Raw genomic sequence first — 71,849 nt, forward strand, 5'->3', positions numbered from 1 at the left:
AGGTGGCTTCCAAACCCTCACAAACTTTTCCGGGGCGTAATCACACGGATTGATTCCTCTCCGAAGAACTCCTACCGCCTAGGAGTCTCCAACCTCCAAGAGTAACAAGATCAAGGGGAATGCTCAAAACTTGCTCAAATCTCAAATAGCTTGGGTTGAGAGAAGGAGACGGAGACGATCTATCTTTTGATTGGAACAACTCTCAAAGGGGCTCACAAATGCTCTTGGGATCTAAGATTTGGTGTGAGCAAATGTGTGTGAGGTAGAAATGAGTTCTTATGAGGATAAGGCTGTGTTGGGCACACTCTCACGAAGTGGGAGGGGGGGGGTATTTATAGTCGGGAAAAAACAGCCATTGGGGATGTTGGGGAACGTTGCATGGGAAACAAAAAATTTCCTACGCGCACGAAGACCTATCATGGTGATGTCCATCTACGAGAGGGGATGTCCGATCTACGTACCCTTGTAGATCGCACAGCAGAACCGTTAAGAAATGCGGTTGATGTAGTGGAACGTACTCACGTCCCTCGATCCGCCGCGCGAACCGTCCCACAAACCGTCCCGCGATCCGTCCCACGATCCGCTCCGATCTAGTGCCGAACGGACGGCACCTCCGCGTTCAGCACACGTACAGCTCGACGATGATCTCGGCCTTCTTGATCCATCAATAGAGATGGAGTGGTAGATGAGTTCTCCGGCAGCGTGACGGTGCTCCGGAGGTTGGTGGTGATCTAATCTCAGCAGGGCTCTGCCCGAGCTCCGCAGAAACGCGATCTAGAGGAAAAACCGTGGAGGTATGTGGTCGGGCTGCCGTGGCAAAAGTTGTCTCAAATCAGCCCTAATTGCTCCATATATATATAGGAGGAGGGGAGGGGAGGCTTGCCTTGAGGCTCAAGGAGCCCCAAGGGCTGCACCACCAAGGGAGGAGGAGTCCTCCTCCAATCCTAGTCCAACTAGGATTGGAAGGTGGAGTCCTTCTCTCCTTTCCCACCTTTCCCTTTTTTTTCTTTCTCTTCTTTTGGTTTTTCTTTCTCTTGCGCAAGACAGCCTTGGGCTGACCCCACCTACTTGGTGCGCCACCCCCAAGGTCCTTGGGCCCTCCCGGGTGGGTGGTCCCCCCTCTCGGTGAAGATCCGGAACCCATTCGTCATTCCCGGTACATTACCGGTAATGCCCGAAAACCTTCCGGTAACCAAATGAAGTCATCCTATATATCAATCTTCGTTTCCGGACCATTCTGGAAACCCTCGTGACGTCCGTGATCTCATCCGGGACTCTGAAGAACATTCGGTAACCAACCATATAACTCAAATACGCATAAAACAACGTCGAACCTTAAGTGTGCAGACCCTGCGGGTTCGAGAACTATGTAGACATGACCCGAGTGACTCCTCGGTAAATATCCAATAGCAGGACCTGGATGCCCATATTGGATCCTACATATTCTACGAAGATCTTATCGTTTGAACCTCGGTGCCAAGGATTCATATAATCCCGTATGTCATTCCCTTTGTCCTTCGGTATGTTACTTGCCCGAGATTCGATCGTCAGTATTCGCATACCTATTTCAATCTCGTTTACCGGCAAGTCTCTTTACTCGTCCCGTAATACAAGATCCCGCAACTTACACTAAGTCACATTGCTTGCAAGGCTTGTGTGTGATGTTGCATTACCGAGTGGGCCCCGAGATACCTCTCCGTCACACGGAGTGACAAATCCTAGTCTCGATCCATACTAACTCAACGAACACCTTCGGAGATACCTGTAGAGCATCTTTATAGTCACCCAGTTACGTTGCGACGTTTGATACACACACATTCCTCCGGTGTCAGTGAGTTATATGATCTCATGGTCATAGGAACAAATACTTGACACGCAGAAAACAGTAGCAACAAAATGACACGATCAACATGCTACGTCTATTAGTTTGGGTCTAGTCCATCACATGATTCTCCTAATGATGTGATCCCGTTTATCAAGTAACAACACTTACCTATGGCCAGGAAACCTTGACCATCTTTGATCAACGAGCTAGTCAACTAGAGGCTTACGAGGGACATTGTTTTGTCTACGTATCCACACAAGTATTGTGTTTCCAATCAATACAATTATAGCATGGATAATAAACGATTATCATCAACAAAGAAATATAATAATAACTAATTATTATTGCCTCTAGGGCATATTTCCAACAGTCTCCCACTTGAAGTCACACAGGGGTCGGACATCCGGCAGTTCACGGATGTCCGGGCGTCAACAAGGGGTCGGACGTCCGAGGGCTATAAATATATTTGGAACCAGTGTGGAGTTGAACAGGGACCGGACGTCCGGAGAAGGCCGGAAGTCCGAGTTATTCGACTCAAACTTCTCTCGTGCAAGATTCCGGATTTCCGAAAGGGGACGGACGTCCGGCCCTCGGACGTCCGGAGGAAGCCGGAAGTCCGAGTTATATGGCTCAAGTTTCTCTCGTGCAAAGCTCCGGATTTCCGAAGTTGGTCGGACGTCCGACCCTCGGACGTCCGGAGGAAGCCGGAAGTCCGAGTTATATGGCTCAAGTTTCTCTGGTGCAAAGCTCCGGATTTCCAAACCTGGTCGTACGTCCGGCCCTCGGACGTCCGGAGGGAGCCGGAAGTCCGAGTTATATGGCTCAAGCTTCTCTAGTGCAAAGCTCCGGATTTTCGAAGCTGGTCGGACGTCCGGAGGAGGCCGGATGTTCGGGCCTCGGACGTCCGGAGGAGGCCGGATGTCCGAGGCACTGGTCCTTCTGATAACAGCAGAGCAGTGGAGATGTGGTAAGAGCAGAACAGTGGATATCTAGTTTGAGCAAGTTCATCACAAAACCTGTGATCCCCTCTTAATAGTGCAGCATCCCTAAAGACTCAAGAATTATAAAAGGGGTACCGATGATCCATACTTGAGTGTATACTTTTATTCGCTGATCATCACTCCGCATCACTAAGGTCAAAGGAACTGATACCTTTGAGTTAGCCCTTTCACTTGAGCTTGATGTTGTTGTTCCTTCTTGGCTCAAGTTGAAAGCAAGACATGATGAATCTTCAAGCAGCTCTCCCATACACAATGTGGAAAGCCTAGCTTATGTATTCATCTTCATTTGTCCACCATGTGAACATCCACAAGAATCAAGCATGTAGTGCTCAGGAATGTTTATCTTGATCTTCTCCTTGTTAGCACATGAGCTTGTCCTTATCAACACATGATCATTAACAGTAGTTTTAATGATATATTCGTGCTGACCCACTTGAACTTGCACACCACAATCTTGATGAAGATCACCACTTGACATCATCCTTCATGAGTTGTATGAGATCTTCCTTTTGACGCAAGCCCATGGAAGCACACCTAACCCCCACATAGGAGTCTCACAAAGACCATGGGTTAGTACACAAACACGTAATGGACAATGCTTACCATACCATGGGATCACTTGATCCCTCTCGGTACATCTTATACGCTTTGTGTGTTGATCATCTTGATTTACTCTTTGTCTGAGATCTTGATCAACCTAGTGTCTCTATGACCATTCTTTGGATAATACCTTGAATACCATCGTGGTCATCATATAAACTCCTTGAACCCAACAGATGGACTTCAAGAAGTGCCTATGGACAAAACCTATAAATATAACTTAAGGCAACCATTAGTCCATAGGAATTGTCATCAATTACCAAAACCACATATGGAGATATATGCTCTAACAATCTCCCCCATTTTGGTAATTGAAGACAACCACTTCAAGAGAGTTTATATAAGGAAATAAGCATAACCAAGCGCACACATACAAGGTAATAATGCATGTGTGCAAGATGTAAATGCTTACGCAATAAAAGCAAAACCCTCTAAACATATCCAAAGTAAACTCTCTAAACTTCTCCCCCATTGGCATCGATTGCCAAAATGGACGAAAAGTTTAGAAAGCCAATATAGTAGGTGGTCCTCCAAAAAGTGTGTACTTCTCAGCAAATGAGTGCGGAAAAATACACAAATGCAATAATAAGTAGTTGGAGGAAAACACACTATATTGAGTACCCAAAGATTGCACATAAAAGGATCGTATGCCACAAAGACATACAAAGATAGAGGCAAGCAATCAAAAGATTCTAGATGGAACAAACAATCATATGGTCCTTCGAACCACATGAATAGAAGATATTATGATAAAGGCAACAGAGTGTTTTATCAAAAACTAGAGAAGCTCCCCATGATTTGTGCACTAATACGAGATTTTTGTATTTGATAGAGGTGCACAAAATAGGATCGTTGCTCCCCCAAAATTAATAAAAACACACAACGAGTGCAAGAAGATAGATGAGACAATAAGCATATCAATTGCACAAAACAAATGGTTGAGCAACATGTAAAGGAAGCAACTTAAGAATAAGCTCAACCAAAGTAATGTGTGTGAGTCATGGCAAAGCACTTGAGAAGACTAAGATAAGGATGAGCATTACTCATCACATAGTCTTGATGAAATGAGATACAAAGTGCAAGACATATCATTCCCACACACACATACTAGAAAATGGGTTCACAAGCTTACCAATAAACAGAATAAGAACCAACGCTTGTGACAACCCATTGTGAAGATAGGAAGTAAGAACCTTATTAAGAGGAGGGATACTAATTGAAATGGCAAAACCCTCATCAAGACAAGCATGAGGAAAAATAATCTTCACGGCCAAAGAGTGCATCAAGATGTAGGAAAATAAGATACACACTCAAAACAAATCCTTTCACGAAGCCACCAAAAACTGAAAAAGGAAATGTAACGATGGACGTGAAAGAAAAGAGGATATCAATTAGAGATGTAACTTATCTCATGTGTAAAATATTCTAAGTAGAAGACAATCATGATGATATATATCCACAAAGAAGGATATACACACGAAATGGTTACAAGAAGGAACAAACTAGATATCCAAAAGGAAGTCATAAATATATCAATGAGATCTTTTGCTTGGAAGCATAGCACATGGCCTAATATTTTCTTATTGTACAATATGAACTTCCAACATACGAACATCAAAGACATCCCAACTAGTAGTAAGACATCATTGTTCGGATGCTTTGAGAAACAAAACAAGTACTACAAGAACGAATCAAGAGATTCATGCCATGATGCAACCTGGAAAAGAAAAGACAGGTTGGGGCCTTTGCAAGAAAAGAATGCATGAAGTGGATACTTGTTACCGAGACAACATTGGATTGATGTAGTAGATAGTTGTTCTTTGATCATCCTAACTTGGATCCAATAATCACATGGTCTCAACACTTTCCTTATAGGTGAGCCGAGCATCCAATGCATCTCCAGTTGTTCCTGGAACAGCAAAACAAACAAAATGGTGCCTGAACTCATTGAGACCAAAGAGTTAGAAAACCAGCAATACATAGGACAAACTCCACATACATATGTGCATATAGATATGAATTTGAATTTCATGCACACTTTACCCAATTTATGACAAGGTGGAGTTTTCCTTATATATTGGGTCAAAGAAGGACAGCAAGCAAAAGAAGTTGTATATAGTAGATATGCATGCTCAAGACTCTCAAGAATCAACTCAACACAAAGTTGATAAGTCACCAAAAGACAAGGTATCAAGTGATAATAAGATCCTAAACAAAAAATAAATATCACTTGAAGGATATCAACTAAAAGATACCTCAAGGAATGAGATATCCATTGACACATGCCAAATAAAAGGAAACAAGAAACCAATTGAAGGAAAACAAACACGAGGTATCTAATTTCCAAAAGAGAGCTAGGTTCCAACAAACCAAGCCCTCGACAGATTTTCATGATGGCACAAAGCATCATAAAGAGCAAGACTTGCCTCCCATCAACACACACTTGATGGGGATCAAAAGATTTTATGATGGGTGAATAAAGAGAGTGTTCTAAAGAAAATAGGATAGCTCCCCCAAGGGACGTGCATTATATAGAATTTGCATTTAAATACAAAATGCACACGATGGGATCATCACGTTCTCTATATCTATAAAAACACTAGACATGTTAAAATAGATCCATAAGAGGCAAGGAAAACAAACGAAACATAAAATCCAATGTAAAGACGATTAGCAATTCCTATCACATGATGGGAATACCAATTGTGAAGGACAAGAAGTATTTTGGAAGTGATACTCATTGGTAGATCGCAAATATATCCAAGATCATCTTTACCCATAAAATGCAAGCAAATGACACTTGTAGAGCTAACATGCCACCTAGGAACAAGATAATTTACAATATCAACACTAAGTGGCAACGCCTCAAATGTACACATTTTCTAGGTTTGTAATATGCACATAGCATATTACTCCCCCATAATGTGATAAACCAACAATATTAAAAAGTGGCAAATTGAAACCAACAAGAGATACTTAATGGACCATATAGAATTTGAGTTTCTCATGAGTAAGACATACCACATAGAAACTAGATAATCTTGAAATATCAAAACTAAGTGGTATTCCCCATGTATACACATTTATAGGATTGTGAGGTGTGCAAAGCACATCACTCCCCACAATGGGATAATCCATTAATCTCTCACAAGAGCCAACAAAAATACAAACAAGATGCAAAAAAGGCTCAATACAAGACTCACATGTACATGATATGCAAACCAACATACACATACTCGATTACTCAAGATAAGCAAGTTGGAAGCACAACATATACAAACGCATGCAAGGTACAAAACCACAACATGCAAAGGGGCAAGCACCTAACAATGTAAACAGTTTAAGTATAAGTTACCGTAAGGAGGCACATTGGTTTAAACAGTTTAAGATAGAAACTCAATAATCCAAATGACTTGGCTTGAGATAACATGAATGATGAAGACCCCTTAATTCTTCATTATGTATCCAAGTCTCTAATGTCCTCCATAGTCACCTATTGATCAAGTTTGAGCTTGTCGGTCCCCAACTACGTTGGGTCCTAAGAGGTTAATCACAATAGGCTTGGCAACCCAAATGGTTCTTTTCTTGACACCATTTTGAGTACCAACAAACTTGGCAAACACATTGCCAACCTTATCCTTCCCAAGGGAATGGATATCATCAATAGTGATTGGGTTGGATAAGTTACCTCTTGTGCAAGACGAAGCGACGTGACCCTTCTCACGACATAAGTAGCAACATCTACCCTTGGCTTTCTTCCCAGTTGATTTCTCACCTCGGGGATTGTTGGCTTGGGTATTATTGGGAAGAGGCCTTCCTTCAACTTGTAGCTGAATATGTGATTGAGTTTGTGGCCGCTTCCCTTGTTGCTTGTGACTTTGAGACTTCGTCTTCAGAGGGCAATATCTAACATGGTGCCCTTTAACTTTGCACTTGAAGCAAATGATTTTGGCCGAATTATTGACTTGTTCTAGGCCCCTCTTGTTCTTGTTTGAGTTTACTCCAACATCATTTTTGTCTTTCGGAGATGTTTGCTCACACAGGACATTGTTGAGTGTGGACATCCCTTCATGACACTGTTCCAAGTCTTTCTTCAAAGAAGTGACTTGGGCCTTGAGCTCTTCGATTTCCTCTGCACGGTTAGTATCAATGCAAGTACTAGAGGAAGTGTAAGCTTCAATGTTAGAGCAACAAGGCAAGGAAAGTAATTCATCACACGAGGTAGCAACATTATGAGTAGACGAATTACGAGGACTAGCACATGGAAATATAGTACTTTGACTAGAAGTAGTGCCATTGTCCACATGAGGCTCACTTGATGTTACCTTGGTGATGATAGCCTCATGAGCTAAATTTTGCACATTATGGGCTGTTAGAAGATCGGCATGAGAGCTTGTGAGCATTACATGGTTTTCTTCCAACTTCCCATAATTGCTAGTTAGTAAATCAAGTTGAGCACGTAACTCAACATTCTCCTTCAATGTTGATACTTCAAAAGAGATAGGGTTAGATGTACAAGTATCATCAACAATATGAGAGGAGTAAGTAGCGATTAGAGACTTCTCATGAGTAGATTGAAGCTCCTCATATATCTTAGAGGTTTTGACGAGCTCTCCCTTAACATTCTTGCATTCAAGGAGAAGGACCTCAAAATCCCTTTTAAGTTTATCATGAGCAACTTCAATCTCTCCTTTTGAAGATCTTAAGTCTCTACATGCTTGATGACTCTTCTCAAGTTCATGTTCAAGTTGTTCACTTTTAGCTTGTTCATGATTAAGTGAATCATTACAATTTTCAAAGTAAGCAAGAACATCTTGGAACCTTTGAAGAGCGTTATTTTTAGCTTTAAGAAGAATTTTACTGATCACATAGATATTTTCAGTCAAGTCATCATCCTCATCGCAAATATCATCGTTATTGCACAGGGAAGATGATACCTCAATATTACCTCTTGCCATGAGGCACATGTGAACTGGAGGAGTTGATGATGATTCTTTTGGTGAATCAGATTCTTCATTAGTCAAAAGTACTTCATATTTCTTTATTTCCCCTAAATGATTAGTCATAGAACAACTAGGGAGAAACAAGATATTTTGATCAAGAGGACACGGGAGAGCAGGCATATCACCACAGACATTTGTCGAGGGATCTTTAGGTGAAATGCATGACCTATCAGCACAATAATTTACACTATGTGTGGTGCTAGATATGCTCATGTCCATAGAGGCTATGACATTTTCATCAACATATATTTCTTCACTCACCATGTCATTACCTTGTGAGATTGCAGATGCTGAGGTGTGCAAGCAATCGGATATGGAAGTAGTGGTGGACTCTTTATGATCGAAAAGACTGAAGAGCTCATGCACCAACTCCTTCATCATAATATCGTCTTCATCAAGATTGGACCCACCATATATATCTTCAAGTTTAGTCCAAACTTCATGAGCTGACTTGCAAGTCGAGATAGACTTAAACACTTCAGAACTTATGGTTCAATGAATGGCAAGAAAAGCCTCACAATCAAGATACATTTCATTAGTAGATGAAGATGCATCATCCTTTCTGTCGGCAATCCCTACAAGAACAATTCGTAAAGAATTTGGGCACATGACCCGAATGTGATGAAGCATACGAATTCTCCATAGGGTATAATTTGTGCCATCAAAGTCAAAGGTGCCATTATGCACTAATCCAATAGTCGACATCGATACTCTCTAGGTCGTGAAACCTAATTAAAGAGAGACCTAGCTCTGATACCAATTGAAAAGACCTCGATCACGCCTAGAGGGGGGGTGAATAGGCTATTTAAAAACTTCTTTGGATTTGGCTTAAACCTAATGCGGAAATAAACTAAGAGGATACTTGTCAAGCACAAATCCTAAATGCACTAGGCACTACAACGTGTATCAACATCACGATCTACCAAGATGGACACAATATAGTTACTAACAAGCATAAGTAAGTTACACAAACTTACTTGAGCTATATCACACGACAAGTAGGTGAACGACACAAGACACTAGATCACACTAGCACACGATATATCAAAAGCTGCAAGTGTGAACGTGTGGATATAGAAGGTATGCTAGAATGATTAATCTTGTACAAGAAATAGCCAACACAATATAATGAGCACAAACAATATGCAATGTATGTATGCTCAAGTAACACAAGTAAAACACAAGTAAGGAGTTAGGGTTAAGGATAACCAAGGTCACTGAGACGAAGATGTATCCCGATGTTCACTTCCTTGGAGGGAAGCTAGTCACCGTTAGAGAGGTGGATGTTACCACGAAGGCACACCAACGCCATGAAGGCTCACCCTATTCTCCCTTTGAGATAACACCACGAAGGCGTTTCTCAACCACTAGTGGTAAGCCTTTGAGGTGGCTTCCAAATCCTCACAAACTTTTCCGGGGGGTAATCACACGGATTGATTCCTCTCCGAAGAACTCCTACCGCCTAGGAGTCTCCAACCTCCAAGAGTAACAAGATCACGGGGAATGCTCAAAACTTGCTCAAATCTCAAATAGCTTGGGTTGAGAGAAGGAGAGGGAGACGATCTATCTTTTGATTGGAACAACTCTCAAAGGGGTTCACAAATGCTCTTGGGATCTAAGATTTGGTGTGAGCAAATGTGTGTGAGGTAGAAATGAGTTCTTATGAAGATAAGGCTGTGTTGGGCACACTCTCACGAAGTGGGAGGGGGGTATTTATAGTGGGGAAAGAAAAACAGCCGTTGGGGACACTTTAAGTCACACAGGGGTCGGACATCCGGCAGTTCACGGATGTCCGAACGTCCACAAGGGATCGGACGTCTGACAGGGGTCGGACGTTCGAGGGTTGTAAATATATCTGGAACCACTGTGGAGTTGAACAGGGACCGGACGTCCGGAGAAGGCCGGAAGTCCGAGTTATTCGACTCAAACTTCTCTCGTGCAAGATTCCGGATTTCCGAAAGGGGACGGACATCCGGCCCTCGGACGTCCGGAGGGAGCCGGAAGTCCGAGTTATATGGCTCAAGTTTCTCTGGTGCAAAGCTCCGGATTTCCGAAGCTGGTCGGACGTCCGGCCCTCAAACGTTCGGAGGGAGTCGGAAGTCCGAGTTATATGGCTCAAGTTTCTCTGGTGCAAAGTTCCGGATTTCCGAAGCTGGTCGGACGTCCGTCCCTCGGACGTCCGGAGGGAGCCGGAAGTCCGAGTTATATGGCTCAAGTTTCTCTGGTGCAAAGCTCCGGATTTCCGAAGCTGGTCGGACGTCTTGGCCTCGGACGTCCGGAGGAGGCCGGATATTCGGGCCTCGGACGTCCGGAGGAGGCCGGATGTCCGAGGCACTGGTCCTGTTTTCTGATAACAGCAGAGCAGTGGAGATGTGGTAAGAGCAGAACAGTGGATATCTAGTTTGAGCAAGTTCATCACAAAACCTGTGATCCCCTCTTAATAGTGCAGCATCCCTAAAGACTCAAGAATTACAAAAGGGGTACCGATGATCCATACTTGAGTGTATACTTTTATTCGCTGATCATCACTCCGCACCACTAACGTCAAAGGAACTGATACCTTTGAGTTAGCCCTTTCACTTGAGCTTGATGTTGTTGTTCCTTCTTGGTTCAAGTTGAAAGCAACACATGATGAATCTTCAAGCAGCTCTCCCATACATAATGTGGAAAGCCTAACTTATGTATTCATCTTCATTTGTCCACCATGTGAACATCCACAAGAATCAAGCATGTAGTGCTCAGTAATGTTTATCTTGATCTTCTCCTTGTTAGCACATGAGCTTGTCCTTATCAACACATGATCATTAACAATAGTTTTAATGATATATTCGTGCTGACCCACTTGAACTTGCACACCACAATCTTGATGACGATCACCACTTGACGTCATCCTTCATGAGTTGTATGAGATCTTCCTTTTGACGCAAGCCCATGGAAGCACACCTAACCCCCACATAGGAGTCTCACAAAGACCATGGGTTAGTACACAAACACGTAATGGACAATGCTTACCATACCATGGGATCACTTGATCCCTCTCGGTACATCTTATACGCTTTGTGTGTTGATCATCTTGATTTACTCTTTGTCTGAGATCTTGATCAACCTAGTGTCTCTATGACCATTATTTGGATAATACCTTGAATACCATCGTGGTCATCATATAAACTCCTTGAACCCAACAGATGGACTTCAAGAAGTGCATATGGACAAAACCTATAAATATAACTTAAGGCAACCATTAGTCCATAGGAATTGTCATCAATTACCAAAACCACATATGAAGATATATGCTCTAACAATCTCCCCTATTTTGGTAATTGAAGACAACCACTTCAAGAGAGTTTATATAAGGAAATAAGCATAACCAAGCGCACACATACAAGGTAATAATGCATGTGTGCAAGATGTAAATGCTTACGAAATAAAAGCAAGACTCTCTAAACATATCCTCTAAACTTCTCCCCCATTGACATCGATTGCCAAAATGGACGAAAAGTTTAGAAAGCCAATATAGTAGGTGGTCCTTCAAAAAGTATGTACTTTTCAGCAAATGAGTGCAAAAAAATACATAAATACAATAATAAGTAGTTGGAGAAAACATACTATATTGAGGACCCAAAGATTGCAAATAAAAGGATCGTATGCCACAAAGACATACAAAGATATTGCTAACGGGCCGGCCCGCACAGGCACGACCCACTTGGCCAGGTTTGGCCGCCGCCGCAGTCGCGGAGATGGAGGAGGCATTGCGGCGCGCCGCAGAGCAGAGGAGCTGCCCGCAGCGTGCGACGAGGGTTAGGTATGTCAATGCTTGCGTTTTTTTTTCCTTTCTTAGCTGCGCCAACTTGCGCGCCGTGGCTTATGATTCTGTGTTAGACAAACTCCGGAAATGCTCCGAGGATTTGAACGAAACACGTATTTTAATCTGAATCCAGAGCCTTGCGAGAGAGACTGGGAAATAAAATGTTGAATTCTTAAGCGGCAGTGTGTAAGCAGACAACCTGTGTCTTGGGCAGGATTGGTTTGTACGAGTACCAATTAATGGACCACCCAGGTCTCAGATGGAATAGGATGGTTCATGCTTTAAAGCCACTAGTAATACACAAGCAATTTTTACAAACTCAAAACGAAAATTACTAAAAGTTACAGTTTACAGATCGTATCGATTACAATGCAGTTAAAGCAAACTACCCAACTTTATCTAAGCAAGATGTACTAGTAACATGATAGGCGTTTCCTTTCACCGTCCAGAAAAGAGGGTTGCTTGTGACATCCCATTCCCACTGGTATATCCAGACTGGAAGGAACTTTCCGCATCGCTTACTCCTGAAATCATTAACTGGAACTGCTTTGGCATATCAGTATTCATGGAGTACCTACGTCGAGGAGTCCCAGAAGTAGACTGCTTATCGCTTGAAACCGATGGCAACCACACTTTGAGCCTTGAAACAACCTCTGTCATGGTGGGCCTGTCGATGGCTGCGTTTTCGACGCAGTTCAGGGCAAGGTCTACCACACTCTGCAGGGAGCTGGCATCATACTGATCCAGCAGCCTCCTGTCTACAACATCATGAATGTTGCCTTTAGCTATCTTCTGCCGCACCCAATTTGGTAGGTGGACGGTTTGAGGGTCATTAAATACTGGGGATTGGCCGGTGATGATCTCCAAGAGCACGATGCCGAAGCTGTAAACGTCTGTCTTGACAGTGAGTTGGAAAGTTGCATGGTACTCAGGGTCGAGGTAGCCAAGAGTTCCAGCAGCAACAGTAGATATGTGCGTGTGAGCATCGTTAAAAGCCCGTGAAAGCCCAAAATCAGATATTACCCCCACCAGATTCTTGTCCAGAAGGATGTTTGGGGTCTTCACATCTCTGTGCACTATTGATGGGGTGCATGACTCATGTAGATACTCCAGTCCTGTAGTTTATTAGAACTCATACTTTATGAATACACACATACGTACACATACGACCTAAAGGTAAACACGTAATTGAATACAGACCTTGTGCAGCATCAAGGGCAATATAAAGTCGTTGTTCCCAAGTCAAACTATAATCATCTCCTGCAATCAAGGTGTACCAAATTAATGTAATGGCCATCTGATACGTGCATGGTAGCATAAATACCAGTTTTTGCAATCTCTGCACATATTTGATTAGATCGACTATGTGCACATATTTAAGCTAACAAATGATGGTTACACACAAAAATGATTGACCATAGCATTAATTGCCGCGTTAAGATCTAAGACCTGCATAAACAGGCACTTTGATCTTCCAGAGGTCACTGTTTCATGCTGTTATCAGAGCATTTTTATATGCAGTTCCAGTTAACAAGTGAACCAAGATATTGGAGTTATTCTTTTAGCATATGCTCCCTCTGTAACTTGATATAAGACATATTTTTACACTCTCGTAGTGTCGAAAAACGTCTTATACTAAGTCACGGAGGGAGTATCTCTTAGTTTTTTGTTTTGTTTCTTGCTGGCTTTTGAAAGATGTGCATGTTTCTAATATGTGACTATGATGCCATGGTTATGACTCATGACTGAAGAATTTTATTTTGGTAGCCCCAATTTGTTAACCAAATATCTATGACCATGCTATAGTTCAGACATTAAGAATATGCAACTCTAAGAATGCAGCTATGGTTGCTGCACTTGTTAGTCCAATATACATACAGTGTAAAATAGGTCTACCAACCCAACTGCATTGACTAGCAGCAGCAATAACAGCTTAGGTAATCGAACTACACCTTAAACCAGAAAATTCAATTTTGAAAATCCTGACTGCAGTACCGTGTCAAAACCAGAATAGTTTGGTTTTACAGTTTATTTTTTATACTTATGACTAGGTCCTGTCAAATTTCATTTTTATACTGTGAAGCACGTATATTTGTAAAATTGGAAAAAGTAGGTGATTTTCAAGTTCTTAACAAAGCTGTTGGCAACTGGGTCCTGTGTAGTTGTTGGATTCTCAAGAAGTAAAAACCTGAATTGGTCAACTTGCTTTTTAGATTGAACAGGTCTAGGTTTGATTGAATGATTCAATTTTTATGAAGATAAAGTACAAATGCCTCTGTAGAAATCGAATGCAAGTTAGTGATAATAACAAATTGCAAGTTGTATTGGTTGAACTTGAACCAAAGTCAATTATGCTTGATAGATACGCTAAAAAAAGTTAAGAGCGAAACCTCCTTTTAGAAGCTGTTGAAGATTTCCTCTGGGCATGAAGTCATAAACGAGTGCAAGGCACTTCTTGTTCTGGCAATATCCTTGCAAAGTCACGAGATTCTTGTGATGAACTTTAGACAAAGTTTGCACCTGCGGTAATAGATGTCGTTACCAAACATCGTAGAGCTGAAACCACTTGCGTCATTTTATTCATTATGGACTGTGGAAATGGTTTAGATGTAGTGCAGACTTATAGTTTACTTTTGAATGACTTGTAACCAACATTCGAATAATTGTGGTTGTACGCATCTATGATGCAGAGGATGAGGGTAATAAAAAACTTCCACTTTTTCTATAGAAGAAAGTAATGTTGTGGCCTAGTTGGTGTGTTGTACCTCAGGGAGGAAGTCTGTTGACTCTGCTATTGATGTCTCCATAAGCACCTTAACAGCTACCTCATCACCATTTTCGAGCATGCCATGATAAACAATACCAAAACCTCCTTTTCCGATGATTGATTGAAAGTTATTAGTTATGAGTTTCAGCTCTGCGTATGTGAACCGTCTGATATCAATATGTAGGGGAGTTTCCTCTTCATACATAGCATAATCTTCATCATCTCCTGACTTCCCTGCAGAGTCAAGAAGTTGTGTTTTGCATGTAGGTACAAAGGTGCTGTCTTATGTCTACCACCTATTGCATCGATGAAAGGGAAATTTAGAGCATAGAATTTTTCTTTACCTTTCCAGTATAACTTCCATAGTATGCCCATCACTACTAGGAAGGATACCAGTACCACAGGAACTATCACTGCGATGAGCACGGTAGATGTGGTCTTCTTCTTAGTATTTGAACAGGACGTATCTTTGACTTTTGAGCATATGGGATTGCCTTCTAGTCTAGTGGCACAGGTACACAAAAAAGAACTCATAAAATGTTAGCTATAAAATTATGATTAGAAGTTGCCTCAGTTTTCCAACACGACTAAGGCCCTGTTTCTCTAAAAAGTCCTAGGACTTTTTTTAGTCCCAATTAAAAAGTCTCTAGTCCCTACCCGTTTCTTTCCAAGGACTAAACATGGACTAGAGGTCATTAAATGACATGCAAAAAGACCATGTTACCCCTACTAATATACTAGAAGTTATTAAATGACATGCTAAAAGTAGGGGCACTGTTGGAAAAAGTGCCAAAAAAGTTTCAAAAAGTCCCTCCCATAGGGACTTCTTCTTTTAGTCCCAAATACCCCCTTTTAGTCCCTAAAAGTTCCTCCTGTTTCTTTCACATGGGACTAAAAGGGACTTTTTTTAGTCCCTACACCAAAAAGTCCCTGGAAAGAAACACCCCCTAACCTGCTAAACATGTATGGACTCTGAAAGAACACACTTCATGGTTTCTCATCTATTGCACTCTAAAAGAAGAACCTTCATGGTTTGTAAATCACCTGCAGTTACTAAGGTCCTTTTCTACCTCTCATATTGGTTGCATTTATAGTTACTAGATGCTAGTACATGTAACTAAGGGCATGCTTGGAAGTGAGCCTAGCTCACTTGGCTAGTGGAGTGGATGTACAACCCAGCCACCCAGGTTCAAGTCCCCACGGGCCTTCAAAAAAAAAATCCAATGCTCCACGGAAGAGTGACTTCACACACTTCTTGTGGCACCCAAATGGCGGTAGGCCACAAGTATGACACTAGCCAAACTGTGGCCAGAGAAAGTCAAACTTGCTTAACTATACTCCAGTAAACTGTGCCATATTTGTTATATGTGCAAAGACTGTTGCTAAACCTTGAATTTCTTCGATGAGACTCATCCCTGTTTCTTTTGAGTGTAGTTGTTTAGTTTGATCTATTTTTTTCTGTAGTAATAAATTGTGCAACATTCAGTTAAAACAAAAGGAATTGCGCAACAGAGCACGCAAACCTTAAATCAAGCAGACCAGCCTGAGATCTTTGAAGAATAGAATCCGGGATTGGTCCATCGAGCTGATTATATGACAAATCGCTGTAAAATAATTGTTAAAACCATTCTCTAAAATTTGTATTATCAACCGAAGATTATAATAAGCACAGAGACTTACAGAACTTTAAGTGACTTTATTTGGTAGTCTGGAATAGCTCCTGTCAAATTGTTGTGTGATAAATCCCTACATATGTTTTGTGCTTAGGGTCGCAAGGATGTCAAAATAATCACATTGAACCCATTAATATTTGTGGTAGGCACCACTTACAAGTTTTCCAGTGATGCCATGTTCATGAATGATATGACTAGTCCACCTTTCAGTCCGCTGGTAGACAGATTTCTGCAAAACAACTCATTTTAATACAGGTCTATTAATTTGGTGATAGCATTGAGATAACTTATTTTTGTAAGATTATTTAGGCATCTTTCTGTGGTTCAGGTTTACACTTAGTTACTTATGTTTTCAGGTTTGCACTAATGTAATGTGCTGCAAAGGTTAAAAGTATTAAATTGTGATGCTTAGATTCCAAGGTGTATATGGCACAGTCCTGGTTATGTTCTTACACTGCGACAATCCTCGGACTCTGGTTGCTCTTAGAGTAGTCACAGGTTAAACCTTCCCAGGAATACTCTCTTGGGGAGCATGGATCTCCGTTCCAGGTTATTCGTGCCAAATTGTAGTGTTTCTTGACTTCTTTCACGTAATTGACTACAAACCATGAAGACAATGGAAACAAATATGAGCAGAATAAAGAAAGCTGTATATGTTGCCTATGTGCGCTTATATATGTACGTATATAAAAGAATGTACACAATTACTTAACTAGTTGCAAAGTTATTTCATATGCATTTTTATCTATTTAACAGAAGTGAATAAACTGCCACATATGCATGCATGTGTAATGCACGTGTAGGTAATACATTGAACTCACCATCATCAGAGTCAGTGGTGAGGTTATCCATCCGAACGAGCGAGTGCACCTCAAACGCGTTGATGAGCGGAGGGAGCCTCGACCTGCGTGTCTTGTTCAGGCGGAACTTCGCGATAGGGTTATGCAGGAACCGCCCGCTCTGGTGCATGCTGTCCACTTGGAATGGTGACGGCGAGAAGTCCGAGAATAGCAATTCGTTGTTGCTGTAGATGTCGAACCTCCTGCTCGGGTTGCTGCTGTTGATCTCGGCAAAGTGGAAGATGGGAAGAAGTTGCAGGTTCTTGGCTAGGTTGGGACCCACTCCCACATTGATCTCGAGGAAGGAGTAGTTCGTGTCCATGGTTGAGGCCTGCTTTAGGATGTCCTCTGGTACCTGGAAGGCCTTGTCGCCGGGTAGACTCCTCACTCGACTGCTAGTGTTTAGGGGGATCCAGGGGTAGGTGTTGTAGGAGAAAGACCAGGCCTCCCAGAACCGGTCGTACTGGTCCAATGGATATCTTCATTGCACACAAAGACATTAGTTTTTGTTAGAAGTGAAGCGATTGCAGGTTTCAGGAAACAAATTAACACTTTGTGAGCTAGCCGACCGAATTTAAAACCATGGTCAGGCATAATTAAGATCAAATCCAAAATCATCAAGGACTCCAGCTGTATCTTACCTTGTGAGAAATTCAGCAGTGTTGCCAAATCTGATCCGTTTAAAGTAGCTGATTGACACCGAAGAATTCACAAATGGGTACATCAGATCGTCAAGTGGCCTCAGCTCCAATGAAGACACGAACGGAGTCCCTGTACCGAAGTTTATCAGACAGACCGACAGGTTGCTGGCCGGAGCAACGGTGACCACCTCCTTCCATACTGCCTGATCCCAGTTTGTCAAGTTCACAGTCTCCCAGAAATTGACGCCTATATGTAGCCCGAATAAAAACGTTGACCCATCCATAGTCCTGTTCAACCCATCGTAGTTGCCGTAAGTAAATGTGGCCCTCAGCAGATACTTCTTGCCGTTGATGGATGGCAGCGTATAGCAATTTCGTGAGCCGTTAGGGAAGCTCCTCAGGGTTTTCTGTTGCTCATTCCCTGCACCAGCCATGGACTCTGCTGAAATGTCGTGGCTCAAACCGCCCTCGACAAATTCACCGTCAGAGAGGTACTGTAGCTGTAAGGTGCTGTCGTTGTAGGCACTGCTATTTGTCCATCCACAGTCAATGTTTACAAACCCTGTGCAACGGAGAGTATGCATCAGTTTCATGTGTTTCAAGGTTAAGATGATCATGGCATGTGCCACTATGTATTCAGTAGCTAATAATATGTTGATTTCTAAGATTTCAGTAAAATGAAACTTGTTTAGTTGCACTCTAAAGCAAACTGAACTGTGCGCACAGATGGAGCAGAACTCAAAGAGGTGCTGGGCCTAGAAGGGAAAGGCTGTGAGTGTTGTGTTACCAGCGGTGGGAATCTGGCCATGGACTTGGATCATGGTGACCAGGATGAACAGCAGCGCCAGGAGCCATGTCAACTCTATACTCGCCAAGGAACTGAACCTGAGCACCATGGTTCTAGTCGGTTCTCTCTCGCAATTTTTGGAAGCAAGAACCTGCCAATGGCTTGTGAATTTATACAGCAGAGAAAACAACAAGCCAGGTCAAGTCTTCCGATCCTTTTTCTATGATTCATTTGGTGTTTTCAGTGTTTGGACTGACCTGGCCTTAGGCGCGGGATTAACAATATGTTTTGCTCATCGGCAGGTAAGGTAAACCTTGTTGGTGAAAGAAATGGAGGCAACCTGCATTCATCTTATATCTTATAAGAAAAGAAACTCCAACTTGGCATGGAGCATAGGGTGCACGCCAAATGTCGTGGTGCTCTGCAATGGGCAATCTTCTGTATGCGGCCAATGCAGCGCTCGTCAGCGCGATAATCACGTCCCAGTTGGGGAGCAATTGTTTGTTTGGGCGGGCGAATCGGGCATGCAGGTCGCCCGTATCCGAAGCCACGGACGTTGATCGTTCTCTGAACCAGTCCGGTGTGCCAGAGAAAACAAGTGCTGCGACCTGCAATCGCCGGATAACAAAAACAAGGAGCAAGTTGCAGCGAGACCGACCGATTCGCTGGGGTGATATAAGAACGACCGGGTGTGAGCAGTCAGGACGCATGTCCGCCGGCCGGTCGGTCTCAAATGTCAATAGGATTCTTGTTAAAAATAATTACCATGAATGTCAGGTTCCATCAGCACGTACAGGAGGATGGCAGTTGGTCGCGCGCCGAATTATCACTGTATGTTCGGGATTTGAACTTGGTTTCAATCTTCTAGTCCCGCTTACGTCGATAAGCGCGTCAATCAGCTCTGCGCGTCGGTTATCGACGAAGGCGATAAGCACAACCCGTCCCGGCGGGCGGCCTGCGACAGCACCCTCTCGCCCTGGTGGCTGGTGCCATGGTCACCGCGAAATGGCGGCGCACCGGTGTGCAGGGCCACGAGCGCCGCGCGCGCGCTCTCTGCTGGCTGCTGGCGGCGCACGCGGAGGCAAGCCGAGAAAAACGAGTGTTTCTCGGTGGCAGTGGCACCGGACTAGGGCGGCAGGGCCGACACGCGCGACTCCACTTTCGCAGTTGGGGATCGGGGGACCAGATTGCATAACGTTTTCCTTTCCAGGGACCAGATTGCATTACACAGAGCAGGCAAGGCCCTCTCCCCTCTGGCCTCTGCCGTCGCCGTCGGGGTTGGCGGACATGGGTCCACGCACGCCGCGGGATTGCCCCGTCCTCCTTCCCTCCCACTGGGCAGGCCACCGCCACAGCAGCTCGGGGCTCGGCCTGGAGGCGCTGCAGTGAGCGGCCGGGTCGAGGAGCAGGCTGCGGGCGACCGGCGACGAGGGTTAGGTATGTCATGTCATGTCATGCCATGCGGTTGCATTTCTCCCCCTGTATTCGCATCAGCCTCTTCGTACCTCAGGTGCCAACTAGCTCATACTAGAGCCAGTAGTAGCTCCAACTCGGGAAATGCTCAGAGGATTTGGTAGTAGGAGCGCGAATTTTAATCCGATTCAACAGCATTGCAATACGGATTGGGCACGGTTAAAATGCGGACTTCTTAAGCATCAGTGTTTAGCCAGACCACTTGTTTTAGATCTGGTCTGGAACCTGATGTGCGAGTGCCAATTAGCTTTTAGCAGTGTTTAGCCAGACCACTTGCAGGTGCTCCCTGTTTGAAATTTACTTGAACTAGATACCAAAGTTCGCACAAATTATTATTTTTTGCCCCTCATCCAAACAACAATCAAGATCAGAAAATGGAAATAAAATGACTGGATTTCTGTTTGTTAACAACCAATAATGGCAAGTTGGGCAAATTACCAAACTCTGTCTAACAGACGCAACAATAACTTGGTAGGCATTTTCCTTTCACCGTCCAGATAAGGGGGTCAACTCTGTCATCCTGCTCGAGCTGGAGCTCTCGTCGTTGCCTTCCCCAGAAATCAACAAGTGGAACTGCCTTCGCATTTCATCATTCATGGACTTCATAGAGGACGCGGAAGCACACTGTTTTTCGCCCAGGGTCGTTGGCAACAACACTTTTAGCCTTGAAACAACCTCGGTCATGCTCGGCCTGTCGATGGCTGCACTTTCTACGCATTTCATGGCAAGGTCCACCACACCCTTCAGGGAACTGGGGTCGTACTGATCCAACAGCCTCTTGTCCACGATATCTTGAATACTGCCTTTTGCAATCTTTTGGCGTACCCAGTTTGGTAGGTGGTAGGTGTGAGGGTCCATCAATATCGGGGGCTTGCCAGTGATGATCTCCAAGAGCACGATGCCGAAGCTGTAAACGTCTGTCTTGATGGTGAGCTGGAAAGTTGCGTGGTACTCGGGATCAAGGTAGCCAAGAGTGCCAGCAGCAACAGTAGATATGTGTGTGTGTGCATCGCTAAAAGCGCGCGAAAGCCCAAAATCAGCTATTATCCCCACCAGGTTCCTGTCCAGAAGGATGTTGGCTGTCTTGACATCTCTGTGAACTATTGATGGGGTGCATGACTCATGTAGATATTCCAGTCCTGTAGTTTACTTTGTCAACATATGCATACATAAACACATACATCACCTAAAGGAAAGCATGTAAATGAAATTTGAACCTTGTGCTGAATCAAGTGCAATATGAAGTCGCTGTTCCCAATTCAAACTGTACTCATCTCCTGCATCAAGATGTACCAAAGTTAATGTAAGTGCCACAAGATACATGCTTGGTAGCATATGTACTAGCTTTGTAATTTTTGCACATTTAACTTCAGAAATGATGTTAAAACACACAATAATTAAGCATGACACCAATTGGTCTATTATAGTCTAAACCCGGTATAAATAGGCACTTTGATCTTCGAGAGGTCACTGCTTTTCCTTCGATTTAACAAAGATTTTTTATTAACTAAAGAACCAAACTATTAAAGTATTCTTTGAATATGTACTTCTGTCATAGCTTTGTTTCTTACTGGTTTTGAATATGTAACCATCGAGTCATAATCATGACTGAGTAGAGATATGTAACTGTGGTGCTCCAATTTGTTAGCCAAGTATCTATGGTCATGCCATGATTATGAATTTGACAATTGATAATTGTAAGAAGAATTCTCCAAACAAGAGAAGCTCTAAGAAGAACTAGGTCCACCAACTCAAGTGTACTGATTAGCAGCAGTAATAGCAGCCTATGCAATCAACCACACCTTTAACAAAAAAAAAATCATATTTTAACAAAACAAATACTCCTGTGTACAGTAGGGTCTAGGGTGTCAAAGTCAGATTTATTTAATCTGAGTTTTTTTTAACTTACTCTAGGCCGTGCAAAACTTTATATTATGCGGTAACGCACAATATAAAATTTGGTGGTAGGTGGCTTCCAAGTTGTTAATGAAAGCTATTGGCGTGCGGGTCTCTGTGTAGTAGTTGATTTTGAATGGAATAGAACATTATCTAAGTCAACTATGCTTGATAGAAATTTTTGAAATAGTGGAGAGAAAACCTTCTCTTAAAAGCTGTTGAAGATTTCCTTTGGGCATGAAGTCATAAACGAGAGCTAGGCACTTCTTGTTCTGGCAATATCCTTGTAGAGTCACGAGATTCTTGTGATGAACTTTGGACAAGGTTTGCACCTGCAGCAACAGATACAATTACCAATCATCCTATAGCTGAAGCCAATTGCATCATTTAATTGGATATGGACTCTCCAAGGGTTGATATCTTGCACGCTTTTAATTTACGTTCTGTAGAAGAAATCATTGATTGGACCTAGTTGGTTTCGTGGTATACCTCAGGAAGGAAGTCTGTTGACTCTGCTATTGATGTCTCCATAAGCACCTTAACAGCTACTTCATCACCATTTTCCATTGTGCCATGATAAACAGTACCAAAACCTCCTTTTCCAACGATTGAATGGAAGTCGTTCGTTATGTATTTCAGGTCTGCGTACGTGAACCGTCTAATGTCAATATGTAGGGGTGTTTCCTCTTCATACATAGCATAATTCTCATTGTCTCCTGACTTTCCTGTGGATTCAAAAAATAGTGTGTTAGGGCATCTCCAATGTTGACCCGCAAACCCGACACCGCATCCGTCCGCGGACAACCGGGGGGGGGGGGTGTGGCAATCCACGGATGCGGGATAGGGCCATTCAATGCTATCCGCTTACATTTCAAACAAGTTTAAACAAACGGGACGAATTGCATGCAACCCGGATGATTTTTATTCTAACCGGCCGAAAACAATTTACATTTCGGACATATTTTAACTAAACCATACTAGACAAGGCTCAACCTAGTCTAATGTTGGCCACAACGGATCTCCACTCCCACGACATGTCTTTCCGATGTCCGGCAATCCGCTTGTCAGACTACCTGTAGCCCTGGAGGGATATGCTTCTGGTAGAGGCTAGGGTTCTACCAGGTCTCGGACGTAGGTTGTAGGGGTGGAAGTGCGGGCTGCGAGGTTGGGGACGCCGGCGCCGACGGTTGGGCGCCGTCGCGGCGTGAGAGAGAGAGAGGCGGCTAGGGTTTGGGGCTCTCGTCTCCTGAGGGAGACGACAACAGAATATACTGTTTATTGTTTGATTAATATCGAAGGGGTACATGTGTTTATAAAGGAGGACAACCTCCACTAAACCCTAGATAACTTGGACTCTAATATAACTTGGACTTCTAAGATAGGTAAGATAACTTGGGCTAAGCCCGTAATTAACCCTGCCCATTTGGGCCTCCTCCGTTGGTACGTTGTACCGGTCATAACATCTCTCCCCGCCTTCTCAAACAGCTCGTCCTCGAGCTGAACATCTGGAAACTGCTGGCGGAAATCGTCGAGCTTCTCCCAAGTCGCTTCCTCCTCTGGCAGGCCGGTCCATTGTACCAAGACATGCCAGACGCCGCGACGCTGCTGCGCCTGTAGCACCTTCGCCACCTGTGCGGAAGCTGGAAGGAGGCGGCCATCCGAAGTAGGAGGAACGGCCGGTGTCGCTGTAGGAGGGTCCCCGCGGTAGGCCTTCAGTAAGACGACATGGAAGACGTCGTGCAGGCGAGAACCAGCTGGCAGCTCCAAGCGGTATGCGAGTGTGCCGACACGCTCCAGCACACGAAAGGGACCGGCGTAGCGAGGTCCCAATTTGCGCTTGGAGCGCGGGTCCAGAGACTGCATGGTCCTGTGGAGGAGGCGCAGCCACACCCAATCGCCCACCGCGAACTCCGCCTCGCGATGATGAGCATCGTAGTACTTCCGAGCCAGCTGTTGTGCTTGGAGAAGACGCTGGCGTGCCACAGCCAGAGTGTCGTCGCGGGTGCGGAGTAAGTCGCCCGCCGTCTCGGACCGAGCCGTCCCAGGCTCGTAAGGGAGCATCGCCGGAGGTGGGCGCCCGTAGACCACCTCGAAAGGCGTGGTGCGCAGGGCGGAGTGATAGGAGGTGTTGTAGCAGTACTCCGCCCACGCCAACCAGTCCACCCAAGCTCGTGGACGATCACCAGTAACACAGCGCAGGTACATGGCGATCACCTTGTTGACCACCTCGGATTGGCCGTCTGTCTGAGGGTGGAACGCCGTGCTCATGCGGAGCTTCACGCCCGCCAGTCGAAAGAGATCCCGCCAGACATGTCCCGTGAACACGGGATCACGATCGCTGACGATGGACGACGGAAAACCATGGAGGCGGACGATGCCGTCGAAGAAGGCCCGTGCCACGGAGGCGGCTGTATATGGATGACCCAGGGCGATGAAGTGCGCGTACTTGGAGAAGCGGTCAACCACCGTGAGGATGACGGACTTGCCGCCCACCTTGGGAAGGCCCTCGATGAAGTCCATGGAAATATCCGCCCACACCTGGGAGGGTACGTCCAGCGGCTGCAGTAGATCCACGGGTCGTAGTGTCTTCGTCTTGTTCCGCTGGCACGTCACGCATGACCACACCCAGTCGCGGACCATCGCGCCATCACCGGGGATGTAAAAATCAGCACGGAGACGATGGAGAGTCTTCTGCACGCCCTCGTGCCCTGCAGAGTGCGCCAAGGTCAGGACCTGGTGGCGCAGGTCGCCATGGTCGGGCACGAAGATGCGGCGGCCATGTAGGAGTAGCCCCTCGTCCAAGCGCCAGGGCGCGTCCAGCTCGCCGACGTCAAGGCGCTGGCACAGGCCCTGGGCGTCCACGGCCGTCGAAGTTGCCCGACGAATGTCGTTGATGAAGGCGAAAGATGGCCCGGAGCGAATGCACATGATAGTGCCAGCCATGGCGACGTCGTCCGCGACATCCTCAGTGTCGCGGCGGGACAAGGCGTCGGCGACCGTGTTGAGACGGCCGGGGCGGTACTCAACAGTGAAGTCGAAGCCAAAGAGCTTGCTGATCCACTGGTGTTGCGGAACTGTGGAGAGGCGCTGGTCCAGCAAGAACTTGAGGCTGTAGTGGTCCGTGCGCACACGGAATGACTGGCCCCAAAGATAAGGCCGCCAGTGGCGCACCGCCTGAACCAGCCCAATAAGCTCGCGCTCGTAGGCCGCGAGCTTGTGATGGCGAGCGGCGAAGGGGCGGCTGAAGAAGGCGAGCGGTCCCTCGCCCTGGTGAAGGACGGCGCCGAAGCCGATGCCAGAGGCGTCGCAGTCCACGATGAACGGCATATCAAAGTCTGGCATCTGGAGGACGGGTCCCGTCGTGAGCGCCTGCTGGAGAGCCTCGAATGCCGTAGTCGCCTCCTCGTCCCAGGAGAAGGCGTCGCGTCGAAGGAGACGCGTCAGTGGCGCGGCGATGAGGCCGAAGTCCCGGATGTACTTTCGGTAGTAGCCGGGGAGGCCCAAGAAGCCGCGGAGTGACCGCGGGATCGGCCACGCGGCGACGGCGGCGACCTTGTCCGCGTCCATCGCTACCCCGTCCGCCGAGATGACGTGCCCCAGGTACGCGACGGAGGTCGTGCCGAACGAGCACTTCGAGCGCTTGAGGTGAAGACGATGCGCTCGAAGCTCGTTGAAGATGATGGCCACATGTTGTAGATGCTCCGCCCAAGATGCACTGTAGATGAGAATGTCATCAAAGAAAACAAGCACAAAGCGGCGCAAGTATGGGCTGAGCACGTCGTTCATCAGGGCCTGGAAGGTCGCCGGCGCGTTGGAGAGGCCGAACGGCATCACCAGGAACTCGAAGTGGCCATGGTGAGTGCGGAACGCCGTCTTCTCGATGTCGTCAGGGTGCATGCGCACCTGATGGTAGCCCGAGCGAAGGTCGAGCTTGGTGAAGAAGCGCGCTCCGTGTAGCTCGTCCAAGAGCTCATCCACGACGGGGATGGGGAACTTGTCCTTGGACGTCAGGGCGTTGAGGGCGCGGTAGTCGATGCAGAAGCGCCATGTGCCGTCGGACTTGCGCACAAGGAGCACCGGGGCGGAGAACGGCGATGTCGAAATCCGGATGATGCCCTGCGCGAGCATGACCGCCACCTGACGCTCGAGCTCGTCTTTCTGCAGCTGAGGGTACCGGTACGGACGCACGGCTACAGGTGCCGTGTCCGGCAGCAGGTGGATGCGGTGGTCACAGGGCCGCACGGGAGGGAGGCCCTGTGGCTCGTCGAAGATGTCGCTGTGCTGCTGCAGGAGGTCGGCCAGGAGGGGATGCGCCTCGTCCAGTGCGGACGCCATCAACTGGAGCTGTGGAGTCACGGCGCCGGAGCCGCCGATGCCTGTCCACTGAACGCGACGGGCGCCCTCGCGCCAGAAGATGAGGGACAGCACATCGAGGTCCCAAAGGATGGGGCCGAGAGTGGACAGGAAGTCGATGCCGAGGATGAAGTCGTAGCAGCCCAGGTCGATGCCGACGCAGTCGATGGAGAACGGCTCGTCGCCGATGAGAACGGGAACCTGCCGCGCCACCCCCTGGCAAGCAAGGCGGTCCCCGTTGGCGACGGTGACGCTGAACTTCTCCGAGCCCGCCGGTTGGAGTGCGAGGCGGCGCATGGCGTCCCGGACAGGAAGTTGTGCGTCGAACCCGTGTCCACGAGCGCGGTTAGACGCTCCCCGTTGATCGTCACCGGAAGCAGCATCGTCTTTGCCGTCTTGATGCCAGCCATGGCATGAAGGGAGACGACGAAGGCGGTCGCGTCGACCGGCCCGTAGGTCGTGATGCCGACCTCGGAGAGTGTGGTGGTGTCGAGCTCCGCGGTGAGGGCCTCCACCTCCGCGTCGTCGACGGTCTCCAAGTAGAACAGGCGGGCGCACGTATGACCCGGCGCATACGGCTCGTCACAGTTGAAGCACAGGCCCTTGCGGCGCCGCTCGAGCTGCTCGGCCGACGTCAAGCGCCGGAAGGTGCGTGTCGGCGCGGGGGCAGCCGCCGTAGCGGCCGGCAGGGCGGGGCGTGTCGGGGTGGCGGCCGCCGGGGCGGGGCGGGTCGGGGAACGCGTGCCGCGGCCCGGGAACGCCTGCTGCAGGGCGTTGGCGCGCTGCTCGTACGCGCGTGCGTAATACATGGCCGTCTGCAGGTCCTGGGGGTCGCGCATCTCGACGTCGATGCGGATGTGGTCGGGAAGGCCGCCGACGAAGAGCTCGGCGCGTTGGCGAGCCGTGACGTCAGGCGCATGGCAGGCCAACGTTTTGAAGCGGTCGGCGAAGTCCTGCACCGAGGTGGTGAAGGGAAGGCGACCGAGCTCGGCCAAGCGGCTCCCACGTATGGGGGGGCCGAACCGGAGGAGACACAGGTCGCGAAAGCGCTCCCATGAAGGCATCCCGCCCTCGTCCTGCTCGAGGGCGTAGTACCAAGTCTGGGCGGCGCCACGGAGGTGGTACGAGGCGATCCACGTGCGGTCGGACGCCATGGTCCGCTGCCCCCTGAAAAACTGGTCGCATTGATTGAGCCAGTTCAGGGGGTCGACGGTGCCGTCGTAGGTGGCAAACTCCAGCTTGGTGAAGCGGGGTGGCTGCTGCACGTGTGGCGAGGCCGCGTAGGTGCCCTCGTGACGGCCCAGCGCGGCGGAAGGAGAGTGTTGCGGCACCACGGAGCTCCCGGCGTACGGATTAGTGTACCCGCCGAACCCCCCGAAGGTGGGGGCGGGTGGCTGCAACACCGTCGGCTGTAGTGGCGCCGTCGTGTAGGTCGGCGTGTCCATCCACGTCGGTAGCGGGGACGGCGACGGCGGCCACCGGACCTGGGTGATCGGCAGGCCCTGGGGCACGACAGTCGCCGGGGGCGGTGGCGCGAAGGGCGCCGCCGGCGGAGGCGGTGGTGGCGGGGTTCCGTACGGAGCCTGGAGGAGAGTCCGGAGGTTCGAGACCGCCAGGTTGAGGTCGCGGATCGCCAAGGACATCTCCGCCGGGGAGAGGACGGGGGCGGGTTCGGCCGCCAGGGCCGCGGGACCGGAGGCGGCCGGACCTGAGGTGGCCGGCGGCGGTGAGTGGTGCGGCGGCGACGGCTGCTGTGAAGTGGCGGGGAAGGCGGTGGTGGCGGCGGCGGTGGTGGTGGGAAGGTCCGACAAACTCATCGAACCCAAGCTACCTGATACCAAATTGGTAGAGGCTAGGGTTCTACCAGGTCTCGGACGTAGGTTGTAGGGGTGGAAGTGCGGGCTGCGAGGTTGGGGACGCCGGCGCCGGCGGTTGGGCGCCGTCGCGGCGTGAGAGAGAGAGAGGCGGCTAGGGTTTGGGGCTCTCGTCTCCTGAGGGAGACGACAACAGAATATACTGTTTATTGTCTGATTAATATCGAAGGGGTACATGTGTTTATAAAGGAGGACAACCTCCACTAAACCCTAGATAACTTGGACTCTAATATAACTTGGACTTCTAAGATAGGTAAGATAACTTGGGCTAAGCCCGTAATTAACCCTGCCCATTGGGCCTCCTCCGTTGGTACGTTGTACCGGTCATAACAGCTTCAACGAGAGGGGATATGATCCCTTCGTTTACGTGAAGCGCTGACCAAAGTTGGTTTTCAGGCGGGGGAAGACGGTCGCCATGGTCTACGCCCTTGCTCGCCGGGCAAGACACCGGCTGTGTACCCCCGGGCCGCAGTGGCAATGGCCTTCTTGGGACCCGAGCGGCGGCGTACTCCCATGATCTACTTTTCCTTGTTATCCGCGATGGCCGCGGACATGCCGGCCCCCGCAGACATGGCTTCTTCCCGCACCTACCTGACGCGTTGCCACCATGGCTTGTGGTGGATTTGCCGGGAGATGGCTTTGGCCAGCCTGGACGGGCAAGGAGGGGGTGGCGATGGCGATGGCGGTGGCGCCGGATTCGGAGGGTTTGCCAGCAAGCCAACCTCTATCGGGCTGGCTCGCCAGGCAACCCATGCCGCTGCAATGCCAGAGAACTCTTTCTTCTGCTTGCCGGAGGCCATGGCCGCTGAAATGCGTGAGAACCCCTTCTTCTGCTTGTCGGAGGCCATGGCGGGTGTTGTACAAGGAGGAGATGGAGAGAGCGGAGAAGGGGTGTGGTTCTTGCCCGGCCTGGCCTGGCCATGTTTATATAGTGGGCGGATGGAGAGGCGTTTAATGCCGTCCGGCACAGGAACGAACGTGTGGCGCTTCGGGCGCCGGAGTAGGCTCCTTGGCACATGCATCGGTTAAATGGAGGTAGGCGGGCAGAAAGATGTCGTTTTAATGCGGAGAGAAGACGTGCGTAGCAGGCGACCAACGGGTGGCGCTCTCGGCCGGCGAGGTTCTTCAGTGCTGACTCCCGTGACGGTCACATCCGCTTTGGTCCAGCATGAATAGGGGCAGCTGGTTTCGGGCGGGAAAGCGCGTGGGCGCGGGAGAGGGTTTTTTTGTGGGCCATGTTAGTCAAACGTGGGCGTGGCAGCGGTCCGAACGCCTGCAATCCCCCTCCCCCAGTCTGTCCTCGGTTTGCGGGAAAAAGTGTGTCCAGATCGCCAAACGGACCAATGTAGACCATGTTGAATGGCAAAGCACGTCCGGACGGTTGTGGGTGGTTTGAGGGTCGGCATTGGAGATACCCTTACATGAAAGTTCTGGTGTGAAGCTGCTGTCTAATGTCAATGACCTATTTCATTGATGAAAGGGAATTTAAGAGCGATTTTTTTTACCTTTCCAGCATAATTTCCATAGTATGCACATCACTACTAGGAGGGATACCAGTACTACAGGAACTATCACTGCGATGACCACGGTAGATGTGGTTTTCTTCTTCTTATTTGAACAATACGTATCTTTGACTTTTGAGCATACGGGATTGCCTTCTAATCTGGTGGCACCATTACACAACATACAGAAAAAATAAACTGGTAAGATGTTAGCTACAGCAGGTCTATTGTCATATCCGTGAACAGTTACCAAATTCAACAAAGTTGTGATGGCCCATTTGGGTGCCACAAGAAGTGTGTGAAGCAACACTTGTGCAGAGCATTACATTGATTCAAGCATGCCCTCAGTTACATGGACTAGCATCTAATAGTAACTATAAAAGCTTTGATGTGTATGGGCATTCAATATGCGAATCAGATAAGGACATTAGTAACTGCACATAATTGACAAACCATGAAGTTTCTTCTTCTAGAGTGCATAGGTGAGAAACTATGAAGTTTGTTCTTTCAGAGTGTGTAAATGTTTAGCAGGTTAGTCTTGTTATAAAATGGAGGCATCTTCCAATCATAACGGGGCTGCTGTGGCATGGCGTTAGGGAGTGTGGCACGCCACAAAATATAACACCAGCCAAACTGGCCACAGAAAGTCAAACTTGTGTAACTCTTGTTTGGTGAAGTGCGGTGTATTTCCATTTTATGTGCAAAGACTGTTGCTAAACCTTGATTTTTCTATAAAGCTGAACCCTGTTTCTTTTCAGTATAGTTGTTTAATTTGATCTGTTTTTTCAGTAGTCGGAAATTGTGAAACATTCAGTTAAAAGAAAAGGAAATGTGCAACGGAGCTTGCAAACCTTAAGTCAAGCAGACCGGCCTGAGATCTTTGAAGAATAGAATTGGGGATTGGTCCATCGAGCTGGTTATATGACAAATCGCTGTAAAATAAAGTTAGAACCGTTCTCTAAATTTTATATCATGAACCAAATATTATAATAAGCAGAGAGACTTACAGAACTTTGAGTGACTTTATTTGGTAGTCTGGAATAGGTCCTGTCAAATTGTTGTGTGATAAATCCCTACATAAGTTCTGTGCTTAGGGTCATAAAAATGCCAAAAATAATCTGATTCAGACCGTTAATGTTTAGTGGTAGGCACCACTTACAAGTTCTCCAGTGATGCCATGTTCATGAATGATATGACCAATCCACCTTTCAGTCCACTGGTAGACAGATCTCTGCAAAACAACTCACTTATTACAAGTCTATTAACTTAGCCATAGTATTGAGCTAACATGTTTCTTTAAGATTATTTAAGTATCTTTTTATGGTTCATTTACAGTAAATTGCATGTGTTTTCAAGCTTTCAACTAAATTAACTGTGTTTTCAAGATACTATTCCCTCTGTTCACAAATATAAGATGTTCTAATTTTCTTCTGAATTGGATGTATATAGACATGTTTTAGTGTGTTTGTTCACTTATTCAGTCCGTATGTAGTCCATATTGAAATATCCAAAACATCTTATATTTGTGAACGGAGGGAGTAACTAGTAAGACACGTGACGAGTTTTTCTTACCATATAAAAAAAATGCAATGTACGTCAAAGGTTAAAAAAAAATCTTGATGTTTAGATTCTGAAATGTAGATGGTACAAATCCTGGTTATGTTCTTACATTGCGACAATCCTCGGATTCTGCTTTCTCTTAGAGTAGTCGCAAGTCAAACCTTCCCAGGAATACTCTCTTGGGGAGCATGGATCTCCATTCCAGTTTATTTGTGCCAAATTGTAGTGTTTCTTGACTTCTTTCATGTAATTGACTAGAACACCCAAAAAACAAATTGAAACAAACATGAACAGAATAAAGAATGCTCTATATGTTGGGTATGGGCGATCATGTGATTAAAAAGAATGTAAACATTAACTTAACTAGTTGTAAAGTTATTTGTTATGCAACTTTTATCTATTTAATAGAAGTGAATAAATTGGTTTGTTGGCGGTTGAATTTTAGAGCATGGCTTACTGTTCTACTGGATCAGCTGGTTAAAAGTTTTTTCTATTGCTCTAACGAGGACACTGACAAGGGGGGGGGGGGTCTACACAAGTACACAATGAGATTTTATAGTCACTAAGATTTGTTTAAATGCAGGGAGCCGGAAGTGCTGTTCATCAATGGAATAAACTGCATGATGATAATGCAAATGTGCTACATATTTCCCTTCGTCCGAAATTACTTGTCGCACAAATAGATAAAAATGGATGTATCTAAAGCTAAAATACATATAGATACATCCATCCCTATGACAAGTATTTTCGGACGAAGGGAGTACATGACATATGTGTCATAAGTGTAGATGTGCAATAAGTTTGCAATATCCAGATCGATGGTCGTCTTACCATCCTCGGGCTCGGTGGTGAAGTTTTCCATCCGAATGAGTGAGTACACCTCGAACGCGTTGATGAGCGGGGGGAGGCGTGAGCTGCGCGTCTTGTTCAGCGTGTACTCTGCGTTGCCATTATACAAGAACTGCCCGCTGTCGTATAGGCTGTTGGCCTGTAATCGTGACGGGGAGAAGCCTCGATGCAGCACATCGCCGGAGTTGTAGATGTCAAAGCTTCTGTTCGGGTTGTTATCATTAATTTCAGCAAAGTGGAAGATTGGGAGAAGGCGGACACTCTCGGGGTCCAGATTCTGCCCCTGTGCCACGTTGAGACTCATAATGGAGTAGTTTGTGTCTAGGGTCGTGGCCTTCTGGAAGATGGCCACCGGCACATTGAAGTAGTCGTCACCCGGGAGAATCTCCACTTGATTGCTAGTGCTCACGTTGATCCAGGGGTAGGTGTTGGAGGCGAAAGACCAGGCCTCCCAGAACTGGTCGTAAGGGTCCACTGGATATCTGCATCGCACACAAAAGACAAGGAGAAAACAGGTAAGTATTCCCTCCGTTCCTAAATATAAGATCTTTTAGAGATTTCACTATGAACTACATATAGATGTACATAGACATATTTTAGAGTGTAGATTCATTCATTTTACTTTGTATGTAATCCATAGTAAAATCTTTAAAAGGTCTTATATTTAGGAATGTAGGGAGTAGCTAGCTACTGTAGCTAACATGATACCACTACTTTTTGGTTCCATTGGAGCTGGTAATCTCATATTCTTGGCAAGTTTAGATTTACTCCCTGAGTACATTGGTTGTAAGTAACATATTATATTATGGGATGGAGGGAGTACAATTTATTTTCTGTTAGAAGTAAGTGCGGGATTTAGGATACATAATAGCATACACTCCAAATGTGTTGAGCAAGCCAACATGTTTTAAAACCACTGCCTCCGCAAAATAAAAATAAAAATAATTAAAGCAACTGATAGGCATAATTCAGTTCTAATCCAAAACTAGGAGTATTATGGATGCCAGTCTCACCTTGTGACAAAGTCAGTGGCTTCACCAAATCTGAGGCGTGTAAAGTAGCCTACTGATACCGAAGTATTCACAAAAGGGTACATCGCATCTAGCAGCGGCCTCAGCTCCAGAGCAGACACGAACGGAGTCCCTGAACCGAAGTTTATCAGGCAGACCGACACAGAGTCGCCCGGAGCAATGGTGAGCACCTCCTTCCATACTGTGGACAATGGATCCGAATTTGTCAAGTTCACCGTATCCCAGAAATTGACGCCGATATGGAGCCCAAACCGAAAAAGCGACCCGTCCATAGTTCTGTTCAACCCATCATAGTCGCCGTAAGTAAACAAGGCCCTCACCAGAAACTTTTTACCAGCGGCGGATGGCAGCGTGTAGCAATTCCTTGAGCCGTTGGGGAAGCTCCTCAAGGTTTTTTGGCTCTCATATGGGGCACCAGGCATGGACTCTGCTGCTATTTGGTGGGTCAAACCGCCCTCGACGAATCCAGCGTCGGACTGGTGCTGTATTTCTTTTATCTTGCTGTCGTTGTAGGGAGTAGTGTTTCTGTATCCACAGTCGAGGCTTATGAACCCTGCATAACGGAGAATATGAATCGGTTTCATGTGTTTCAGGTTCAAGATGATCATGACATGTAGCACTAGCTAGGTATTCGGTAGCTAATAATACGCCTATTGTTAAAGAATTTCAGTAAAGTGGGATTTATTTAGTTGCATGCTGAAGCAAATTACTCCCTCTGTTTTTAAATACAAGTCTTTTTTAAGATTTCACTAGTACGCTACATACGGAGCAAAATGAGTGGATCTATACTCTAAAGTATGTCTATATACATCCGTATGTAGTCTCTTAGTGAAACCTCTAAAAAGATTTATATGAATGTGCAGGTGGAGCAGGAATTAAAGAATCGCAGGATCGATAAATGAAGCTAGGAGGGTATGGTTTGCATTACCTGAAGTAGACTGGCCATGGAGTCGAGTAATCATGATGAGCAACAAAGCCAAGATCCATGTCAGTCTTTTGTTTGCCGAGCAACTGAAGCGGAATACCATGGTGCTCTTGGGTTCATGCATTGTCGGGAAGCAATCATGCAAATCAACAAGCTTCGTATCTGCGACAAGTGACTTGTGTGCGTAGTACTTTTTTCAAGAGCATGTGCGTAGTACTTATAAAACAGCAATTTAGTACTGTATTTCAATTGAATTGGCCTCAAGCGTAACAATGAGGATGAAGCAAAACGTTTTGTTCATCAACAAGTACCATTTTCGTCAAAGAAATGCAACTTGCATTCATCTAAAAATAGAAAATGCAACTTGTATTTAATTAAAAATAGAAAACGTAACTTGAAGTGGAGTTTCCTCATTCTCCTCTTTGGAGGGTAGTCGGGCCATGGCACGGACCGCCCGGTTATGCTCTCGGGCGAGCCGGCGAGGGTGCACTTTGCCCCCTTTATCGGTTTTCAAGAATATAGACACGGGGGGCTTCCTCGTTCAAGGTGGCGTGGGATTGTGCCTTTGCCGCATGGACGGCCCGTGATATATGTTGGTGTTAACCTTCGATCTGGAGCTTGACGTCGCAGGGATGAGCTGCCACCCTAGAGTTGGGGCGCCATACGATCATGTCGAAGAAAACCAGAGATAAGCCAAACAAAATGAAGTGAAGTGGAGTGGCTATGGTTTAATCATGATGACCAGCATGGCTCACAGTAAGAGATATGCCATCTCAATCCTATTCTCTTTCTATGCGTTTTAAAATCCGGGGATAAGAGCACCTGGCCTTGCAAATACGGCCCCTCAAACGTGTGCAGACGTGTTCGGACGCGCCTACGGACACTTACTGGATGCTTCTTATTTTTTGTCTTCTACATCCGCATCCCTCATATCTGAACCCTCATATCCGTATAAACACATGCAACGTTACGTAAAACAAGAGATCAATATCTTGCATCAAATCGGATTACTTCATCGAACAAAAGGATCATAGTTCATCGATAAATTCATACTAGAAACTACTTAAGCATAATTAAAATATGAACAAAACGGGGAAGGGCGAAGGAAATCATCGTTTCCTCGCCGTCCCTTCCCCTTCCAGTTGTCCATGCCGTTGTGCCCCTCCTCCGTGTAGGCGTTGGTGTGCCCTGGAGTGTCGTCGTCGTCGTCATCAGAGCCGGATGTGGTGAAGAGGTCGCTGTCGTCCTCGTAGGAGCTGCACCGCATGCCGGACAGCCTGCGGAGCAGGCGATCCCGCTCCTCCACGTGGCGGGCTACTTTCGCCTTCGCCGCCGCCTCTTTCACTGCCTCGCGCTCCGATAACTGGATGGCCAGTCGGAGCGCCTTGGCATTCTTGCCGTGGAGGCGGCGTGCATCCATCTCCATCGTCGCCAACGAGTGATGAAGAACGCCCGTGAGGAGCGCGTCCTCGGGGTCGACCGACGCGCTCGAGGTCAAACGCCGCGTGGCCAGCGCCTCCCCCCTCTCCCTAGCACATTGCTGCTTGCGACGGCCTGCGCGCGCCTCGGACTCCGGCGTCCTCGTGCGCCCCGTCCCCGACGCGGGCACGAGGACCCAGCGGTGGCCGGACAACGCTTCCGAAGCAGAAGGTGGTGGAGGTGGGCGGCGTAGCTGACTTGGAGCGGACTTCCCGAAGCGGGAGCGAACGAAGCTGCACACCTCGCGGGAAGGGCCTGTGACGTCGCCGACGCTCTGTCGGCATGTGACGGGCTCGGAGGATGCAGATCCACTACCGTCGGCGCTCCGTTGGCGTGCGACGGGCCCGAAGGATGCAGATCCACCGCCGTCGGGGCTGCCTTGGTCCTGCATTGGGCGGTGCAACACGATGCGGAGGTCCACCTCCTCCACATCGACGTTTAATCCGTCGGAGCTACTTCCGTCGCCGGCCATCGAATCGAAGCGTGGGGAGGGGAAGTGGAGTGGACGTAGCGTGAACTACCAGATGTCTAGGATTTTCCCGATTCGGGTATTTAGCGGGGTTGGTGGTGGGCCGGGCTGACACGACGGTGGGGTCGATGGTGGGACAGGCAGTCACACGGCCGTGCCCAGGCTACACATATCCGCCCGATATTTTAGGCTGGATATGAGAGGTGTCGGTCAGCCCGGACGTTTGAGGCCCATTTAGTAAATCCGTGTGGGTCGATTTTTCGTGACTAAGCAGTGACCGGACGGCCTGCCCGGACGTATGAAACAGATATAAGCATTTTTTAAAATAATACCTTTTTTTAATAAAATTGAAAAATATTGTGCACTTCCATTTTTTTTTCAAAACTAATACATCATCAGCCTAGCCAAAGCCGTCTGGATCCAGTCAGCCTGGCCGAAGCCGATTAGTCCATGTCGGCCTTGTCTAGGCCGATAGGTCTCTCGACCCTATTTAGTTGGTACAAATCAGCTTAGACATGATCAACTAGTACTAATCGGCATACTCGTGACCAATTAGTACTAAATGGTGTTGGCAAAGCCGATAGGTCCATGCATGATTTTTTATGTAATTAACATTTTCTGATGACAAAATAACCCTTTAATTTCCCGCGCGACAGATCCGGCTACTGGATCAGACGACAAGATTTTTTTCCGTCATAATTTACCGCTCCTGACTTTCGGTGAGCAGTTCGATACATACACCGGGGTTATCTCACAGCCGTACGCGCAAACAACCATAAATGCTAGATATCCCGACGGTATATGTGAGCCATGCACAAGAGATCGTGGTTACTGGACGAGGAAATCGAAGATCATTTTTGATGTCTTCGTCGAGGAGATGTCACAACAGCGGGTTATGAGGCAATTTGGTTTGTCAGCGGGTTCTCTATAGGGGGTGGGTCGACCATCTGACGAAGACCAAATTGCCTCATAACCCACTGCCAGAGAACCCCGAGCGTATGTATTGAACTCCTCACCGGAAGTCGGGAGCGATAAATTATGGCGGAAAAAAATATTGCTGCCTCATCGAGTAACTGGATCTGTCACGCGGAGAATTAGAGGGCTATTTTGTCATCAGAAAATGTTAGTTGTGTAAAAATAATGCATACACCTATCGACTTCGTCAACATTAATTAATACTAATTGATCGTCAATAGGTCAATTAATACTAATTGATCATGGTTAAACAAATTAGTATCAATTATACAGGGCCGAGAGGCCTATGAGCCTAGCCAAGGCCGACAGGGACTAATCGGCTTCGGCGAAGACGATTGGACCCAGTCGGCTTTGGCTAGGCCGATGGTTTATTAGTTTCGATTTTTTTTAAAATTATGCAATATTTTTGAAATTTATTTAAAAATGTACTATTTAAAAAAAATCCCAATTCTAGATGCTCTAAAGAGGCCCTCAAGATCTGCGGCGGCCACCCCCACAATAACAGGGCGCTACGGCGGGGCCGCTGGTGGGAATTCGCTCCTACAGCCACGCGCGTTCACATACTACTCTGAACCAGTTGTATGTGTGTTAAGGTACCACGAGGCAGTTAGTGGGAATGCTCTCCTACAACGACACGCGTTCACATTCTCTGAACCAGTCTTATGTGTGTTACGCTACGACGAGGCCGCTAGTGACATGTGTTTCACATTCTCTGAACCAGATAGCAAAGCGTAGTTCGATAGCCATTACTATAAGACGAAAAGAAGAGGGCAACTTCGTGACGAGTTCAACGATGTTTTACTCTGAGCGAGCTGACGAGTACCAAGGTGGCATAGAGCACGTACGCATGCGCCCCCTCAGGCTCTCAAATCTCAATCGGATGTATTACTCATTGAATTTTCACCAGTACGCCGTCGGGAACCTGTACAGACTGCAAGGGCTCAATTTTAATTGGACTATCCATTTCATCCGTCGTCCTCCGTTTAGGTTTGTATGAATAAAAATAATGACCCAGTACGCGAATCAATTGCCAAAACGCGATCGTTTTGCGTCCGCGATTCATTTTTGTTCCAAATTTAGAACTGAAATGCATCGGCGTGGACGCGTGCGCACCCTCTCGGGGTCTGCCCTATCCACACCCCCCGGTCATCCAACTACCCATGGCTAACTTAATTAATGACGGTCACCCTATGCGGGCCCATGCATGAGCGACCGCGGTCGGCTTTTTTTATTCGAGGATTCGGGCTCATCTGCTTTCAGACCCCCGTCTCCATCTCGCCACCTCTATGCTCCCTCATCGGCGACTAAACTCGAGCCGACAGCCATGGCCGGCTCCGCCCAAAACAAAGCAAGTCCTCCTCTCGTGTATCCCCCGTGCTGCGTCCGGAAGAGGTCGCCTACCTCCAGCATAGGAGGGCGCTGCGCGTGGCGTTAGAGCGCGTCCGTGCTGCGCTACCCCCGCCACCGCTGCCGTCAACACTGCCCGCGCCGGTACAGCCCGCCCCCGACATCAACGCCGTTGAGATCGACCTCACCAGCCCCGACGTCAACGACAAGGACGCCTGGGACATCGGTTTTTAAAATATTTAATTGATGTAATGGGGACGCGCGGACTCTCGTCAGCCTTCGTGGTCGGTTTTAATATTTAATTATTGTTTGTTTCTATTTTAAAAAATAGTTTTCCTTTTTTTACGGGTCGTTAAAATGGATCGGGCCAGCGTTGAACGCATGCGTCGATTCAAACGCGGAAGCAGACGTTGGTGTCCAGCGGGCCGATCCAAACAAACAAAAAGCGGATAAAATCGCCGTCCATTTTGGTCGACCGGTTGGAGTTGCTCTTATAACCTTGACAAATTAGTCCCTTATATGCCACGTGCACATGTGGGTTCGTCCATGAACAGGATTCGTCAACCCCTTATATGAACCGTCACACATTCGTATACCTTAAATGCGGAGCCTTAAATCCATACAATCAATGCATGTTAATCATATGATATAAATTGTTTGAATTCAACGGTTCAAAATAAAACAAAGCAAATCATAATTTAACATTTTGGACATGTCAAAATGAAATCAATGTCGAGCATGACAGCTGCCTTGCTTGCTGGCCGGATCACTGGTCGGACGTCATCCATTCCGCGTGCTCCTTGGCCATCTTTGCGTCCTCCTCCATCTGCATCTCGGTTGCATGCTCCGGGTGCATCCTTGCCACATGCTCCGCTGATGTCACAGCCGCCCTCATCGCCTCATACTCCCCACACTCGTTGGTCTCTTTCTTCTTCTCGGCAAGCCATTTCTTTGCATGCTCATTCAAGAGGGTGTCTTCTGCCAACATGATCTTGGCATCCTCCGCTTCCCGTGCGAGTTGCAACCTCTCATTTTCAAGTTCAATCTTGTCAAATGTCTTGGCCTTTTTGAGTTTCCATTTGATCGTCGCCTCTTGCTTCTCCAATTCGATCTTTTCCCTCTCAATTTCCAGCTTCGTCTCTGCCCTCTCCCGGTCCCAATCCATCCTCTCATTTTGTGCATCCAATATGGGCTTGAACCTCTCCTTTTTCTTGTTCTCCCTCATCGAAAAAATATTCGTCCATGTGGAGGACATTTTTATTGCCGCGGCGTCATGGGAGGCCCTTGCCTTTCTCCCACTTGTTTCCCATGACTTGTCGTTATCTTTGGCATGATGGATCTTCCATTCTCGATGGCAATATCATCGTCTTAATCATCTAGCTCAATTTATTGGTGGGATCTTGAACTATCATTCCTCTTCTTGCCGACGTTGAGATAGACCACAAGTTGTGTTCACTTTGGCACTCCATTCGATATGATCCAATCATGGATAAAGGCAAACAACTTCTCTGTTTCGTGATACAAAGTGGTCATTACCGCCGTCTAGCAATCAACATTTGTATGAGCACGAGAATGCAAACATGATACGTCTCCATCGTATCTACTTTTCCGAACTCTTTTGTCCTTGTTTTGGACTCTAATTTGTATGATTTGAATGAAACTAACCCGGACTAACGCTGTTTTCAGCAGAATTGCCATGGTGTTATTTTTGTGCAGAAATAAAAGTTTTCAGAATGACCTAAACATTTACAAAGAATTTTTCTGAAATTAATGAAAAATACGTGCGCAAAGATCCACCGGAGGAGGTGAGCCAGTGGGCCACAAGCCCAGGTGGCGCGGCCACCCCCCATATGATACGGAGGCGCTGCCACCTCCTGTTCTTCATCTGGAGGGCATATCTGGAGTCCGTTCTGGGCTCCGGAGAGGGGAAATCGTCGCCATCGTCATCATCAACCTTCCTCCATCACCAATTCCATGATGCTCTTCACCGTTCGTGAGTAATCTCATCGTAGGCTTGCTGGACGGTGATGAGTTGGATGAGATCTATCATGTAATCGAGTTAGTTTTGACGGGGGTTGATCCCTAGTATCCACCATGTTCTGAGATTGATGTTGCTACTACTTTGCCATGCTTAATGCTTGTCACTAGGGCCCGAGTGCCATGATTTCAGATCTGAACCTATTATGTTGTCGCTAATATATGTGTGTTTTAGATCCTATCTTGTAAGTTGTAGTCACCTACTATGTGTTATGACCCGGCAACCCCGGAGTGACAATAGCCGGAACCACTCTCGGAGATGACCATAGTATGAGGAGGTCATGTATTCACCAAGTGTTAATGCGTTGGTCCGATTCTTTATTAAAACGAGAACCTTAATATCCCGTAGTTTCCATTAGGACCCTGCTGCCACGGGAGGGATGGACAATAGATGTCATGCAAGTTCTTTTCCCTAAGCACGTATGACTACATACGGAATACATGCCTACATTAGATTGACGAACGGGAGCTAGTTACTTATCTCTCCGTGTTATAGCTGTTACATGATGAATCACATCTCACATAATCATCCTTCACCGATCCAATGCCTACGAATCTTTTACTGATGTTACTTGCTACTGCTGTCACTACTGCTGTCACTACTGCTGTTACTTGCTACTGTTGTCACTACTGCTGTTACTTGTTACTTTGTTGTTACCTACTGCAAGACCTTTTTCTGGCGCCATTGATACAACAAGTCAGGAATAGTCTGCCGTCAACAGACCTTTTTCTGGCACCGTTGCTATCATACCCCTTTGCTACTGATACTTTGCTTGCAGATACTAATCTTTCAGGTGTGGTTGAACTGACAACTCAGCTGCTAATACTTGAGAATATTCTTTCGCTTCCCCTTGAGTCGAATCAATAAATTTGGGTTGAATACTCTACCCTCGAAAACTGTTGCGATCCTCTATACTTGTGGGTTATCAAGACTATTTTCTGGCGCCGTTGCCGGGGAAGCACAACTATATTCTTTGAGTTATTTGGGATTTACGTGTGCTGGTCACTATAAGGAATCTGATAGATCCAAGAACTAAAGTCTTGCCCTCAACTATGAGGACAGGTAAGGAACTGCCATCTAGCTCTGCACTTGATTCACCTTCAGTTATGAGTAAGTTTGCGACATCACCTCCTGCTAGAAATCTTGATATGTCACCTGTGCTTGATGATGCTACTTCTGCTTTGCCTGATGATGCTATGCTTGATACTATGCCTGATGATGCTATGCTTGATACTATGCTTGATGATGCTATGCTTGATACTGCTTTGCCACTAGGTGCATTCCTTGATGCACAATTTCTAGAGTTGCTGCTAGATGTGATGATATTTCTGAAACTGCTGATGCCATTGAAGTAGAACCTGCTATTTTGCATGCTAGAACTAGCTCTCCTGATATGCCTGAATTGCCTGTTATGCCTGAGCGTTATGTTATGGAGGGAGAGATAGCTGAGGATTTTCTTGCGTGTAAGGATAGCTATTATGTTGACAAATTACTGCGCAAGTGGAAAGAAAAATCTCTAAACGCTAGGATGAAATACGACCTGAAGTTTGCTACTTCGCCTATCTTTGTGACCGATAAGGATTATGAATTCTCTGTCGACCCTGAGTTAATCACTCTGGTCGAATCTGATCCTTTTCACGGTTATGAGTCTGAAACGGTTGTAGCCCATCTTGCCAAACTGCACGATATAGCCACCCTATTCACTAGTGAGGAAAAGATCCGTCACTACTATATCCTCAAGCTGTTTCCTTTCTCGCTAAAGGATGATGCTAAGACCTGGTTCACTTCTCTTGCTCTTGATTGTGTGCGTAGCCCCAAGGATATGGTCTACTACTTCTCTGAAAAATATTTCCCTGCCCATAAGAAGCAAGCTGCCTTGCAGTAAATATACAACTTTGCTCAAGCTAAAGAAGAGAGTCTCCCACAAGCTTGGGGGAGGCTTATCCAGCTACTGAATGCTTTTCCTGATCACCCTCTTGAGAAGAATGAAATACTTGATATCTTCTATAATGGACTTACCGATGCTTCCAAAGACCACCTAGATAGTTGTGCCGGTTGTGTTTTTAGGGAACGAACTGTAGAACAAGCTGAGATTCTACTGAATGATATCTTGTGCAATGAGAATGCTTGGACTATTCCCGAACCACCTCCTAAGCCAACTCCGAAGAAAAGAGGTATTCTATTCCTCAATCCTGAAGATATGCAAGAAGCCAAGAAATCTATGCGAGAGAAAGGCATTAAATCTGAAGATGTAAAAAATCTACCACCTATCAAAGAGATCCATGGTCTCGATAACCCGATACAGGTAGTAGAAGTAAATTCTCTGCGTAGGTTTGATGAGAGTGATATTCCTTTTGATAAACCTGCTAGCTTATGCCTGGATGAATTTGATAACTTTGTTGCCAAACAACAGAGTTACAATGATTATGTTAGGAGACAATTGGAACATAATGCTCGTATGCTTAGTCATTTAAGTGCTTGTGTAGACAGAAACGTCAATGATCTTAAGCTTGTGAGTAAACATGCCTCTGTGGTTACTACTCAGGTAGAACAAGTACTTAAAGCTCAAAATGACTTGCTCAATGAGTTGAATGACAATTCTGTCAGAGTCGTCACTAGAGGCGGTAGAATGACCCAGGAACCTTTGTATCCTCAGGGTCATCCCAAGAGAATTGAACAAGATTCTCAAGGAGTTAGCACTGATGCACCTAGTCATCCTAGAAAGAAGAAGAAAGATGATAGGAACCTGCACGCTAGCAACCCTGTTGCTGCTACACCTGAGAGTCCAAATGATGTCTGTGTCTCTGATGCTGAAACACAATCTGGTGATGAACATGAGCCTAATGATCATATCAATAGTAATGTTCATGATGATGCTCAACCTAGCAATGATAAGGATGTGGAGATTGAACCAGTTGATCTTGATAACCCAAAGTCTAAGAATAGAAGATACGATAAGAATGACTTTGCTGCTAGGAAGCATGGTAAAGAAAGGGAACCATGGGTTCACAAACCCATGCCCTTTCCTCCCAAACCATCCAAGAAAAAGGATGATGAGGATTTTGAGCGCTTCGTTGAAATGATCAGACATGTCTTTCTGCAAATGCGTTTGACAGATATGCTCAAAATGTCTCTGTATGCTAAGTACATGAAAGATATTGTGACTAATAAGAGGAGGATACCTGAGGTTGACATTTCCACCATGCTCGCTAATTATACCTTCAAGGGTGGAACTCCTAAGAAACTAGGTGATCCCGGTGTGCCCACTATACCTTGCTCCATTAAAGGCAACTACGTTAGAACTGCTTTATGCGACCTTGAAGCCGGTGTTAGTGTTATGCCTCTCTCTCTCTTTATCGTAGACTTGAACTGGATAAGTGGACACCCACTGAAATCTCTCTGCAAATGGCCGACAGATCAACTGCTTTCCCTATCGGCATTTGCGAGGATGTGCCTGTTGTGGTTGCTAACGTCACTATCTTAACAAACTTTGTTATCTTGGATATTCCCGAGGACGATGCCATGGTTGTCATCCTCGGAAGACCCTTTTTAAACACTGCAGGGGCTGTTATAGATTGCAACAAAGGCAATGTCACTTTCCATGTCAACGGTAATGAGCATACGGTGCACTTTCCGAAGAAACAATATCGAGTACATTGCATCAATGCTATCGAAAAAACTTCATCGATTCTTATTGGGAGCTTTGAATGCCCTATTTCTCGTGGTAAGATGAAGTATGATTTGCTTGTTGGGGAAATACACATCCCCATTGAGGTGACCTAGTGACTGTTCAAAAATTCCCCGTTCTCTTTTGCGATTCGAAAAGCTTTGTCGAGGGGATTTGATCAACCCCATTGACGGATTTCTTTCGATGACCATGAGATGGATGAATCAAGGAGTCAAAACCTGTGTTCCAAGCTTTCACTTTATGTTTCTTAGAAGAAAAATGATAGATTTAGTTTAGTTTTCCCTGTTTTCTGTTTTAGCGTCCGGTAGAAAAGTACCCCGAAAATAAAAGTTCTATGAACGTCTTGAAAATCAAGTATGTTTTTTTCTGGATTTTTTGAAAAATACTGAGACGAAGAGTTTGTCTGGGGGCTGCACCAGTGGGCCACAAGCCCAGGGGGCGCGGGCACCGCCTGTACGCGCTAGCCAGGCTTGTGGGGCCCACAGTTACCCCCTTCACTCATTCTTGCTCTCATCTGGTTCTCCTACCTCCAGAAAAAATAGTTTCGCAGCTCAAACCCATGTTCTATCTCTTTGCTCAAAGCACCATTCTCCGAACTGTTTTGGGGGAATTACTCCTTGGTAAGTGAGTCCTCCATTGGGCCAATTAGTTTTTGCTCTAGTGCCTTATACTTCACGTATTTTTGCTACCTTGGTGACCCTGTTCTTGAGCTTTGCATGCTAATTTTAGCTGGTCCCAAGTAGTTTTGATGCGTAATATGGTCTCTAGGCACTTGTGGGAGTAGTTGCTACTAGTTTAGTTTAGCCTTGTTCATTTTTCCTTTGGGTCACTGAAAATTTCAGAGAAGGAAGATGTTCAGGAGAAACTATCATGGTGGTTCCTCAATCAAGAGAGGTCCCCGTCTTGCAATTCGGGAGCCCGATCCTTAGCAACCAAGGGACACGCAGGTACAACCATGTGAATGGCCTTCTGATGAATTTATGATTGAGGCAGGTTTCAAAGACGAGTTTGATTCACTTGTTCGCAACGCCGGACTCGAAGAATTCATCTCCGATACATGTGAACACTATGTTGCTCTCACTACCTCTTTTGTTCGTAGATTCAAATTTTCAGTTGGCCGTGACACTTCGGCACTGTTTGATCTCTATGATAAATCGTATACCATGGATTTAGAGGATTTCAATAGAATTTGCAAAATACCTATTTGGGGTAGCCTCGATGATCCTCCTAAATCTTCGGTTAGAGATTTTTTCTCTGGTATTACTGTTGGAGAAACTAGAGACATTACACAAGCTACCATGGGGAGTATTCATTTTCCTGCCTTGCATTACTTTGCCCTCTTCATAGGCAGTTGCATTAATGACAAGATTGAGCATTGTCACCTCTGCGCACCCGACCTTACTATCCTTAAGAGCGCAGTGACGGGTGACAAGAGTTTGAACATGGGAGCTATAATAGCAAGGAGGCTGAATAAGAATGCTAATGAAGGGGATTTCTTTGGTGGGATCTATGTGTCGGTGAATACTCACAACATATGCCATAGGTAGGCTAAAGTCGGTGAGAACCGAAGGGACAAAGGTGGGCGTTGGGAACGAGGTTGGTACACGCATGGCACGCACGATGTACCCAGGTTCAGGGCTCTTCATAGAGATAATACCCCTAATCCCGCCGGAGTGTTTGATGGATAGGAACAGAGTACAATGTCGCTCCTGTAGCTGTGTTGGGAGGAGGAAGAGGGGAGCAGCCGGCTCGTCTCTACCTCTCTGTGTGTGGTTGGTGAATGTGTTGTGTTGAATGACTGGTGAATGATCGGTCCCGTTGCATGGAGGGCGACCGGGGGGTTTTATAGACAAACCCGCCGGCCTACAATATGGTTAAAGGGTACAAGTGTGGGACCCGGCTGGCAGCTTCGCCGGCTGGCCAGGGGCCCACAAGGGTCTTGTCTTGTCGATGGGGGCCCCGCCGGCGGCATGGTCTCGATTGCCCGTGGGATCCGTCGGATGGCCAATGAGGCTCTCGCGTAAGGTTGACGCTGAGCACGCGCTGTAGGTCAAGCGTCGCCCCACGAGATTCTTCATGGGAAGGTAGTATGATCGCCTCCACTGTTCCCCACGCCGAGTGCAGTAATGGAGTGGGAGTGTGACGGTCCGACACTATGCTAGGTGATGGATCAGAGCCGGGGTAGGTCAGCGGCGTGGCCGCCGACGCTCGTACCTGCCGAGCGCCCTGATCCAGTACCTTTGCTGACGCGTAGCTACCTTTAATCGTGAGGTCTCTTCCTGACCTACGATCTGATGTGACTTGTGATCCTCGGCCGGCTAGCCTGCTTGGCCAGCCGTCTTAAGTGTGACCGCCTCCTCCCCAGTCCGGCTGGCGGGACCAGGTCGGCTCCGAAGAGGAGGCCGCCTGGATTCTAGCCGGCAGGGGTTGCCTGGCCGGCCAGAAAGGTGTCCGCCTCGTCCTCTAGCCGGTAGGTGATGCCTAGCCGTCCAGAAGACTTGGGCCTTGGGAATCTTCATACCTCCATGTCCATTGGGCCGAAAATGAAGGAATAGGCTTGATGAGCCTACCCCGGGGTTATCCCCCCGACAGTAGTCCCCGAAGCTGGCGAGGTCTGCCGCCTGCGGGCGGGCGGCCTCACCGTCTTGTTGATTTGTCTTGATATTTTGACCGCTATTCGCGGCGAAGGACGCCGGCTTCGAAACCGGGTGGCTTCAAAGCAACGCCTCGGTCTAGTCGTAACTTGTTCGGAGAACGCCACGTGCCAGGCCCCGCCGGGCGTAATGATGGCGATTACTGCTGACGGGACCGGGCCAGGGCCCTGGGTCCCGCCACGACGCCCCCTCGGCCTCCGCGCGGGAGATCCTCTGCGGATTTACTCCGCGGCGGTTGGGCTTAGGGAAGCGTTACCGCCCGTAATACACGGGATTAATGGGGCCCGGTGCGCATCGGATCCCCTCCCCACGACGCTTCGTGGGGGTTTAAATGGGACGCGAGGGTTCCGAGGAAGCCATTCGCCCCCTCTTCTCGCCCTGCATCTGCGCTCTCTTCCTCCCTGCGTCCTGAGAAGAAGAGCTCGCGCCCTTCGTCTTCTTCATCTTCGCCGTCGCGACATCGCCGACTACTTCAAGCTCTCGCCACCCGCAACCATGGCCAGCGGTTCTTCCTCGAAGAAGTCGTCGACGCAGAAGGCGTCCTCGCAGGGAGCCTGGTTGGGCAGCAACGTCGACGAGGGGCACATCGAGGCGCTCCGTCACCATCGACTGCTGCCCCCGGCCTCCCAAGTGTTGGTGCGCCTCCCCAGCTCCGAGACCGCTCCCGCACCCGCCGCGGAAGAGGTCGTGGTCTTCGTCGAGCACTTCTACCGAGGCTTCGGGCTGCCGGCTAGCTCCTTCTTCGCCGAATGGCTCCATTTCTTCGGCCTGCAGCCGCATCATCTGGCGCCGAACGCCATACTGCAGCTGGCCGCCTTCGTGGTCCTGTGCGAGGGCTTCGTGGGGATCGAGCCTCGCGTCGATCTGTGGCGCAACCTATTCTTCTTCAAGCAGCAATCCATCGCCATGGAGAAATCCGAGGTGGAGAGGATCAAGGGGCCGCGCCCCATGACGCCGTGCGGGGCCGCGTTGGTGCATCATCGCGTGAAGTCTGGCTTCCCCCAGATGCCTCTGCAAGAATCCAACAAGCATTGGCAAAAGGGTTTCTTCTACGTGAAGAGCGCCGACCCGGCCCAGGACGCCCTCAACATGCCCCCGTTCGCCATCGCTCCCCCGACACGGTGAAATTGGGATGCGAAGACTCCCAGGCCACATCCCGAGGTGGCGCTTATCTATTCCCACCTCGACATCTTGGAGAAGAGCAGCCTCCTCGGCCGCGACTTTCTCGCCACCCTGGTGGTCCGCCAGATTCTGCCTCTACAGAGGCGGCCACATCTGGTCTGCCAGATGAGCGGCCGACTTGATCCATGCCGGCTATCCACCAAGAGGTTCACCCCGGGCGCTGTAGCGCGAAGGGTGAACCTGATCTCCACCGCCCGCATGGATGAGGGCGGGGAATGGATGTGGGGGATGTCCCCGTTCAACAGAGCTCACCCGCCTCTGATGGTAGCTTTACTCCACTTTTCTCTGTTGTTTTGTCTCGAAGCCGGTGGCGTTGCTAAGCCTTTGGTTGAATTCTTTTTTGTAGCTGTTCGAGACCCTGCAGGGGTCCCTCCGTCAGCCCGCCCCCGATGTGGAGGTGTCCAACGCCTCAGAGATTGAGGACGAGGGCGCGATAGAACCCCGCTCAGACTCCTCCGCCGGCTCGGAGGATCCCCTGGAGTCGGAAGGGACCGAGCCGTCTGGTGAGTACACACGGCCCGCCGTAACAGACTGGACGGACGACGACGAGGTAGCCTCATTCTGTTCTGGTGCAGCCTTCGAGGAAGACTCTGATGAGGTGGAGGAGGTCACCAGCCCACCACTGACGCGTGGCCGGCGTCAAGGTGGCGGAGCGACCGCTGCTGACGAGGCAGCCGGGAAGAAGGGCAAGGGTGCCACAGCTTCCCGACCGGCCTCTAAGTGGCCGGCGCCGGGTCCTCTAGCCGGGCAGCGAGCAGGCGGCGGCAAGAGGCGTTGTGGTGGTGGCCGGAGGCAGGTCCCTGTCGTAGCAGGGTACGGTTTCCTCCTCGTTTCCTTTGTCCATCTTGGGATGAGCTTTGTTCCTTAGGAGCTTTGCTTGACAGGGAGGCGGAGGATGCGGATGAAGACACTGCCTCCGCAGCCGAGCGGGCTGGCTGGGCAGTAGCTGATGTTGCCCAGAGGGAGCTTGAGATAGAGTCCAAGCGTCGGTGGGACACGGCTGCGGGGAAGGCTGCCGTGGGTCAGCCTCGCCCCAGCCGGGTCGAGAGGCCGGTGGAGAAGCGTGCGAAGGCTAGACATGACCCCTCCGCACATGCCCGTGCGGAGGAGCCAGCTAGCGAGGCCGCCTCCAGGCTGGCCCCAAGGACCGAGGGGGCCCAGCCATCCGAACCGGCAGCCTCGGCGTAGGTGGACCTGGAGATGATCCCTGACTCTCCCAGGGCTGAGGCGGCCCCCGATGCGCCGGAGCTGGACTTGGCAGCGCCGGAACGGCCCCTGACGCCCCAGGGGCAACCATGGATGCGCTGGACACGGCCGATCCGCCTCCTGCGGAGGAGGTAGCACCGGCCGGGACTTGTCACGCCCAAGATGCGACCCTATCCTCAATTTGGCACGAAGGCCTCGTCAGGGATAGAAGCGCATCTCGTCGTGTCGCAAGAATGGATATCGTTACAAGTACATGTACTGAAAAGAAGATATATATATATATATATATATATATATATATATATAGAATTGGCTTACACTCGCCACAAGCTATATCAGAGTCACATCAGTACAATATATAATCATCATGAAGAAGAGCAGGGTCCGACTACGGACGAAAACAAACGAGAAAAGAAGAACGACGTCCATCCTTGCTATCCCAGGCTGCCGGCCTGGAACCCATCCTAGATCGATGAAGAAGAAGAAGAAGCAACTCCAAATGAACAATCAACGCGCTCGCATCAAGTAACCTTTACATGTACCTGCAACTGGTGTTGTAGTAATCTGTGAGCCACATGGGACTCAACAATCTCATTTCCAAAGGTATCAAGACTAGCAAAGCTTAATGGGTGAGGTATGGTTCAGTGGTGAGGTTGCAGCAGCGACTAAGCATATATTTGGTGGCTAAGCTTACGAGTACAAGAAATAAAGAGGGGAAGATCTACGCATAACGGACGTGAACTACTGTTCATCAAATGAATGATCCTGAACACCTACCTACGTCAGACATAACCCCACCGTGTCCTCGATCGGAGAAGGAACTCACGAAAGAGACAGTCACGGTTACGCACACAGTTGGCAAGTTTTATTTAAGTTAACTTCAAGTTGTCTAGAACCAGTGTTAAACAAAGTTTCCATGTTGCCACATAACCGCGGGCACGGCTTTCCGGAAGATTTAACCCTGCAGGGGTGCTCCAACTAGTCCATCACAAATTATCACAAGCCGCATAGAAATCCTCGATCTTGACACTCGCGATCTCGTCGAATTCCTTAGTGGAAAACCTCAACTCTGAGATTACCCAAAGCATCACCGGAATCCTGATGCACAAGATATCTCATCAAAGGTAAAACTAATCCAGCAAGGCCACCCGACGTGTCGACTATCCCGATAGGAGCCACGTATCTCGTTCTCAGGACACGACGGATAAGCGAAGCGTACGGTGGCCTGATAGAAATCTCCCGAGTTTCCCCGGGTTGGCCCCGCACGGTGCTGTGTTTTGGACCAGCACCATCAGCACTGGCCCTCCCTGTATTATGTAGAATTACTCCTCAGGTAGCGCTAACTCCCTATGCATTTAAACTAACAGAATTATTATGTTGGGCAAATGTAGTACCAATGTTGGGCCTTGCCAGACCAGCTTTAATCTAAAACGAAATATCAAGGGGGTCCCCATAACAACCCCGATCGTGTTAGGAGCGCTCAAATATGGAACATAACACCGGTAGCCGAAACTAAGGGGGCAAAGGTGGAACAAAACACCAGGCTAGAAAGGTCGAGCCTTCCACCTTTTACCAAGTATATAGGTGCATTAAATAGATATCATTTAATATGGTGATATGACAAGGAACCAATGTTAACACATGGAAGCAACTGCACCTGCAACTAGCAACGCTAACACAGGGTTAAGCAAGCGGTAACATAGCCAATCAGTGGTTTGCTAGGTTGAACAGGTTGAAGGTTTTCATGGCATTGTTGAGAGGCTGATATTAACATGTGGTAGGCAACAAGACATAACGATAGAAACGGTAAAACTAGCATGGAAATGATAGTAATGGTATCTGGGGAAATGGTCATCTTGCCTGAGATCCCGCTTGGAAGAAGAATGCCTCACTGAAGCAGACGAACCGACGTAGTCGAACGGGTCCTCACAATCCGGCACGCTGCGGAACTCTATCGAGACGAAGCAAACCGGAAACACAAATCAACACACGGAATTCACCACACGATGCACAACACAAATGATGCATGAGAAGCTGAATACATGCAAGTCACGGCATGACAAATCACACAAACAAACACTACACATTAAGTGAAGTTCAATATGCAACGAGTTGCATATTGACGAAACTCCACGTTAATTATTTACTTCTATCCCGATTAGATACACGGCAATATTAAATGTGGTTAAACATGGCAAGAGTCAAAGCGCAATTAATCTACCTATCTAGGCATTTTAAATGAGGTCGGAAATGACATATAGCACCTCCGAGACGACCTCACATGTTAATTTACAATTATGTCCAGATCTGAACTAACACATTTAATTAGTTGTTAAACAGCAAAACAAATAGGTTACGTGATTCTACGCATCGTTACAAGCAATTTACACATAGAGAACATCTCCAACGGAGCTACGGATCAAAAGTTACAAGCACCGCAAGATATGATGGCATGAATGCAATATGTGCGCAGCGGTGGTCATGAGCACTTCAAAACATACAACCAGCAAGAGAAAATGAAACTACACGAGATTCTAAGCAAGTTTCATGTAGGACACGATCAAATCGGGGCTACGGTTCAACAACTACGAGCAATACAAGAAATCACTAAAATCTGCCAAAATCAGCCACATAGCATTTTCTACGCCCCACAACTACGGGCTACACTACTCCGATCTACTCAACCAAGGCATGACACGAAAGAGGGCAAGAAGCACTACAACAAACAACTAACAACAACTAGTATGGCAGCAAGGAACACTAGAGAAAGAAGTCACAAAATGGCATCTCACACACTATTTCAGACTTAGTGAAAATATCAGTTTTTGAAGCTGCAGTTTTCGATCTGAAGGCATATTGACAGCAGCAAAACCTATAGCTATAGGGCTCCAAATGGCATGAACATTCACAGCATGCTAGAGAAACTCAAGGTCTACAACTATCTCCATTGCATGAACCTCAAAAGAGCTACAGATCACAAGATAGAAGCAAAACAAAACAACAACAAAATATAACAGAGCTCAGACTTAGAAATATTTCAGCTCCTCCAAATCAGCACTATTTGTAGCAACTTGAGAGCAAGCAAACCACACCTAAACATGCATTTCTATTGCAACCAAAAATACCAGGGGCTAGAGTATACATCAAAGAACAACTACCTAGTTGACAACTCCTACAAACGAAGCATGAAATAAATCCTACGAAATAGACAAGAGGGCAACATGGCGAAATACCGCGCGAACTAACTTGCTCAAAAGCTAAAACTAAATGCACAGAAAAATCCCATGGATTTTTCTACCCCGAAAACATATAAAATATGTGGGGTTGCACAACAAAAATATTACCACACGTAAATGCGAGATAATGTCCTAAACACGGAAAATAAACTAGCGGCTAATCCCTACACGCAAAAATACCAACGTCTACTCTAAAATACATGGCAAGAGGGTTCCTAAAACATGGACATTTTATCTAAGGCATTCGGGCAAACCGGTCTTGCGCGAAAAAATAAATACGGGACGAAACCTATTGAGACAGCACGTAAATCTATGCATACGACACGCTAAACGACGCCAAACAATTATGCATGTTGCAAAAACGGATTCTACGCAAAAACTACAAGAAATACATATGCTACACGCCTTGTTCCGACACATGGAATAAAATTTACGTACGTTTAAATATTTAGCTAAAACCTGAAATTAGTATAATCTCAGAAAAAACCTAAACTAAATGGGCCGGATCTAAATGCTAACGGGCTACAGGGGCATGGGCGTTACATAATAAAAAAATGCACACGACGAGAGTTAGGAACCTCACCTCGGCTTGGGCCGGCGGAGGTTAGTGGAGATGGGCCGGGGGAGCTGCTGGTGATGTGCCGCGGGGATCTGCGCCCAGCTGGGCCGGCTCGGCAAGAGGGGCGCCATGCCTGGGCCGAGACTGCGCGAGCTGGCCGACGAGGCCCACGCACAGGTCAACGGGGGGGGGGGGGGGGAGCCAGACCCAGCTCCCGATCGGATCTGGGCGCGGGAGGCGGAGCTGATCCTCGGTCAACGCGTTGCTTGTGCCTCGTTCGCCTTCGCCCGAGGCGAGGCCACGTCTGGCGGCCGCCGGTTGGGGCGCCTCCACCTGGTCGCGCGGGACGCTCCCGATCTGGACTCCCTACCCAGATCGCGGGAAGGGGCGGAGCTCCCGAGGCCACTGTCGACAGGAGGAAGGAAGGACACGGGCGGCTGCTGCGCAAGTGGGAATTTCGAGCGGAGCTGGCGGCTGGCTTGCAGATCGAGGAAGGGGCTACGCGGCTGAAAACGAGGCGGGCGGTCGGGACTAGGGTAAGATGGGACATATTGCTAGGGTTTGCCTGCTTAAATAATTAGGTGGCTTTGGATAGGGCTGATCTGGACCCTCTGATTCGATCGGACGGTCGAGAAATATAGGTTCGGGAGTGCAATGGACAAACCGATGATGATTTGCAGTAAAACGGGGTTGATCCGGATCCAACAGTCACAACACCCGGGTTCGGGTTCCGGGAGGTTTCGTACTGGGCTGCGCGTAGGGTCGATGCACTGTGCAGAGGGGCTAGGCGGAGATGAGAGGGAAAACGGGCACCCGACAACATATTTTAAAAACACCGACAACCCTCCGACGGTAGACCGAATACGGTGCCGCTACGGTCTTCCGTTCGGGTACCAGACGGTCTCCGATCGCAACGAAATTCGACAGTCGGCCTAGCTATAACTAATCTCGACCACATGCCAAGTTTCACCCCGATCAGAGAAAGTTTAACGCACACTTTTGAAAACAAGATTTGACGATGCCGCGGGCGCGTGCGAGTGTTGTCGGGCTCAGAATGGACAACGACGAGAACCGGCAACTAACAACGGATGCAAGTTTTTGAAGTCTGGCGGCAACGGAGTGCCGATGCAATGCAGATGATGCGCATTATGCGATGATGATGCGACAAAAGAAAACAGACACACGACGAAAACGGAATAGAAGGGGGAATCTTCTGAAACGTCGGCATCGGGCTGTCACAACGGCGCCCGAGCCGGCTGTCGAGCCGGCACCAGGAGCCGGCGCCATCGTCGTTCCTCAGCACGGACCTGTTGCGCCAGGAGCCGAGGGCCGGGCAGGGTGCCGGCCTATGAGGACATGACGGGCGGCGAACTTGGCCCGCCTGCGACTGCCCGCTGGCACCGTTCTTTCCGGCGTACCAGAGCTGGTGATGATGTTTTCCAGCAACCGGTCAAAGGTGGAGCAGTCGGCCCGCGTGGTATGCAGCGACATGGAGCGCCTGGAAGCCCGCACCCAGGTAGGGATTGCCTTCTTTTGTTTTTTGTACTTTTTTATCTTCTCTTGGCGTTAGTGGGGGCGCGACAGCGCACCCACTGGGTGTAGCCCCCGAGAATCGGGCGGGTCGATTGCCGACCGGTCCGAATCTCTTGGAGGCCCTTTTCCCTGCATAGTTTTCTTCAGTGGGGGCGCGCTAGCGCACCCACTAGGTGTAGCCCCCGAGAATCGGGCTGGTTAGGTTTTTAACCAGGTCGAATCTTAATCCTGTTCCCTTTTTCTCTCTTTTGGTAGACGCTTTATGATGCTCAGGTACAGGCATACAACAAGCTACGGACCCAGCACCTGGGGGCCGATAGCCGGATTGCCGAGCTTGAAGCCTGGCTGGGCGAGGTCGCCATGGAGCGTGATGCCCTGCACAACACCGGCGGCCGGCTCCAAGAGTAGCTGGACCTTCTTTAGGCGGAGAAGAAGGAGCTCGAGGCGGCCGGCCGGGTCGAGTTGGAGCGGCTGCGGGCCACGCTGCAGGAGAAGGAGGCCTCCTACTCTGCCGACGTGGACCGCCTCGCGTCGCTTCACCTCAAGGAGGTGGACCTCAAGGACGCCGCCTTGAGGGAGAAGGATGAGGCCCTTGTCTAGAAGCAGACGCAGCTGGCCAAGGCTCTGGAGTCTGCGGCGACCCTCCAGGAGGAAGTTGCCCGCCTTACTCAAGCGAGTAAGGTGCGGGAGCGCGAGGTCCTCGAGGTCTCTCATGAGACCGACGACGCCTTCCATCGTGGGTCTCTCTTCCTTGTCTTATGTTTGGTCTTTTTTCCGTCTCCTCCTTTTGCTGTGCTCTTACGTCCTGGTTGCTGTCACTACAGGTCTCTTCCTCGAGACCCAGATCGCGGCCGACACCCCCGTTGAGGTGTGCCGTGAGGAGCGCCGCGTGGCCGGGAAGGAGGTAGATACTACCTCCGGCTAGAGCGTGGAGGAGATCGGGGTGGGCCTTCGGGCCCGCCTGCGCGCCCTGGGCGAGTCTGTGGCTTAACTTCAGGTCGCAGGCTCGTTGATGGTGGCGGCCTTGTGGCCGGAAGGCGTGGAGCCGGCTCGGCCGCTGGCTTGCAGTGGGTGGAGAGCGCCTGGATGCCTGGCGTGCCTCTGCCGCGCGGTCTGGGGCTTATATGGCCCTACGCTTGGCCAACTCATGGTATCGGAACCTAAGCTTGGGCAAGCTGGCTGCCCAGCGTGACGGCTCAGAGGCGGAGCTGCAAGGCATGGAGGAGGAGCTCCGTGTGAGAGCCAGCGCCGTCGCCGAGTACGCAGCCTGGGACGACTTTGTTTTGGAGCGGGGTGAAGATGGCGGTGTGATCGCTGAAGATCTGCACGCCCTTCAGCCCTATGACGCCGACGGCAGCTCCGACGAAGCGGCCCGGGCTGCGGAATCTGCTGCCGCCTCTAGCGGTGCGGCATACGCCGACTCCGGTGTGGATGGAGCCGGCTGCCTCGGCGAGGGAGACGGCACAACCACCTCGGGAGCAGCCGAAGGCGGTGATGCTACCACATCAGGAGCAGCGGCCGAGACGACAAATGAGGCCGCAGTCCCGTAACCGGTGTCCTTTTGTGTTTTGTTCTACCCCCGGAGGGATGTAATGAACGTGGACCGTGGGCCAATGCTTTTGTGAATGTATATATTCAACATTATATTCGTATGCCAAGCGTGTTGTCTTATGATCCTGTCTTTTGATTCCTGGTTGACTTCTCTTATCCGAAGCCATCAAGACATAAAGAACAAGACATAAGCCAATCAGAGTCCGACTTGAATGAGATCGTATATATGATCGAGCCAGCCCGAGCCGGCGACCCAAGTGTAGCCGAACTTTGCATGTATCCGACCTGACCTGGCGTCACCTCGCAAACCGAGAGACCGGAGCCAGCCCGCAGGTTCATACGAAGTGACCATGGATCAACCGGTACACTATGTGTTCATTTACAAGGGACGGCGTCCGAGCGGCTAGCGAGCCCCCGGGCTTGTTAAAGCCAGCAAGGGGCGTCGCGGCGTAGCCTCCGAGCTTGATTAAGCCAGCAAGAGGTTGTACGCGGTGTAGCCCCCGAGCTTAATGAAGCGTGTCAGAGGGCGTACACTGAGTGAAGACTCTCAATAAAAAGAAACATGAAGCATGCTCTTTTTATTGCATTTGTTGTTCCCTGAAGAGGGAGAAAGATACATGTGCATGCTCTTTCCTTTGCTTGACTTCTGCCTTTTAGCAATAGAACGGGCGAACCAATGCCGCGTTCCATGGACGTTCCGTTTCCTGGCCGGAGTCGTCCCTCTTGCGCTTCCTTGGCTTTTGGGCGTCAATCAGGTAGTAAGCATTGTTGTGCAGTGCCCTACTGACGATGAAGGGTCCCTCCCATGGGGATGAGAGCTTGTGCTGGCCGGCAGTGTGTTGGATTCTTCTGAGGACCAAGTCTCCCTCCCTGAAAGAAAGAGGCTTGATCTTTTTGTTGTGGTAGTATCTCAGCTTCTGTTGGTAGATGGCCATTCGGCTCAAGGCCAAGTCCCTTGCTTCTTCGAGGAGATCCACACCGTCTTCTCTGGCCTCCTTCGCCTCCGTTTCTGTGTATAGGGTGACCCGAGGCGAGTCGAACTCGATATCCGTGGGAATAATAGCCTTAGACCCATATACCGGAAAGAATGGAGTGAAGCCGGTCGACCGGTTGGGCGTGGTGCGGAGGCTCCATAGCACAGCCGACAGTTCTTCAATCCAGCAGCTGGCTGACCTATCCAGTGGTGCCACCAGCCTTGGCTTGATGCCGGCTAGAATCAGGTCGTTGGCCCTCTCTGCTTGGCCGTTCGACTGAGGGTGTGCCACAGAAGCCAAGTCGAGCCGGATGCCTACCTTGGAACAGTAGAGTGCTAGGGCGCCCTTGGCGAAGTTGGTGCCATTGTCGGTGATGATGCTGTGGGGAATGCCATATCGGACAGAGATGTCTGTGATGAACCTAACGGCCGTGGGTCCGTCAAGCTTTTTGATAGGTCTGGCTTAGATCCACTTGGTGAATTTGTCGACGACTACCAAAAGATGTGTCATCCCTCCGTGAGCCGTCTTAAAGGCCCCTACCATGTCCAATCCCCACACGATGAATGGCCATGACAGGGGAATGGTTTTGAGGGCCGAAGGTGGCATGTGGCTCTGCGCGCTGAAGCGTTGGCAACCCTTCGCACTTGTCAACTAGATCCACGGCCTCCTCGAGGGCCGTGGGCTAGTAGAGTCCATGACGGAATGCTTTGGCCACCAGGGTTCTGGAGGCAGCGTGATGCCCACACTCCCCCTGGTGGATGTCTCTGAGGATCTCCTCCCCTTTTTCTGATTCGACGCAGCGTTGGAACACACCGGTCGTGCTGCGTCGTACCAGTTCGTGATTGATGATGGCGTAGGCGGCGGATCTGCGCTGGATCTGTCTCGCCTCCCCCTCGTTCTGAGGAAGTTCGCCGCGAAGAAGGAAGGCCAAAATGGCTTGAGCCCATGATGGAGCCGACACAAAGGTCGCCTCTACTTCGTCTTGACTGTTGGGGGCTTCTGCAGCCCCCGAGCTTGATGGTGTCTCTCGTGCCGTTACTGCAGCCGGCTCACCGTCTACTTCCATGACGTCAACCCACTGGGAGGATTCGAGCCCGGGTAGAGCCGGGGTTGTTGTTGCAGCCGGTGCCGCCATTGGAGTCGGTGGGACCAATGGAGCCGGTATGGGAATCGTAGCCGGCGTAGTTGGTGTAGTCGACGGCGCTTGCACCGTGGATTCAGTCAGTGCCGCATTTGGAGTCGGTGCCGCCAGCGCAGCCGACGCGGGGTCCGCAGCCGGCGTAACTGACGGAGCTGACGGCGCTTGTATCGTAGAGTCGCCCGGTACAAAGATCGATGCCGACTCGGGAGATGGCTTGATAGACGGCTTATGGAGTTGCTCGAGGGAGACGCCGGCTGGAATGGCCTGTCTCGTGGAGCCGATCTTTGCCAGCGTATCGGCCGCCTCATTTTCCGCCCTCGGAACGTGGTGGAACTCACAACCCTCGAAAGGACCGCTGAGCTGCTGTATGAGGAAGCGGTAGCTCGCCATGTTGGCGTCCCTGGCGTCCCATTCGTCAGAGACCTGCTGCACCACCAAGTCTGAATCGCCGAAGCATATGAGCCGCCGGATGCCGATCTCCTTGGCAAGCCGGAGGCCATGAGCCAGTGCTTCATACTCGGCTACGTTGTTTGAGGCAGAGAAATGGATCTGGAGAGTGTACTTGAGATGGTCCCCTTTTGGAGACGTCAAGATGATGCCGGCTCCCAGTCCTGTCCGCATCTTCAAGCCGTCGAAGTGCATTCGCCAATGCGTAGAGTCTGGAGGCAGTGGCTCGAACTGGGTCTTGGCCCAGTCGACTAAGAAGTTTGCCACCACCTGCGATTTGATGGCGGTGCGAGGCTCGTACCGAATATCATGATCCGCCATGGCGATGGACCATTTGGTAATTCTGCCCGTGGCATCACGGTTGCCCATGATCTCTGAAAGCGGAGCAGTGCTCACCACAGTGATGGCATGCTCTTGGAAGTATTGCTTCAATTTCTTTGCAGCAAGGTGAGCACCATACCACATTTTTTGACAGTGAGGGTAGTTCTGCTTTGAGGCGGACAAGACCTCGCTAAGGTAGTAGACAGGGCGCTGCATTGGCAGGGCCTTGCCTTCCTCTTTACGCTGAACTACCAACACTACACTAACCACGCGAGTGGTCGCTGCGATGTATATGAGTATGGGTTCCCTTTCAGATGGGGCCGCCAAGATTGGCAGGCTCGAGATTACCCGCTTGAGGTCACAGAAGGCTTCGTCCGCCTGGTCGTTCCACTCGAACTTTGTTGTCTTCTTCATGAGCTGGTAGAGTGGAAGGGCCTTCTCGCCAAGACGGCTGACGAACCGGCTGAGGGACACCAAGCAGCCGGCGAACTTTTGGACGTCGAGGATCCGAGCGGGCCGCACCATCCGCTCGATGGTGCTGATCTTCTCAGGGTTCGCTTCGATGCCGCGAGCGAACACGAAGAACCCCAAGAGTTTGCCGCCTGGGACCCCGAAGACACACTTCTTAGGGTTGAGCCGGATCTTGTATTCGCGCAGATTGGCGAACGTCTCCCGCAGGTCATCGAGGAGGCTGAAGTGCTGCTTCGTCTTGACGACGATGTCATCCACATAGACGTGGATGTTTCTGCGAATCTGTGGCAGTAGTCACTGCTGCATGCAGCGTTGGAATGTCGCACCTACTTTCTTCAGACCGAACGTCATGGTGGTGTAGCAGTAGGCCCCGAAGGGCGTGATGAAGGAGTTCTTCAGGCGATCAGCTAGATCTAGCTTGATTTGATGGTAGCCTGAATAAGCATCCAGAAACGACAGCAGTTCGCAGCCTGCGGTGGAGTCGATCACTTGATCTATCCTAGGCAATGCGAAAGGTTCTTTCGGACATGCCTTATTTAGGCTAGTGTAGTCGATACACATTCGCCATGTGTTGTTCTTCTTCAGCACCAGGACTGGGTTAGCCAGCCAGTCCGGGTGGAAAACCTCGATGATGAAGCCGGCTGCAAGGAGCCGGGTGATTTCTTCTCCGATCGTGCGCCGCTTCCCCTCGGCGAAGCAGGGCAGGGGTTGTTTCACTGGCTTCGCATCCGGTCGCACATGAAGTTTGTGCTCGGCGTACTTCCTTGGAACACCCGACATGTCCTTGGGGGACCATGCGAAGATGTCCCGATTCTCACGGAGGAAGTCGACGAGCTCGCCTTCCTATTTGGGGCTAAGGCCAGCCCCGATGGTGACGCACTGCTTCGGGTTGGCCGGGTCGAGTGGGACCTGCTTGGTCTCTTTAGCCAGCTTGAAAGAGCCCTCGCCGGCCGATTGGGACGGAGGAGAAGGAATCGCCGGCTGCTCGGTAGCCTGGGCCACGAGCCGGTCGATCTGCCGCTTCTCCTCAGCAATCACCAAGGCGTCGGCGAGGCGGCTGCTATCTTGGGCACACTCAAGCGACTTCTTGTAGTCGTCCACAACAGTGATGATGCCCCTGGGACCCGGCATCTTCATCTTTAGATAGGCATAATGCGGAATAGCCATGAACTTGGCCAGAGCCAGTCTTCCCAGCAACGCGTGATACGGGCTACTGAGGTCCACTACCTCAAATGATATGGACTCTTGGCGGAAATGGGCTTTGTCGCCGAAAAGGACGTCCAGCTGGATCTTGCCGATAGGCGAGCAGGACTGCCCAGGCACGATGCCATGGAAGACAGTACTGGTTGGTAGGACGTCCGTCTCCTTGAGCCCGAGCTTGAGGAGAGTGTCGAGGTAGAGGATGTTGATGTTGCTGCCGCCGTCGACCAGCACCCGGGAGAATCGGCAGGTGAGCCTTTTGGACGCGAAGGTGGGGTCGAGGACGAGTGCGTATGATCCCGAGTTGGGCATCACCACAGGATGGTCCACCCGGCTCCATGTGATTGGATTGTCAGACCAATGCATGTACTGGGAAACCGTGGGGGACTGTGGCGTTTACCTCGCGCCGCCTCTGCCGTAGGCTGTGCTTGTTGTCGCCTTCGCTGGTGAAGACGACGAACGCTCCGTCTTGATGAGGGTAGTCGTCTTGGTAGTGACCATCGTCGCGAGGCGGCGGTGGCGGAGCCGGAGCGTGGTTGGGAGTCGGTGCACGAGGGGCCGCCTGCGCACCTGGAGGAGCCGACAAGCCATCTCCTTGCAACAGCCGGCGTGCAAAGTTGCACTGTCGAAGGGTGTGGGTAGACGGGTTCGCCCCAGAATGTATCTTGCAGGGGGCGTCGAGCAGCTGCTCGAAGGACTGCTTGGGCAACCAGTTGGTGTTGCTCCGGTTGGGGCGCTTCCGTGGAGGGCCGGCTTGAGGAGCCGACGCTTCGCCCTCCACATTGGCCACCAACTTGCTGTTGGAGCAGGGATCCATCTGATCCACCTTGCGCTTGTAGTTATTCTGGCCGCCTCGGTTGTCCCTAGCCGGCTTGGGAGTAGCCGGCGTAGGCACAACCTTGTCCGAGGAGGTCACCTTGATGCGCATTGCGGAGTCGGCCGTGGCGTATTTGTCCGCCTTGGCCGTGAGCACTGCCAGAGAGGTGGGCTCGGTGCACATGAGCTTGTGCTTGAGAAGGGTGCCGTCTCGGCAACCGTCGATGAAGTACTGGATGGCTTGTACCTCATGCACCCCCTCGCAGGAATTGCGGAGCTCAGTCCACCGGGTGACGTAGTCGCGAAGGGGTTCGTCGGCCTTCTGGACGCACATGGCCAGCTCGCAGGGCCGGCAAGGGCGCTTGTAGGTGCCGGTGAAGTTGCGGATGAACGCCTCCTCGAAGTCCACCCAGGAGTTGACACTACCGGTCGGGAGGCTGTTAAGCCAAGTCCGGGCCGAGTTGGTCAACATGAGTGGTACGTAGCGGACCGCTACGCGCTTGTTGCCCCTAGCGATGCCAACGGCCGTGGTGTAGTCAATCAGCCAGTCCTCTGGTTTGGCAGTGCTGTTGTACTTTGGCGTATCCCGAGGTAAGGTGAAACCTCGGGGGAACGGCTCCCCTCGGATCCGGGGGCCGAAGCATGCCGGACCAACAGGTCCGTCTTCCTCTAGGAGGGCTGACTGGGCCAGGACGATGAGACGCCAGCGGGCGTCCCGCTCATCCTGGGTGGCGTGAGCGCCAGCCCTGGTGGCGAGAGGGGAGGCTCCTCGTGAGCCGGAGACGTGGGTTCTCCACGGGGGAGGAATCCCATACTCTGAATCGCCCCCGTCGCCTCCGCGACGCAAGCCCGAACTGTGCTCGCTCTGGCGCTAAGAGCGCCAATCGGGGCTGCCCTCGCCCCTCCAGCCGGAAGGGCGATGCGAGGAAGATCCCTCTGCATGATGCTGGCCGCTAGGGTTGTGACGTGCCCCGGAGTTGGGTCCGGGGGACTCTGACTCAGCCTAACCGGGGTCAAGCCGGACGTGTTGCTGGTTGGCGGCGTCAAGGAGGTCCTTGACCCGCTTCTCCTGGAAAGCGCGCTCCTTGCCTTCCAGGCTTGCCATCTCCTTTATGGCGGCCTGCGCCGCTCGCATGTTGGTCGTGGGAGTCTCGTAGGTGGGCAGATCACCGCCTAGAACCTCAGCAATGAACCGGCCGCGGCTGCGGACCGATCCAAGCCGGCTAGGGGCCTCGTAAATCGGAGTGAGACCGTATGCAGAGTTATACTCGCACTGCGTAGCCTCCAACCGACGTTTCGCCGAAGCTACGGTGATGCCATCCTCCAAGAAACGCTTGTGAGCCTCCTCCAGCGGGTGCACGGTGGGCGCCAAATGTCGGTGAATACTCACAACATATGCCATAGGTAGTCTAAAGTCGGTGAGAACCGAAGGGACAAAGGTGGGCGCTGAGAACGAGGTTGGTACACGCATGGGACGCACGATGTACCCAGGTTCATGGCTCTCCATAGAGATAATACCCCTAATCCTGCCGGAGTGTTTGATGGATAGGAACAGAGTACAATGTCGCTCCTGGAGCTGTGTTGGGAGGAGGAAGAGGGGAGCAGCAGGCTCATCTCTACCTCTCTCTCTCTGTGGTTGGTGAATGTGTTGTGTTGAATGACTGGTGAATGATCGGCCCCCTTGCGTGGAGGGCGACCGGGGGGTTTTATAGACGAACCCGCCGGCCTACAATATGGATAAAGGGTACAAGTGTGGGACCCGGCTGGCAGCTTCGCCGGCTGGCCAGGGGCCCATAAGGGTCTTGTCTTGTCGATGGGGGGCCCGCCGGCCGCATGGTCTCGATTGCCTGTGGGACCCGCCTGCTGGCCAATGAGGCTCTCACGTAAGGTTGATGCTGAGCACGTGCTGTACTTCAAGCGTCGCCCCGCGAGATTCTTCATGGGCAGGTAGTACGATCGCCTCCACCGTTCCCCACGCCGAGTGCAGTAATGGAGTGGGAGTGTGACAGTCTGACACTATGCTAGGTGATTGATCAGAGCCGGGGTAGGTCAGCGGCGTGGCCGCCGACGCTCGTACCTGCCGGGCACCCTGATCCAGTACCTTTGCTGACGTGTAGCTACCTTTAATCATGAGGTCTCTTCCTGACCTACGATCTGATGTGACTTGTGATCCTCGGCCGGCTAGCCTGCTTGGCCAGCCGGCTTAAGTGTGGCCGCCTCCTCCCCAGTCCAGCTGGCGGGACCAGGCCGGCTCCGAAGAGGAGGCCGCCTGGATTCTAGCCGACAGGGGTTGCCTGGCCGGCCAGAAAGGTGGCCGCCTCGTCCTCTAGCCGGTAGGTGATGCCTAGCCGGCCAGAAGACTTGGGCCATGGGAATCTTCATACCTCCATGTCCATTGGGCCGGAAATGAAGGAATTGGCTTGATGAGCCTACCCCGGGGTTATCCCCCCGACACTATGCCACCCGCATAGCAAATTTTCTTGGAGTACCCATCCGCGAACGAGATTCCCCGCTCGATACAGCTTTCCTTGACCGCGTCGCTTTGACACGCTACCTGTTCCTTGAGAGGGATGATGAATCCCTCCTATACCGTTTGATATTTAACCGGCAGCGTGTTTTGCATATTACCCTTCCCGCTCCTGCCTTCTTTGACTTTCAGGTAAAACAAAGATATTACATAACCAGAGGAGAGGGAGAGGAGTATGAGAGGGAGGCAAAGGCTGGTCGTCTCCGTGAGGCAGCTATTCAGGCAGTTTTTGCAGCGCTCTCGTATAACCCCCATTATGATTTTGGGTGTTGCCAGGACCATCCTTGGGAGTAGAATTCTACCCACAGACAATAGCGTCAGAAATTGACACGTTGACAGAGGCTGGGCTTGCGTTGGGTTTTCCCTTGAAGAGGAAAGGGTGATGCAGCACAGGAGTAGTAAGTATTTCCCTCAGTTTGAGAACCAAGGTATCGATCTAGAAGGAGCGTCTCGTCAAGTCCAGAGTACCTGCACAAACACAAACAAGCTTGCACCCAACGCTTCAAAGGGGTTGTCAATCCTTTCAAGATTGTTTGCAAAGTGAGATCTGAAGGCGGAAAGTGCAACAAAGTAAAAAGTGTAAGGCTGAAAATATGGTGTGGAGTAGACCCTGGGGCCATAGTGTTCACTAGAGGCTTCTCTCAAAATAGCAAGTGTTACGGTGGGTGAACAAATTACTGCCGAGCAATTGATAGAACCGTGCAAAGTCACGACAATATCTAAGGCAATGATCATACATATAGGCATCACGTCCGAGACAAGTAGACCGATACTTTCTGCATCTACTACTATTACTCCACACATCGACCGCTATCCAGCATGCATCTAGTGTATTGAGTTCATGACGAACAGAGTAACGCTTTAAGCAAGATGACATGATGTAGAGGGATAATCTCAAACCAATGATGAAAACCCCATCTTTTTACCCTTGATGGCAACAACATGATGCGTGCCTCGCTACCCCTTATGTCACTGGGTGAGGTCACCGCACGGTATGAACCCAAAACTAAGCACTTCTCCCATTGCAAGAATCATAGATCTAGTTGGCCAGACAAAACCCACAACTCGAAGAGAATTACAAGGATATGAAATCATGCATAAGAGAGATCAGAAGAAACTCAAATAAGATTCATAGATAATCTGATCATAAATCCACAATTCATCGGTTCTCGACAAACACACCGCAAAAGAAGATTACATCGGATAGATCTCAATGAAGATCATGGAGAACTTTGTATTGAAGATCCAAGAGAGAGAAGAAACCATCTAGTTACTAACTATGGACCCGTAGGTCTATGGTGAACTACTCACGCATCATCGGAGAGATCATGGTGTTGATGGAGAAGCCCTCCGTGTCCGAATCCCCCCTCCGGCAGGGCACCAGAACGTGCCCCAGATGGGATCTTGCGGAGACACAAGCTTGCGGCGGCGGAAAAGTACTTCCGATGATCTCCTCATTTTTTGGAATTTATGGGAATATATAGGCGAAAGACCTAGGGCAAAGGGCGTCCAGGGGGCCCACAAGCCTGGATGGCGTGGCCTCCCCCTGGACGCGGGGTGGGGACTTGTGCGGCCCTTGAGGCTCCCCTGCCTTGGCTCCCAAGCTTTCTGATCTTCTTCCGTTCCAGAAAAAATCTTTTCGGGGATTTTCTTCCGTTTGGAATCCGTTTCAAAATCTCCTCTGAAAGGGGTCAAAAACTTGGAAAAAACAGGAACTGGCACTTGGCACTGAGTTAATAAGTTAGTCCCCAAAAATATATAAAAGGCATGCAAAGCATCCAATGTTTGACAAGATAATAGCATGAAACCATCAAAAATTATAGATACGCTGGAGACGTATCAAGCATCCCCAAGCTTAACTCCCGCTCGTCCTCGAGTAGGGAAGTGATAAAGAATGAATTTTTGATGTGGAATGCTACCTAGAATAGTTGTCCTTTGCAACTTATTTCACGTGACATGAATGTTCAGATCCGTAAGATTCGAAACAATAGTTTGCTATTGACATGAAAACAGTAATACTTCAAGCAAACTAGCAAAGTAATCATGAACTTTCAAAATAACAAGGCCAAAGAAAGTTATCCCTACAAAATCATATAGTCTGGCTATGCTCCATCATCCTCACACAACTAATGTAAATCATGCACAACCCCGGTATTGGCCAAGTAATTGTTTTCGCACTCTTACTTTCTCAAACTTTTTATAACTATCACGCAATACATGAGCGCGAGCCATGGATATAGCACTATAGGCGGAATAGAGTGTGGTGGTTGTTGTGAGACAAAAAGGAGGAGATGGTCAGACTGACTCGGCGTATCAATAGGCTATGGAGATGCCCATTAATAGATATCAATGTGAATGAGTAGGGATTGCCATACAAAGGATGCACTAGAGCTATAAGTATGTGAAAGCTCAAAAGGAAAACTAGTGGGTGTGCATCCAACTTGCTTGCTCACGAAGACCTAGGGCAATTTTGAGGAAGCCCATCATTGGAATATACAAGCCAAGTTATAAAATGAAGATTCCCACTAGCATATGGTAGTGACAAAGCAAGAAGCTCTCAATCATGAAGAACATGGTGCTAACATGAAACACAAGTGTGGAAAAAGATAGTAGCATTGTCCCTTCTCTCTTTTTCTCTTTTTTTCATTTGGGCTCTTAGGCCTCGCTTTTTCTCTCTCCTTTTTTATTGTTTTTGAGCTCTTCGGCCTCTTTTTTTTAAATTTCCTCACATGGGACAATGCTCTAATAATGATGATCATCACACTTTTATTTACTCACAGCTCAAAGATCACAATGATGATGACTCCATAGGAAATGCCTCCGGCAGTGTATCGGGATGTGCAACGATCTAGCATGGCGTATGACGTTGAAACATCTCGCTAGCTATCTTACGATCATGCAATGGCAATATGAGAGTGATGGCACAAGTCATGAGACGGAACGGTGGGAGTTGCATGGCAATATATCTCGGAATGGCTATGAAAATGCCATAGTAGGTAGATATGGTGGCTATTTTGGGGAAGGAATTTGGTGGGTTTGTGCACCGGCGAGAATTGCGCGGCACTAGAGAGGCTAGCAATGGTGGAAGGTGAAAGTGCATCTATACCATGGGCTCACATTAGTCATGAAGAACTCACATACTTATTGCGAAAGTTTTTATTAGTAATCGAAACAAAGTGCTAAACGCATACTCCGAGGGGAAGGGTTGGTAGGTGTAAAGCATCGCGCGATCCCGACCTCAACACAAAGGATGACAATCAATAGATCAATTATGCTCCGACTTCCTAACATAGCGGTTCACCATACGTGCATGCTACAGGGATCACTAACTTCAACACAAGTATCTCTATATACACAAGACCCTACTAACATAACTCTCAATATTACCGAATCCACGTCTCAAAACTAATTGAGAGGAATCGAAACTTCTCTTTCTACTCAATGCACATGAAGATGGAGATTTTTGCATCCTCTTTGGGTACCTAGCACATTTGGGACTACTTTCATAGCATAAGCCAACTACCAAATCACGCACCGCCGTGCTCTAAAGATATAAGTGAAGCACAAGAGCAAAAGGTATATAGCTCAAAGGATATAAGTGAAGCACTATGAGCATTCTAGAAAAATCACGATGAGTGCATGTATCTCTCTCTCAAAAAGGTGTGCAGCAAGGATGATTGTGACACAACAAAAAGAAAATACTCATAAGATACAAGACGCTCCAAGCAAAACACATATCATGTGGTGAATAAAAATATAGCTCCAAGTAATGTTACCGATGGATTGAAGACGAAAGAGGGGATGCCTTCCCGGGGCATCCCCAGGCTTAGGCTTTTTGGTGTCCTTGAATTTTGCTTGGGGTGCCTTAGGCATCCCCAATCTTGAGCTCTTTCCACTCCTTATCTCTTTGTCCATGAGAACATCACCCAAAACTTGAAAACTTCACAACACAAAACTTAAACAGAAACTTGTGATAACATTAGTACAAGAAAACAAACTACAACTTCTTTTGGTACTGTAGCAAACTTGAATTCCATCTATATTGATGATGGGCTACTGTATTCTCACTTTCCCATGGCTAGTACCCCCCGATACTAACCATAGTTTCATCAAAACAAGCAACCAACTCAACAAAAACAAAATCTGTCAAAAACAGACCAGTTTGTAGAAATATGTATACTTCATATACTTATGGTACCCCAAAAAATCTTAAACCTTACGACGGCTTGGAAAAAAAGCATATCAATCAGCATAAAAAAGAATCAACTCAAAAGATCTTTCTGAATAAAAATGAAAAATCATCTCGTGAGCGAAAAGTTTCTGTCTTTTTCCAGCACGATCAAACAACCATTACCAAGACTAGTCATAAAGGCTTTGCCTGGATCAAACACAAAAGAAACAGACAAAACACAATCAGAACAGAATTATGAAAGTGTGGACGCAACAAAACAGAAAGAAAAAGATAAATCAATTGGGTTGCCTCCCAACAAGCGCTATTGTTTAACGCCCTTAGCTAGGAATAGAAGCGATAGAATCACGTATCCTCGTCTTTGGTGCTGAAACCATAAGTGGCCCTCATCATGGATTCATAAGGCAATCTTATTTTCTTTCTAGGAAAGTGTTACATGCCCTTCCTTAAAGGAAATTGAAATCTAATATTCCCTTCCTTCATATCGATGATAGCACCGATAGTCCTTAGGAAAGGTCTACCAAGAATAATGGGGCAAGTAGGATTGCAATCAATGTCAAGCACAATGAAATCCACGGGTGCATAGTTCCTATTTGCAATAATAAGAACATCATTGATTCTTCCCATGGGTTTCTTGACAGTAGAATCAGCAATATGCAAATTAAGAGAACACTCTTCAATCTCATTAAAACCCAGAACATCACATAAACACTTTGGAATCGCAGAAACACTAGCACCCAAATCACACAAAGCATTGCACTCATAGTTTTTGATTTTGATTTTGATGGTAGGTTCCCACTCATCATGAAGCTTTCTAGGGATAGAGACTTCCAATTCAAGTTTCTCTTCAAGAGATTTTATCATAGCTTCGACGGTATGATCGGTAAAGGCTTTGTTTTGGCTATAAGCGTGTGGAGAGTTCAACATGGATTGCATCAAAGAAATGCATTCAATCAAGGAGCAACTATCATAATTGAATTCCTTGAAATCCACGGTAGTAATTTCATGAATATATAAAAGGCATGCAAAATATCCAAAGATTGACAAGATAATAGCATGAAACCATCAAAAATTATAGATACGTTGGAGACGTATCATAGACCAACTTAGGCCAAAAGCCTAAGCTTGGGGGAGTACGCATTTATCAACGACTTTACATTCTTGCTTATGCTTTCACTTTGTTCGTCGGTGTTCACACTTTGCCACTGTATCATCCATGCTAGTTTATTTTCTTTTTCTCGTTTTCTTTTCGTGTGTCTGTCTAGTTTGAGAAAAACCAAAAAGATTTTCTTTTCTTCTTTTGCTTGTTGGGAGCTTTCCTGTGTAAATAGTTTTCTTTCTCTTTGGGTCAAGGTAGAAGACCATGGTTACAATGTTTAGTGGCTCTTGCATGCATACCTGTTTAGCTTTCAAAGAGCCATATTACTTTGTCTTCTCCTTTGTGTTTGCCTGCAGATTCCAGCTTTAGTCCAATGGACGAGCACTCCTATTATTGTTCATATCATTCGGTCGTGCAAGTGAAAGGCAATAATGACGATATATGATGAAGTGACTGAGCCTGGAAAAGCTGGTATGAACTCGATATATTTTGTTTTTGTAAATATGACTAGCTCATCGTGCCTGATTCAGCTTTGTTTTGAAAGAAACATGTTTGCAATGACAACTTAGAGATCATAGTTGCTTATGCCATGCTTACTTATCTAGGAGCTTATAATGGTTTGTCTTGGTTGCCAACATGAATGTTGATATGACTATGATGTTGAGATGACTATGATAGGACGGTATCCTCCTTTGAATGATTCAAGTGGCTTGACTTGTCGCGTGTTTACGCATGTAGTTGAAACAAATCAACATAGCCTCTATGATATTCATGTTCATGGTGATTTATGTCCTACTCCTGCTTGCACTCAATGTTGGTTAATCTCAATGCATTTTGATGACCGTTGTCGCTCTCTAGTTGGTCGCTTCCCAGTCTTTTGCTAGACTTCACTTGTACTAAGAGGGAATACTGCTTGTGCATCCACTTCCATAAACCCAAAGTTGTTTCATATGAGTCCACTATACCTACCTATGTGCGGTATCTACCTACCGTTCCAAGTAAATTTGCATGTGCCACTCTCTAAATCTTCAAGAAATAATCTGTTTTGCATGCCCAAACCGCTCATGTAGTGACAGGGGGCTATTAGTATCTTCCATGCTAGGCGTGTTATCCTCGATATGTTTTTATTCACTATCATTCACGAGAAAGGGGCCGGTAATTGGAATTCCCAGTTCCATTCTCAAATCGAAAAGATAATTGCAAACAAAACTCCCCCAGTATTGATGTTGGTATGGACGGTACCCGAGGATTCGGCTAGCCGTGGAGTGTGATTGATTGGTGGTGGGGGAGTCAAAACTTTACTTTTCTGTTTGGGAACCGCCTATAGCATGTGTATCGTGGAAGATGTTGAGATCTCTTAGTCATTGCGTTGACAATGAAAGCATGCCACCCAAAATTATTATCTCTGTTTTCAAAGCTTGAGCTCTGGCACCTATGCAAATCAATGATTCCCTCTGCGAAGGGCCTGTCTATTTATGTTCCTATTGAGTCATCCTCCTCTTATAAAAGCACCAATTAGAGAGCACCTCTGTCATTTTTATGCTTTGCTTTTAACTGTGTTGAGTATGAGTGTGACTGGATCTTCTTTGCCATGAATTACAATGTTAAGTCAGCCCTTGGTCTTTGAAGGTGCTCTGCATTTATGTTTTGCGGTCTCAGAAAGAGCTAGCGAGATACCATCTGTTGGCACTGCTTCATGTTGTTTTGATTGAAGTGTTGACATTTGAGGCTTATTATTATTTGCTCGCTAGTTGATTATGCCATTGATATGAGTTTACCGTGAGACCTAGATGTCATTTTCTTATGTGGTTTGCTTGTGATCTTGCTGAAACTCTGGATATGAGTTAGACATAGTTGCAACAACAAGATCAAATAAAGTTCGTCAAAGTTTTTCTTTTCTTTCTCTCACTTTGTCAACTGAATTGCTTGAGGACAAGCAAGGATTTAATCTTGGGGGAGTTGATACGTCTCCATCGTACCTACTTTTCCGAACTCTTTTGCCCTTGTTTTGGACTCTAATTTGCATGATTTGAATGGAACTAACCCGGACTAGCGCTGTTTTTCAGCAGAATTGCCATGGTGTTGTTTTTGTGCAGAAATAAAAGTTCTTGGAATGACCTGAAAATTTACAGAGAATTTTTCTGGAATTAATGAAAAATACCTGCGCAAAGATCCACCATAGGAGGTGAGCCAGTGGGCCACAAGCCCAGGTGGCGCGGCCACCCCCCCTGGCCGTGCCTCGCAGGCTTGTGGGGCCCACGTGGCTCCACCGCCTCGAAACTCAGCTCTATTTATTCCGTTTCGCCCGGGAAAAAAATCAGAGAGAAGGATTCATCACGTTTT

General features: G+C 48.5%; 2 protein-coding genes across 2 annotated transcripts; both read right to left on the minus strand.

Moving 5' to 3' along the window:
• Positions 1–12,648: 12,648 nt before the first annotated feature.
• On the minus strand, positions 12,649–19,050 carry LOC123444662 (probable LRR receptor-like serine/threonine-protein kinase At1g51810). Its single transcript, XM_045121457.1, has 12 exons — positions 18,942–19,050; positions 18,155–18,716; positions 17,496–17,992; positions 17,128–17,272; positions 16,832–16,903; positions 16,682–16,747; positions 16,525–16,605; positions 15,346–15,503; positions 15,000–15,235; positions 14,625–14,754; positions 13,435–13,494; positions 12,649–13,349 (listed from the first exon to the last, which is right to left on the minus strand). Exons 1-12 carry the CDS (start codon positions 19,048–19,050, stop codon positions 12,673–12,675), a joined length of 2,793 nt encoding a protein of 930 aa, XP_044977392.1. The 3' UTR covers positions 12,649–12,672.
• A 1,778-nt stretch (positions 19,051–20,828) lies between these two features.
• LOC123441958 (probable LRR receptor-like serine/threonine-protein kinase At2g28960) lies at positions 20,829–36,355 on the minus strand. Its single transcript, XM_045118115.1, has 12 exons — positions 35,491–36,355; positions 33,462–34,032; positions 32,431–32,930; positions 31,709–31,853; positions 31,199–31,270; positions 31,047–31,112; positions 30,863–30,971; positions 30,043–30,361; positions 22,800–23,035; positions 22,513–22,642; positions 21,632–21,691; positions 20,829–21,553 (listed from the first exon to the last, which is right to left on the minus strand). The coding sequence occupies exons 1-12, from the start codon at positions 36,353–36,355 to the stop codon at positions 20,901–20,903; spliced, it is 3,726 nt and encodes a 1,241-aa protein (XP_044974050.1). The 3' UTR covers positions 20,829–20,900.
• Positions 36,356–71,849: the final 35,494 nt, after the last annotated feature.

The sequence above is a fragment of the Hordeum vulgare genome, chromosome 3H (genome assembly GCF_904849725.1).
Source record: "Hordeum vulgare subsp. vulgare chromosome 3H, MorexV3_pseudomolecules_assembly, whole genome shotgun sequence".
In the NCBI taxonomy this organism is placed as follows: Eukaryota; Viridiplantae; Streptophyta; class Magnoliopsida; order Poales; family Poaceae; genus Hordeum; species Hordeum vulgare.

Coding starts and splice junctions, on each gene's coding strand:
- LOC123444662 (XM_045121457.1), bottom strand. CDS start 19,050: ATGGTGCTCAGGTTCAGTTCCTTGGCGAGTATAGAGTTGACATGGCTC. Junction 16,606..16,681: donor ATAAAGTCACTTAAAGTTCT/GTAAGTCTCTGT, acceptor ATTATTTTACAG/CGATTTGTCATATAATCAGC. Junction 15,504..16,524: donor GCTGGTCTGCTTGATTTAAG/GTTTGCGTGCTC, acceptor CTGTGCCACTAG/ACTAGAAGGCAATCCCATAT.
- LOC123441958 (XM_045118115.1), bottom strand. CDS start 36,355: ATGGCCGGCGACGGAAGTAGCTCCGACGGATTAAACGTCGATGTGGAG. Junction 23,036..30,042: donor ATGGAAATTATGCTGGAAAG/GTAAAAAAAATC, acceptor TTGAATCCACAG/GAAAGTCAGGAGACAATGAG. Junction 21,692..22,512: donor TCAACAGCTTTTAAGAGAAG/GTTTTCTCTCCA, acceptor ATCTTGATGCAG/GAGATGAGTACAGTTTGAAT.